The sequence below is a fragment of the Trachurus japonicus genome, chromosome 11 (genome assembly GCF_045865225.1).
Source record: "Trachurus japonicus isolate A0001 chromosome 11, Traja_1.0".
Lineage (NCBI taxonomy): Eukaryota > Metazoa > Chordata > Actinopteri > Carangiformes > Carangidae > Trachurus > Trachurus japonicus.
In genome coordinates this window covers 11,881,505-11,947,912 of record NC_140917.1, presented here as the reverse complement: position 1 = coordinate 11,947,912, position 66,408 = coordinate 11,881,505, and the positions used below count along the sequence as shown (strand labels likewise).

Below are 66,408 nucleotides of genomic sequence, written 5' to 3'. Positions count from 1 at the left end.
GAATTTTGGGTGAACTATCCCTTTAAGAAGGTCACTGTGTGGTTTTAATAATCTATAGGCCTACCATCGCTGAACTAAGACTGATGCCAGATTTCTTAACAATAGAATTTAATGCTTAAATGGTTTACAATTTCAGTGATTGATTAACTTTTAATTTCCACCAATATTTAAGAGTGAAGTTATTTAAACAAAATTTAATTAAATGAGTATTTACTTTACTTTGAAAATCTAATTTTTAACACCGGCAAGACGATATACGTATTGGGGAGATATTGTTATATGTTACTAAATATTTCCTCCCCTACAGAACCCACAAGGGTTAAACGAATGGGAGAGAAACTATATTGTTGCTCAGTGTGTGGAAAAACATTTTAGGAGGAGAAACCGTTGCACATTTGTAACAGTGACTGAAACACGCTGTATGAACTGTTTTTCACGGTGTGTGAACCTGAACAAGATGCACAAGACTTTGTGATGAAAGATTCACTTGGCTTTTATCACAAGTGTGTGTCGATAATGAGTCCTCACAACTGTGGAGACGACTGGAGGGCCAGAGCCAAGAAATTACATTTTTTAAAGTTCAACATTCACACAAAATTAGTTTTTAATGATTGAATGACGTTAAATATTCACATAAAAGCACCTGATTCATTTTGTCAGAACAGACACTCGCTGTGTGTTGATGATAGTATTACTCTTCATACCTTCTGTGTGTGTTTCCTGCTGTAATTAATGTGTCTTATCTCTCTGAGCTGGATGCTCTGAGCTAAATGCCACCCTGTCTCTGTGATAGTCGGCGATAATCTCTCCGTGTTTGATTTGACGCAGAAATGAAAGGTTCTGTGGATGAGGTGCAGCTTCTCTCTGACGATCGCGCTGAGCACAGAGAGAGAAGAGAGAGAGACAGAGAGAGCAGCAAATAAAATAGATCAAAATAGCTATTCAACACGTTTCAAAATACTGTAAAAACAAAACAACAATATCAAGACAGCTTCACACCAAAAACCGAACCATAGTAATACCAGGGTGCTGTCACCCATTAGCTCTCTTTGGGTTTCTGACATTCCCTCAAGGGCCTTTCAAGGGCCTTTCACACCGAACGCGGCAGGCGGCGGAAGGCGGCAGCAAACCCATTCACTGTGTACGTGCTACCGCGGCGCACCGGCGAACGGCTCTGCGCCGAGCTGAGCGGCACGCAAGGTGGGCGCATGCCGCGGCGGCGCGCTGCGCCCGAATTAAAAAATGTTTAATCCGGGCGCAGCGCGCTGTGACGACATCTCGGCGCGTCCAATAGGAGAGGATGTAGTGGAGTCTGAAAAAAAATCAGCCGCTTGCAGAGAGAAAACAAACGACCAGACGGGATGCATGAAGTGAGTTGTCATCCTCCTGAGGATCAGACCAACTCTCTCTAACAGGCTGTTAAACTGCTCCCTGCTCAGCCTGACGCTAAAGTTCACCTGGAGGTGGTCGTTTTGTAGCTCCTGGCGAACATATCTTTGCATATACCCCCCCCAAATCCTGTCTTGTTTGTTCGGTTGCTCAGCAACTCGCGCCATATGTGTACGCGCTGCCGCCCTGCTCTGCGCCTGTCTGCGCTGTACCTCGCGGTGGGCGCAGCGCATACCGCGTTCGGTGTGAAAGGCCCTTTACACTCTGCACAGGGCCGTTGCTAGGAATTCTGGGCCCCCTTAAAGAATACTAAAGTGGGCCCCTCCCCCGAACTTTTCCTTTTTTTTTTCTTAGAGTACGTGTGTATTAAGACACATCATATTAAAAGTAGCTTGTTTTTAGACACTTTTTACTTCTTTCAAGCATATTTTCACTTGGAATAAGTAGAAAAAATCTGAGAGTGGAGCAAGTTTTTCTTCCTTATTACAAGCACAAAAACTTTCACTGGCAGATTTTTCTATTTATTGTGAATTTAAGTGAAAAACAAGTAAATTTTTAGGTAATGAGTCTTATTTTAAGGCAAGGCAAGGCAAGGCAATTTTATTTGTATAGCCCGTTTTTACAAACAGTTTGTCTCAAAGGGCTTTACATGGCATCGTAGCAACATCCTCTGTCCTTAGACCCTCACATCGACTGAGGAAAAACTCCATGGAAAACCCTTTTAACAGGGAAAAATCGGAGAAACCTCAGGGTGAGCAACAGAGGAGGGATCCCTCACCCAGGACGGACAGACGTGCAATAGATGTTGTTACAGACAAGAAAACAAGTGGAAAGAGATTAGTTTTGACTAGAAATGAGACGTTTGGACAAGAAATAGGACAAATATTCTTGGAAAGATGTTGAGTTTTTACAGTGTACTATGAGTATTAGTCAGGGTCTTACGCAGAATAAATCAGTCATACAAAGATTAGACTATACTGGGGTTTTTTATGGGCCCCACCGGGCGCTGGGCCCCTAGAATTATCATCACCTTTCTCCCCTATACAACGGCCCTGACTCTGCATGATCTGTTTACTCTTTTTATATGTTCAAATAGAATAGATAAATAAATAAATCAAACAAACAAATCAAGCGAATAAATGAATAAATAAACAAAAAAACATTAAACCAATACTGAAGAGACAACAAAAACTCCAGCGGTGAGTCAACTCCCATAGACTTCCACGTTAAAAGAGGAACTATGCAAGTCCAGTCTCTTTTCCGCTGTTTCACTAACCCTCCTCTCGGCCACGTGCATTTGTTTTCAACAAAGCTGGCGAAATGAAAGAAATCAATCCATAAATTAATCATATACAATGTACAAGTGTATATTTGTGTAGTCTTCTCTATCATAAACAAGAGATACGGGTTACCGGGCGCATTTGTATGGCGGTGTCAAGCCAAGAGACGATAGGTGGAAGGCAAAGAGCCTCCATTCTCCCTGTAACAAGTTACAAGTCATTTATTTAACCATCACAATTACTCTGACGCTGTTTAAGGTAATTAAGGTAACAACCCTGCATAGTTCCTCTTTAAAATGTTGTAATTTACAGCAGAAATAAAGATCAACCTGGTACTAAAAAACGGTGGCAGGTGGATGAGCCTATACTTGCAAACCAGTCCACTGCACAAAGATGCAACCTCTTGTTGGTGGAGCAGCTCGCTCTGAGCTTCACTGACTGTAGAGGTCAATCTGTTCAGGTCAAGACTATTCATGCTAAGAAATAGGGCTGCAACTAACGATTATTTTCATTATCGATTAATCTTTCGATTATTTAAACGATTAATCGATTAGTTGTGTGGTCAATAAAATGTGGAAAAAAATGTTGAAAAATGTTTCCTAAACCACAAGACGACGTCTTCGAATGTCTTGTTTTGTCCACAAACCAAAGATTTACACTTTTAAGAAGCTGAAATCAGAGAATTTGGACTTTTTTTTCTTAAAAAACTACTCAAACCGATTATCCGATTATAAAAATAGCTGACGATTAATTTAATAATCGATTATTGTTCAATTGATCGATTAATTGTTGCAGCTCTACAAAGAAACATCAGACCCATTCGTTTTCAGAGTTCATCGCCACCACGCCACCCTGTCTCGAATCCTCTGTTGTCATGGTGATGGAGGTGAGCATAGCGATCAATCAATCAATCAATCAATCTACCGGTCGTGGTTAAGGTCTGTTCACACTGCAGCTGCTGTCGTCATCGTCACGGCTTAATAACGGCGAAGAGAAGCTGCTGCTGTTGTGTCTTTCTTTAGCCTGAGTTTGATTCGCCCGTCGAGCGCAGTGAGCGGCGCCTCGGGGCCGATCAGCCTGAGCGGGGGGTCTAATCGGGAGGACTGATCGATCGGGGGATGATTGATTGGGGAACTCTGGTGTTTGTGCGTGTTAACGTCTGTCTCCGCTCGGTGGAAAATGTATTTTTAACAGAGAGACAGTTACAGGAAACTCCTCCTCCTCCTCCTCCTCCTGAGAGACGGATGAGATGAGCTGTCGGAGTTGAGACGAGTTGAGTTTGCAGCAAATTTTAGAACGAAAAGTAAAATGTCGGTGACGTCATCTTCAGTGGGCGAAGTGTCATCAAACAGCGACCAGTCTGTTCGTATAATGTTCCTGTTTTTGGTCTTGCAGCAGTGGGAAGGTTTCTCCTCCAGTTTTTAAGCTGCAGTTGTTTCCAGATGTGCTGAACTCACTGAGTTTTCTTTCTTTCTTGTTCTTCTCTCCTGATTGCAGCCTGTTTGATTGACATGTAGCGGGTATACGGTCGGTCAACATGGTTCAGTCCAATCACTGCAAAACCTGGGGACTTCACATCTGAGTGCAATATTATTTCACCATCATCTTGTCGGAGCATTTACGCTCACTCAGTGTCCAGGCAACAATCATCAGTCAACACTTGAATGTCTGGTAAGTAACCCTTTAATTTACAGGCCGTTAATTACGTAATAATGTCAAAAAATAGCCTATGACGGTACATTTCATAGTAATGTCAGGTTTTTCATAAGGGCAAAAAATTACACATGCTTTAGTTTTCATGCTTTGAATTTTTTGGGAAAGGACAGAATTTTTCTCCACCAATGCAATTGACTGATATTTCTGGGCTACTTCTACGCAATTAATTGTTATTTCTTGGCTATATTTCTCGACATTACTGTTAAATTCACCGTTATTAAAGGGTTTCCACATGTCTTTCTGTTTCTCTTAAATATCTTTATTGAATGTAGCCTATATATTATATTCATATAAAACATCCCCATCCCCATAGGGATATAAATGGAAGATTATGCCATGGGTAACAAAGATAGAGGAGTACATCTCCTCTTCCTTCACATAAACATGCCATTAAACACAAACCAGCACAGACACACAGAAGCAAACAGACTGAGCGATCTTAGATAAAAACAACCATAACAACCATAACAACATAACAACGGGGGATGGGGCCGTAAAAGAATCATAGACAGATATATTATACATAGAAATAAGACGGAGCCCAGTTTTTCATTCTAACACAGCAACATCATTAAACTCAAGTGCATAATAACTCATGTAACCCCCCATGTGTTGATCCGTTATTGTTTTTAATTGCAGCTGATTTTTTTTTTTTTTCGTCAGGTCCAGAATGAGCAGCAGGAATCATCATATAAAGATATTGACTCAAGGACTTTTGGTACTTTAAATGATTCATGGTGTAAATACACTGAATTATTAGTTATGTTGGAACTTGGGTATTTAACCTTTGTCAGTGTGGTCGTACAGTGAATAACTCATTTCTCTTGTAGAACATAAACATGGAGGAGAAGAAGAGGAAGAAGAGGAAGAGGTTCAGCTGTGGGACAATAAAACAGTTTTCTGGCCATGAATTAAAAACAACCAGAGTTTTCCAGATGTTCCTCCAGCTGTTTCGAGACAAGCCTGTATAGGACCCCTGGAGGATCTGAGAACGAGCTCTGACTGTAACCGACACCTGATGTGTTTGGATTTGATTTGAACACAAATCTTTATTGATCATGTCACCAGCATTATTAACAGTGAAGAGCAAAGGATCAATAAGCAGCTATTGGGACGGTGAATGTGAAGAGCGCCCCCTGCTGGATCACAAGATGAACTACTTCAGACTCAGATTACAGAATCACTGGATATTTAAATGTGATGGAAACTCTCCTTTCTTGCAGGTTTTGGTTAAAGTTGGACGTCACCCACAGAAGTTAAAGCAGAAGTAAGCAGAATATTTGTGTTACAGTTTTTCTCCGTTGGTTTGGCTCATTTTTCGAAACACAAATTACATTCTCAAAACTCTAAGATCATTTGGTAAAACAGTTTTTACAGTTCAGCACAACACCATAGATCACTGGCAAAAGCTCATCTCTCTCTCAAAACAGTTCACTCATGCGTCAAAACTAAATTTCCTTTTCATAGAAATAGTCAGTTTCCCCAAAATGCATCGTCCCTTTGGCATCGTGTTTTTTTTTACAGTAACAGAAGCCTCCAAGGTTGGACATCACACGTTGCACTCATACTGTCAAGGATAGGTAGCCATTTTTATTCACACGTAAAGTAACTTCCATACATCAGAGTAAAAAGAAAATGTATACAGCATAATATACTGTAATATAAACACATAAACAAAACTATTGTGCATGTGATGAGTTATAGAATGAAATGAGGCTGACATGTTTTGGAGAGAACAACCATTAGACTGAGAATCAACAATCAGTTTAGATCAATAAGATTTATTCACCTGGACATTGTGCTACTGCAGCTATCTGTACTTAATCATTTACTAAGATGTACAAAGACTTTTGCAATGTGATGAAATGAATGAGAAATACAATTCTGTTGTGAACATTTGCCAAGTGGTTTGGAGGTTTGTCCATGTTGTTTTGCGAATGTAATTTCGGTTTCAAAAAATGAGCCAAACCAATTGGGAAAAACTGTAATATAAGTCTTAAATAGTTCTATCTTCCGACAGCAATCGCTTATATAGAGTGTTTGGTCTGAAACACGGGTCTGTCAGTCACTCTGCTCTGCTGTAAGCCGAGGAGAAAACTTTCCTTGTATCCTACAACCTTTATCCAATGAGGAGAGAGAACGGCATAAAGGGGCGGTCCTCTCTGTGTGTGCAGCCAAGGGATGTGCGTGAATGTGGTGACGTAGGGACGAGGGCGGGGACTGCTAACTCCATCGGCTGACAAGAAGTTAGCCAAAACGACCAGATCGCTTACTTCTGCTTTAACATCCTGGTGCGTCAGTGACACGCTCGGTCCTTTTCAGCAGGTCGCTGGCCCTGGATTCAGCCTGAGCAGAGAGAATCTCCTGCCAGACTGAACTCAGGGCGGTAAAAAGTGTAAATGATGAGGTCACTGGAGACGTGCAGCTTTATGAACAAACTTTATTTAAAAAAAATAAATGAATCTGAGGGACAGACACTGGAACTGTAAAACAAAGACGGAAACATGCAGCGAGACAGCCAGGTGAGACCGGTGTGTGTGTGTGTGTGTGTGTGTGTGTGTGTGTGTGTGTGTGTGTGTGTGTGTGTGTCTATCTTTGTGAGGACGAGCTCCATGGTGACGACATCTTCACCAGTCTGAGGGCTCAGGGTCGGGATCAGGTTTAGGTTCAGGGGTGAGGTCCTCACAAACACCGAGGTACAAATGTATATGTATGTGTGTGTGTGTGTGTGTGTGTGTGTGTGTGTGTGTGTGTGTGTGTGTGTGTGTTCAGTAGCAGCGAAGGAAGAAGGTGTTGCAGGCCGTTCCTCTCAGGCAGTCGCACAGTCGACCGATTCTGGGTCCATGTTTCATCGCACATCTCTCGCCAACATCACACTGAGAGAAAGAGAGAAAGATTTAATATTTAATATATAATATTATTGATCATCTATAAACAGCTTCAGCGGCGCCATGTTTCCGTTCATGCCAAAAAGGTTCAAGGGTCAAGGAGGCTTCGTTGTCATGGCCACAACATGTAAAAAAAAAACATGAGGGGAAATACAGTATATAAAACATATAACATTAAAAAAAACAGATAAATTCTTAAAGTGCATAAAAAGGACCTGAAACCACAGAGTGAACAGTAAAGCTTTTTGAATTTGAATTTTCCAAGGTTCCCTGAAGCTGCTCCGTCTCCGTGACGTAAACCAGTGGTTTCCAACCCTTTTTTTTGGCTCGTGACCCCATTTTGACATCACAAACTTTTGGTGAGCGCAAGACGCCAACGTCACATCACGACGCGCCAGCTCAGATATTTTTATATGCTGCATTTTATTCAAATTTGATTTATATTCGAGAAAGTGAAAGTAGCCTATAGAAGACAGTTATTTAAGATTGTGTGTGGTGTTTTTAATCATAATTTAAAAAAGAATAAGAAGAAGATTAGTTAAAAAAATATTTTTAGCAGTCAATTTTTTTTATCGATTACGATTATCGATTTTTTTTTATCGAGGTCAAAGGTGAACTGTCTGTGTGTTTGATTGTTTGATTGACAGCTGTCAGTCGTGTTCTCACCCGTGGGATGACGCTGGCTTTCTTCTCCACAGAGAGACCGACCCTGTTGTCGGCGTCATCCAGGAAACCCTGCAGAGCCTCCGCCTGCACGCACAGGGACAGACACACACAGGGACACACACACACAGGGACACACACGCACAGGGACAGACACACACACAGGGACAGACACACACAGGGACAGACACACACAGGGACAGACACACACAGGGACACACACACAGGGACAGACACACACAGGGACAGACACACAACGATACAACAGTAAACAGCAGAGTAAATGAGACGCTTTTATTGTGAAGGAATATTCAGCCCCGAGCTGCATGTGCAGGTTTTAACCGATAAATTAAACCTGATCAATAACTGAGTCACAGTGTCTGAGTGAAGATGTGATTTTCTGAGCATCAGTCCTAAACATTATTTATTACAACTTGTTCTATTTACTTTTTTCTTTTTCCCCAGATATTTAAACTTAAAGCTGAGAAATGAAAAATTGTTTGACCTTTGATCATTGATATAATATGACCGATAAATGATCAAATCATACTACCATATTAATCTTTATATGAGCTTTGTGTTTACACTGTCACTGAATCCCTGAAAATATTTTTTTATTGCACAACTGCAAAGTATTTTATTGCAGACTGCAGCTGTGAAAACTTTTGTCAGCGGGAGAATATTTTATTTTGAAAGGCTGTTCCTTTTTCTCATTTAATTAAATATCTTTGACATTTTTTTCCTGCTTCGACTTTACCTAGATAATCTTTTATTGACTTGAAATAGTGGTTTACCACATCTATTATTAGTATTTGTTATACATTTATCATTTTAATCTTTACTTACTCATAATGTCCACCTTAATTAGATCCGTTTGGAGATTGTTTATAAACGTTTTTATGATTTAAACCTTTCCCACTTGAGGCAATTGGTCATTTCCACCTTGTTTTAATGTTAATCTGATGATATTAAATCAACAATTTAACATTCACCACCTTAATTTGTTGGAATTAGTTTGTTTATATCTCATATTCACTAATTCACTTTATTAATTTACAATTATTTACAACTCAACTGTTTAAGTTCAACATTAGATACATGGAAAACATTGTTTGTTTCTGTCTTACCTCCATTTACCGGCTGTTTCAACATGACATTTACATTTACCACCTTAAAGCAACAGTAGTTTACCTGCACCTACAGTACAGTGTAATGTACAATTCAATACAACTTTATTTAAACCAGATCATGTGACTCACTCACCAGCTCTCTGGTCGTGAGTCCGAGCACCTGCTCATCCAGCGCCGACGGTGGCGCTTGGTTGTCGGCCGACCTCTGACCCTGACAGAGCGACGTCAGCACGGACAGACAGACAGACAGGTAGACGACGGCTCGCATGCTCTCCATCACCAAAACTAGCTTTAAATTACCTAAAAATAAAATAAAAAAAAGAATAAATAGAGAAACAGAGAAAAAAAACACATGAACGACAGAATAAAATGTAAAATTAGACTTAAAAAGATATAAAAAACAGTAAAAAAAAAAAGTGAATGAAGTTCTGTTGGACTCACGATTAAATGCAAAAGAGACGATTTAAGATCCTGCAGGAATAACGTTCAGCTTCTTCTCCTTTTCCTCCTTTTCTTTTTCTTCTACGTTGGCGTGTGATGTCAGCTCCACTTTCCTCGTCTTTAACTTTCCACTTTTTTCTTGTTCTACTTCTTCCTCTGTCTTGGTTTGACTTCAGGTGGTATCGTCTCAGTCGAGCTCCTCGTCTCTCCTCACTCCTCACGCCTCCTCCTGTATTTATAGCGCCTCCTCTTCCTCCTCCTCCTCCTCTTCCTCTTCCTCCTCCTCCTCCTCCTCCCGTGTGACACCCGCTTGCTCACATTGTTATTCATGTATTCATCACGTCAGATGAAACGGCGTGGACGTGTGGCGTGGCGTGCTGCTGATTGATGATGCGTCTGCCTTCGTGGTGAATATGGAACAGGTCGATGCTGCTGCTGCTGATGTGTTTACGTGCAAACACCCTGCAGACCTCGCTGTGTTGTCGTCGTTGTTGTTGTTGTTGTCCAGAGGTCAAAGGTCGTCAGACTGTGACTCACTGCCGAAGACCACGACGACGACGACCTCAGAGACTCGGCAGCTCGTCACCGTGGAGACGTTTTGTTTGTAAAGATCACGAGCAATTAGCTATTGATTGTTTGTGATTCATAAAACAAGACGATCAATGAAATCTACAGTGAAGGAGCAGAAACTCAGACTGTGGTCGTCTTTATTGTGGTTATTTTGTATCACTATGTGGCCACTTAAAGCAGAAGTAAGCGATATTTTTGTGTTAATATAAGTCTTAAATAGTTGTATCTTCCGACAGCAATCACTTACATAGAGTGTTTGGACCGAAACACGGGTCTGTCAGTCACTCTGCTCTGCTCTGAGCCGAGGAGAAAACTTTTATCGTATCCTCGTATTCAAGGTAACCCGTAACTCGTGTTTTTCCGACCTGTGAAGTCGTACCAGTTCGATCTGGTACGACTTCACGGGTCGGAAGTTACGAGTGGCCGTTATAGTGACTTTCACAGGTAAAACAGGTCGGAAAAACACGAGTGGGTTTGCCTGGAACGCTACGCAAGTCGTAAGTCGTGACTTGAAGCTGTAACTTACGGTTTCAAAAGCCTGCCTCGAACGCAGCATTAGCGAAAACGACCGGATCGCTTACTTCTGCTTTAAGGTATTTTGTGTGTTCTTGATGTGTCTTTACATGTGTTTTGTGACTCTGTGGGGGTTTTTTTGTGTCACATTATCGTTTTTTTTTGTGGATATTTTGTGTATTCTTGTGATTGTTTTGTGGTTTTTGTGATTTTATATCTTTTTATATCACATTATGGTTGTTTTATTTCACTTTGTGGTTATTTTGTTTGTGGTTATTTTGTGTGTTTTTGTGGTTGTTGTGTGCGTCTTTGTGGTTATTTTGTATCACGGTCACTTTAATGTGTGTCACATTTTGGTTGTTTTGTGGATATTTTGTGTATTCTTGTGATTGTTTTGTGTGTTTTTATCAAATTATCATTGTTTTATGTCACTTTGTGGTTATTTTGTGTGTTTTTGGGGTTATTTTGTGTCACTATGTGGTCACTTAAGGTATTTTGTGTGTTCTTGATGTGTCTTTACATGTGTTTTGTGACTCTATGGTTTTTTTGTGTCACATTATGGTTGTTTGTGGATATTTTGTGTATTCTTGGGGATTGTTTTGTGTGTTTTTATCACATTATAGTTGTTTTATGTTTTGTGTGTTTTTGTGGTTATTTTGTGTCACTATGTGGTAATTTTTTGAGATATTTTGTGTGTTCTTGTGATTATTTTGTGTGTCTTTCCAGTTGTTTTGTGACTGTGGGTTTTTTTTTCACGTCACATTGTGTTTTTTTGTGTGTCTTTGTGGTTGTTTTGTGTAGATGTGGTAATTTTCTGTCTCTTTCTTATTGTATGGTGACTCTCAGTGGTTTTATGTGTTTCATTGTGGCTGTTTTTGTGATTGCTTTGCATCATTTTATGGTTGCTTTGTGGATATTTTGTGTGTTCTTTTTGTTGTTTTGTGTGTCTTTTTTGTGTTTTTGTGATTTTTTGTGTCTCCTATGGTTGATTTCTATGATTTTGTAGCTTTTGTACATTGTTTTGTGGTTTTTGTGATAGTTTTATCGCATTATGGTTGTTTTATGTCACTTTGTGGTTGTTTTGTTTTACTTTTTGTGTGTTTTGTGGCTGTTGTGTGCATCTTTGTGGTTATTTTGTGTCACTATGTTTGTTATTTTTTAAAGATATTTTGCGTGTTCTTGTGATTATTTTGTGTGTCTTTTCATTTGTTTTGCGACTTTTTTGTACTTTTGTGATTGTTTTGTGTCATGTTGTGGTTGCTTTGTGGATACTGTGTGTGTTTCTGTTGTTTTGTGTGTCTTTTTTTTGTGTTTTTGTGATTTTTCTTTTCTCCTTATGCTTGTTTCCTGTGATTTTGCACATCTCCTTGTAGATTTTGTTAAATCTCTTTGTGGTTGTCTTGAGTTGTGTTACTTCACCAAAATTAAACTTGATGTGCCATGTTTATGTGATTTCACTGTAACAATTGAAATTGCTGATGTGAGTCTTTGTGTTTTATTTCTTTTGTTTTTTAAATCCCAAGCAGACCGAGTGGCTCTGTGTTGAATCAAGTGTGTTAAAGTCGACGCCTCCACACTGCACGCTGATGTTCAGTCTGATAAACTCGGTGTTGAATCCTCATGAGACCTGTTACCTGTGTTTTTGTAAACACACACACATCACTCCCCACCTGTTCATTAACAGCTTCGGTTTCTAGCTGCTCGTGGTCAGAGGTCAGAGGTCAGGAGCTCTGAGCAATCACTCCCTTTGTCTCATTTGATTGTTGTTTACCGGTGAATCTCCCATCGTGCCTAGAGGCGGCGGCGGGTCTGAGGCGGCTGACCTCGGGGTTCGTGTTTAATGATGACGCAGGAGGAAACTGTTTTGCCCTTTTCTCTGTCTGATTTGCATCGTGAGGCGACCTGCAGCTCCTCTCGCTCTCTGCTGTTTCATCTCGGCTCTCATTAACAGCTAAATGTCAAACCGCTGCAGCGAAGCCGCCGCGCTGACCAACCAAAACCTTGCATCTCCAAACACACAAACATCTACAGCAAACTCTCCGTCGGCAACGGACGTGTGTTTATAAAACACCCAGCAAATGAAGTTTTACTGAAAGGGATAGTTCACCCAAAATTCAAATTTCACTCATTATCTACTCACCCTCATGTCGACTAAGGGCTGGGAGAAGTTTCAGAGTCCTCCGTGCCTTCTCTAAGTTACAGGGGGTCTCGGCGCAGCAGTACAGTATTTGTCCATATAATGGTTGTGAATGATGCTCACTTTTCTTCGTCCAAAAAGACACACCAAAAAACATCCAAATACCTCCATACTGCTCGTCTGTAATGTCCCTCTTGTATTGAAGCCCCGACATGAGAAACTGTTACGAAAAAAATTAAATAAGTCTATATTTTAAACTTGTTTGTAGCGGAAGCTCCCAGTGTCTCAGTTCACTGCTCTTCCGGCGGAACAATTTCTCATGTCGGGGCTTCAATACAAGAGGGACATTACAGACGAGCAGCATGGAGGTATTTGGATGTTTTTCGGTGTGTCTTTTTGGATGAAGAAAAGTGAGCATCATTCACAACCATTATATGGACAAATACTGCTGTGTGGACCCCGCTGTAACTCAGAGAAGGCCCAAGGCCCCAAAATTTGAATTTTTCTTGTATTGAAGCCCCGACATGAGAAATTGTTCCGAAAAAATTAAATAAGTCTATATTTTAAGCTTGTTTGCAGTGGAAGCTCCCAGTGTCTCAGTTCACTGCTCTTCCTGTGTCCGGCGGAACAATTTCTCATGTCGGGGCTTCAATACAAGAGGGACATTACAGACGAGCAGTATGGAGGTATTTGGATGTTTTTTGGTGTGTCTTTTTGAACGAAGAAAAGTGAGCTCCATTCACAACCATTATATGGACAAATACTGCTGCGCGGAGCCCCCCCGTAACTCCGAGAAGGCACGGAGGACTCTGAAACTTCTCCTAGCACTTAGTCGACATGAGGGTGAGTAGATAATGAGTTAGAGAAATGAGAAAATGAGAAATGAGAAATGAGAAATTTTAATTTTGGGTGAACTATCCCTTGAAGTACTGCTCGCTCATCATCAACCACATAGTCAATAATAAAGCAGCTGTGACAGAAATGAACACACTGATAATTATGACACAGTAAAATAATGTGTATTGTTGTGAAATAGTACTTTTATGTATTTAATTTTTCTGCTTTTACACTGAACATCTGGATGATGTAAATGTGTTTCCAGCTGTTTGTCTTCCTGGTTTAGTTCCTGCAGATAAAAAAAAAAGTTTTTTAAATCTCTGACTCTTTATTCAGAGAGTAAACGTGCGGTCCACTTCTGTCTGAATAAACAGCAGCTGAAGATAAATCTGCAGTCGACAGTCGAGGCTGAAGCCGACGTCACACAGGACGCTGTTTATTCAGAAAAACCCAGAGAAGAAGAAGAAGAAGACAGCGGATGACCTCCTCCTCCTCCTCCTCCTCCTCCTCCTCCTCCTCCTCCGTCTGGAGACACCAGTGACCTTCAGGAGAAGAAAAATGAGGCTCCAGCTGAAAGTTAGAGATTAGAAAAGTTTAACATTAATGTGTCAGCGCTGGAAGATACAGTCACAGCCTGAAAACACCTGTGACATCACAGACTGGGGGCGTGGCCGCACCTGTCGTTATCGGTCAGTGGATCGGTAAAATAGTCGCGCATTGATTATTTGATCCAATTTGAATTACGAATAAATTATGCCGTATAAACACAGAGTAAAGATACAGATGTGTGTGTGTGTGTGTGTGTGTGTGTGTGTGTGTAAATATTCAACACTTTTCATCATTTATTTATTCATAATCATCATAAATGTGCTTTAGTTTCAGTTTCAGTTTAATTTATTTGTCAAGGGACAATGTACATTAATAAAACATTGTAAAAAAAAAAAAAGAGACATGTAAATGTAGCTAAAAAAGCTAGTTTTCATCGCCAGTCCCTCTGCCTGATGTTAAAGGGTAACCTTAAGAAAGAGCAACAATGAGGTAAAGTACCAAAGACACATTCGGTACACATTAAAAAATATACATTTGTAAAACAATAACATACATTTGGGATGGCACCAAAATACCAAGGACACATTCGGTACACAAAGTAAATTTAGTGTTTTTAGTTCTACAGCACCTGGTTCAGGTTAAGATAACACAGGTTTAAACTAGGATTAAATAAGATTTCCACCAACGTTAAATAAGGTTTTAAACTGGACTCAAACCAGGATTAAGTCAGGTTTAAATCAGGATTACACACTAGTTACACTACTAAGATTAAACTAGAAAATTTCCTCTCGGGAAATTTTGAATGGGCCACGGGAGCTACTGCGGGTTGTGCCATCTCTGTCAACATGGGAATCAAACCCACGATCTTAAGGTCAAGACAGAGCTGATCAGACAGACACATGATCATCTTTCTATAAGCACTGATATGGAGGAGCTGTAACCACATTAGGTTACCTGTGTGTGTGTGTGTGTGTGTGTGTGTGTGTGTGTGTGTGTGTGTGTGTGTGTGTGTGACTGTAATCACATGAAGCTGGCTCTAGAGTCTGTGTGTGTGTGTGTGTGTGTGACTGACTTGTCACATAGTTAGTTAGTAGCTGCATCCTGTGTCAGTCTGATTTAGCTGTGTCTGTGTTTATAAACATTTAAACGAGCGCCAGGTGGATTGTTTATGAAGTTAACGAGCCCTGGCCTGAGGATCAAAGAGGTTACCACGGCGATAGGGGCCCCCGCAGGCTGAGACAGACAGAAACGTGGAGAAAAACAGCCATTTTCTGCCTCTAAACCGGCCTCACAATTAGGCTTAGCATGACAAAACGGTAACTCCTATCAGAACAAAACACAGATCAACGTTGCTCTAAGGACTTAATGAAAATTTCGGTACGATTTGGTGTTTCTACAGTAAATATTTTGGCGACGCTGGCAGTTTTAAAACATCAGGCCGTTCTGCTCCTCTCAGAAAATATTTGTATTGGACTCAATGAGGAGCAGGGACAGACGTGGCCGCACTCAGAGGCTGATTCTGTAAGTTCTGTAAGTCTCTCTGATATTTTGAGCACATGACATGAGAGATAACAAGTTTGTCTTACAAATTCTGAAAAAATTATGTCTGTAGAGTGTAAATTGTGGCCGTGGTGGCAATTTATCCAGAAAAAATACAGAATGTTTCTTCACTCTCTCCCACTCTAACCGATGATGTCACGCACTCTGACACGAACATTCCATGCAATACACACCCATTATAAACTCATAATTTCTCCAAAAATGATCATGGTCATTGATCAGGGATTGATCAAAAACTATATGACCTATCAAAACGTGGAGTAATACGACAATACACAAGACTTGTGTCTACTGTTTAAAGTTTAAATGGAGTCTCTAGGTGAAAGTATGCCTGAGCAGTAGACGTCTGTTAAACTCCAATGATTGGTCTTTTTCGGTCTTTTTTTTTCGCCCGTCCCATTGACTTACATGCAAAATTTTTGCGCAGTTTTTCGCGACTACGTCGCGAAAAATTCGTACACTGTTGAGAAAAGTAATAGCACACCGATCCCGATCAAGACGCACGTTTTGATATATAATTTGGCCTGCAACTCTTCGAGTTGCAGGACTAGTAGCGAACCGAAAAAGCGTCCGGAAGATGAAGGAGAACTAGAAAAAGCATTTCCAAGAATGGAAATGGTGTGACTGCTGACAGCAACTGAACGCTGTTGCAGAATTAGCAAATAGTGCAAGCTGTGATCACCATACAAATGTTTGACCAAGGTCGGAATCGAACCCACATCCTCATGGTCATTAGACTTCCACTCTGCCTCTAGGCCACGGTGCACACACAGTTGCAGAGACTGTTGTCTGTTAATGATCTGCACACTGTCAACATCAAGAAAGCTTGAGAGTCAAGCTTGAATGACTTAGAATGAAAATGTCTGTGAATTTCAGGCTGAGCACTAACCATATGGCCACAGAGAACCTGAGTTACAATGAGCTTTATACTATGAGGAATCAAAGACTGTCCAATGACAGCTGAATAATTGGAATCAAAAGTCAAGCAATGAAGTGAAAAGACTGAGGCAGGAATCGAACCCGTGACCATATGATCACTAAACCTTTACTGTGCCACTCGGCTACAGAGAGCACACTGCTTTCAAACCTGTTGTCATTCATTGTAATGTGATGATGTGCTGCAAACTGGTACGAGTAATCAAGGAGATAACAAACACCTGTAACCAATTGAAGGCGGGGGAGGAGAGCAGAATTCAACATAACATAACAAGAGTTCTTCCCTTGGATTTGAACCAGTGACCTTAGGGTTGGCAGGCAGTTACCCTAACCCCTACACTACAGTGAAGTTGTGAAGAAGAGAGGTTGAGACTTTGATGAATGTGAGATTTTTTGTGAAAAAGTTAAAGGGATAGTTCACCCTAGAATGATATTTCGCTCATTATCTACTCACCCTCATGTTGACTAAGGGCTGGAAGAAGTTTCAGATTCCTCCGTGGCTTCTCTGAGTTACAGGGGGTCTCGGCATAGCAGTGCATGTCCATATAACGGTTGCAAAGGGACACCGGAGCTCTTCGTAAAAAAACACACACAAAAAAACATCCAAATACCTCCATGCTGCTCGTATGTAATGTCCGTCTTGTGCTGAAGCCCCAAATTGCGTAATTGTCCCGAAAAAAATTAAATAAGTCTATATTTTAAGCTTGTTTGTAGCGGAAGCTTCTCGAAGCTCCTCTTCCTGGTCCGTCCAAATCTCGCGTGATTTGCGCCGGCGTCAGTATGCGTCAGTGCGGTTACTGCGAATCACGCGAGATTTGGACGGACCAGGAAGAGGAGCTTCGAGAAGCTTCCGCTACAAACAAGCTTAAAATATAGACTTATTTAATTTTTTTCGGGACAATTACGCAATTTGGGGCTTCAGCACAAGACGGACATTACATACGAGCATCATGGAGGTATTTGGATGTTTTTTTGTGTGTGTTTTTTTACGAAGAGCTCCGGTGTCCCTTTGCAACCGTTATATGGACATGCACTGCTATGCCGAGACCCCCTGTAACTCAGAGAAGCCACGGAGGAATCTGAAACTTCTTCCAGCCCTTAGTCAACATGAGGGTGAGTAGATAATGAGCGAAATATCATTCTAGGGTGAACTATCCCTTTAAATATTTGAAAAAGTATAAATAGTTAAAAAGAGAAAAGTAATGCCGATAAAGTTCAAAAAAAGCTGCACGTTTTGATATATGAATTGTTGAAATAGCACAACACCTAACACACTAACCATATGGCCACAGAGAACCTGAGTTACAATGAGCTTTATACTATGAGGAATCAAAGACTGTCCAATGACAGCTGAATAATTGGAATCAAAAGTCAAGCAATGATGTGAAATGACTGAGGCAGGAATCGAACCCATGACCATATGATCACTAAACCTTTACTCTGCCACTCGGCTACAGAGAGCACACTGCTTACAAGACTGTTGTCATTCATTGTAATGTGATGATGTGCTGCAAACTGGTATGAGTAATCAAGGAGATAACAAACACCTGTAACCAATTGAAGGCGGGGGAGGAGAGCAGAATTCAACATAACATAACAAGAGTTCTTCCCTTGGATTCGAACCAGTGACCTTAGGGTTGGCAGGCAGTTACCCTACCCCCTACACTACAGTGGAGTTGTCAAGAAGAGAGGTTGAGACTTTGATGAATGTGAGATTTTTTGTGAAAAAGTTAAATATTTTAAAAAGTATAAATAGTTAAAAAGAGAAAAGTAATGCCGATAAAGTTCAAAAAAAGCTGCACGTTTTGATATATGAATTGTTGAAATAGCACAAAGTATGAAGGACTAGAAGAAGACCGTAAAAAGGCGGAAGAAAATGGCCAAACAGAAGAACAATAGTGTGACTGCTTCAGCAGTCACACTAACTAGAAAAAACATTTCCAAGAATGGAAATGGTGTGAATGCTTCCAGCAATGCTGAATGAGCTGAAGAAATTGTTGAAAGAAAGAAAGAAAGAAAGATTGAAACAAGAGAGAAAAACTAGATAAAGTATCATTTCCTGATGGAAATGCGTGTGACTGCTGAAAGCAGCTGAACGCTGTTGCAGAATTAGCAAATAGTGCAAGCAGTGATCACCATACAAATGTTTGACCAAGGTCGGAATCGAACCCACAACCTCATGGTCATTAGACTTCCACTCTGCCTCTAGGCCACAGTGCACACACAGTTGCAGAGACTGTTGTCTGTTAATGATCTGCACACTGTCTCACTCTGACATCAAGAAAGCTTGAGAGTCAAGCTTGAATGACTTAGAATGAAAATTTCTGTGAATTTCAGGCTGAGAGCAGCAGTTTCAACATGAAGCAAGTTATCAGAAGTCAACAAAGGACAACTGGGAAAATAATTCACTATAATTGTTGTTGAGGCAAGATTTGAACCAGCAACCTTCAGGTCTCCAGACCAGCAAGCTAACCACTAGGCTACAGACAGAGACAGTATGTGAGGGGTAAAGAAAACCTTTGATAAGAGGATCACTGGCTTCTGCTTAAAAAAAAAAGTAAGGAATCGAACCCATGACCTCATGATCAATAAACCTTTACTCTGCCACTTCGCCACAGAGAGCACAGACATAAGCATGTTTCAGACAGAGTTGTGGAGAATTCTCAGCATTGGGCTGAATGAGAGCAGAGAGCTCCCTGGCTGCATTTAAAAAATATTTAAAATTATTATCTAAGTCTCTTTGCATTTTTGACCAGAATTTTAGCCAGAAGACAAGTGTGGCTACAAAACTGGAGAAAATAATTTGTCTAGAGTTTAATTTGCAGAAAAAGTTAAATATTTGAAAAAGTATAAATAGTTAAAAAGAGAAAAGTAATGCCGATAAAGTTCAAAAAAAGCTGCACGTTTTGATATATGAATTGTTGAAATAGCACAACACCTAACACACTAACCATATGGCCACAGATAACCTGAGTTACAATGAGCTTTATACTATGAGGAATCAAAGACTGTCCAATGACAGCTGAATAATTGGAATCAAAAGTCAAGCAATGAAGTGAAAAGACTGAGGCAGGAATCGAACCCATGACCATATGATCACTAAACCTTTACTCTGCCACTCAGCTACAGAGAGCACACTGCTTTCAAAACTGTTGTCATTCATTGTAATGTGATGATGTGCTGCAAACTGGTATGAGTAATCAAGGAGATAACAAACACCTGTAACCAATTGAAGGCGGGGGAGGAGAGCAGAATTGAACATAACATAACAAGAGTTCTTCCGTTGGATTCGAACCAGTGACCTTAGGGTTGGCAGGCAGTTACCCTAACCCCTACACTACAGTGGAGTTGTGAAGAGGAGAGGTTGAGACTTTGATGAATGTGAGATTTTTTGTGAAAAAGTTAAATATTTGAAAAAGTATAAATAGTTAAAAAGAGAAAAGTAATGCCGATAAAGTTCAAAAAAAGCTGCACGTTTTGATATATGAATTGTTGAAATGGCACAAAGTATGAAGGACTAGAAGAAGACCGTAAAAAGGCGGAAGAAAATGGCCAAACAGAAGAACAATAGTGTGACTGCTTCAGCAGTCACACTAATGAAAAGGACAGAAAGAAAGAAAGAAAGAATCAAACAAACAAAGAAGTAAAAAGACAGAAATGGAGTGAAAGAAAGAAAGAAAGAAAGAAAAAAGAAAGAAAGAAAGAAATGGAGTAAAAACAAAGGAAGAGAAAAGGAGTAGAGAGAAAGAAAGAAACAATCAAACAAACAAAGAGGTAAAAAGACAGAAATGGAGTGAAAGAAAGAAAGAAAAAAGAAAGAAAGAAAGAAATGGAGTAAAAACAAAGGAAGAGAAAAGGAGTAGAAAGAAAGAAAGAAACAATCAAACAAACAAAGAGGTAAAAAGACAGAAATGGAGTGAAAGAAAGAAAGAAAGAAAGAAAGAAAGAAAGAAAGAAAGAAAGAAAGAAAGAAATGGAGTAAAAACAAAGGAAGAGAAAAGGAATAGAAAGAAAGAAAGAAACAATCAAACAAACAAAGAAGTAAAAAGACAGAAATGGAGTGAAAGAAAGAAAGAAAGAAGAAAAAGAGAGAGGGGGATGATAGATAGAAAGAGGTAGATGGATGGATGGATGGATGGATGGATGGATGGATGGATGGATAGAGAGGGAAGGATAGAAAAAGTTACGTAAAATACAAATGAAGGAGTAGAAGAAAGAAAGAAAGAAAGAAAGAAAGAAAGAAAGAAAGAAAGAAAGAAAGAAAGAAAGAAAGAAAGAAAGAAAGAAAGGAGACAGAGGGGTTAAAAAATAGGGAGGGGTATAGATAGATAGATAGATAGATAGATAGATAGATAGATAGATAGATAGATAGATAGATAGATAGATAGATAGATAGATAGATAGATAGATAGATAGATAGATAGATAGATAGATAGATAGGACACATGTTAAAAGCTGAATCCTATGTCCCAGGCTCCACCTGTAATTGTACTACTATTAATAGAGTTGGAAAGACTAAACGTCTGAACTTAAATTCATGAGAAAAATATAAATTGTTGGAGATGTTTACATCAAAAGTATAAAATAATTGAGAGCCTGATGAATTTGAGCTGAAAACCTGTGTGTGTGTGTGTGTGTGTGTGTGTGTCTGGGTGTGTGAGTCTGGCGGTCTCTCTCTCTGTGTACATGTGCAGAAAGTAAAACTGTTAAGCGCCACAGAACTCCTCTCTCCCTAATGATCTGATTGATTACACCTGTGTGGCAGCCTGCCCTCAGAAGTTACCATGGCGACTACCATGCTTACGTTTTACTGTGTGGAACAGTGTTGTGTTTGTGTGTTTGTCTGTTTGTGTATGTGTGCATGTGTGACTGTGTGTGAGCGTCTGTGTGTGTCTGTCTGTGTGAGTGTGATGCCTGTGTTTGTGCGTGGACATCCTCTGTCAGTCTGGTTTATCATGTGTGTGTGTGGGGCTGTGTTTAAAAACATCTTAACGAGCGGCCAGGCTGCAGCTGCACTGTTTATAGACTTTGATAACGAGATGGCCGCTACAGCTGGACCAACTGCACACAGAGCAGAGCAGAGCAGAGAGATTTGAGCTCTGTGCAGCTTCCCAAAACAGCCCAGTAAAAGAGAACCGTAACTCTTATCAGAATGTGGTCTGACTACTGGGGCAAGGAGACCTTCCTGAGCGAGCCAATGTGCATTAAATGTTTGTAGGGCAAAAACTTTTCTTGCCGTCGCAAGGTAGAAAAGGGGGGCATTTCTGTTTTTCTAAAAAAATCTGCTCCTACTTTTATATTGAAGTGGATGAGCCACTGGAGCGGGTCTAGCTGGACAATTAGGCTCACTGAGACAATTCTGTAAGTCTGTCTGCTGTTTTGAGCACATCAGATGAGACACGACAAGTGTGGCTACAAACCGGTGAGGAAATCATGTGTCTAGAGTTTAATTTGTGGCCGTGCTGGCAATTTATCCAGAAAAAATCCTGAATGTTTTTTCGATCCCTCTCACTCTAACGATGATGTCACTCACTCTAAGCCCTGCTCGTTAAGCGCAATACACAACCATTATAAAGCTGGATTTTGTCGAAAATGTTAATGATTTTAAAACAGCCAAATACCTAAAAACTGTTGAAGATATCAATAAGCTGAGTAATATGTGAATAGATTAAAAGTTTGTCTACAGTTTAAAAGTGAAATGGAGTCTGTGGGAGAAAGTATGCTGAAGTTTTAGAGGTTCAAAGTAGTAAGAAGATTTTAAAAGTTTGAAGATGTTTTCAATGCATTCCTATGGGAAAAAAATTGCAGAAAAAGTTCAATATTTTAAAAAGTATAAATAGTTAAAAAGAGAAAAGTAATGCCGATAAAGTTCAAAAAAAGCTGCACGTTTTGATATATGAATTGTTGAAATCGCACAAAGTATGAAGGACTAGTTTAAAACCGTAGAAAGGCGGAAAGTAGTAAGAATAAAAATAAAAGAGAATAAAGATTTGAATAACAATAGTGTGAATGCTTCCAGCATTCACACTAACTAGAAAAAGCATTTCCAAGAATGGAAATGGTGTGACTGCTGACAGCAACTGAACGCTGTTGCAGAATTAGCAAATAGTGCAAGCTGTGATCACCATACAAATGTTTGACCAAGGTCAGAATCGAACCCACATCCTCATGGTCATTAGACTTCCACTCTGCCTCTAGGCCACGGTGCACACACAGTTGCAGAGACTGTTGTCTGTTAATGATCTGCACACTGTCAACATCAAGAAAGCTTGAGAGTCAAGCTTGAATGACTTAGAATGAAAATGTCTGTGAATTTCAGGCTGAGCACTAACCATATGGCCACAGAGAACCTGAGTTACAATGAGCTTTATACTATGAGGAATCAAAAACTGTCCAATGACAGCTGAATAATTGGAATCAAAAGTCAAGCAATGAAGTGAAAAGACTGAGGCAGGAATCGAACCCATGACCATAAGATCACTAAACCTTTACTCTGCCACTCGGCTACAGAGAGCACACTGCTTTCAAACCTGTTGTCATTCATTGTAATGTGATGATGTGCTGCAAACTGGTACGAGTAATCAAGGAGATAACAAACACCTGTAACCAATTGAAGGCGGGGGAGGAGAGCAGAATTCAACATAACATAACAAGAGTTCTTCCCTTGGATTTGAACCAGTGACCTTAGGGTTGGCAAACATCCACCCTAACCCCTACACTACAGTGGAGTTGTGAAGAAGAGAGGTTGAGACTTTGATGAATGTGAGATTTTTTGTGAAAAAGTTAAATATTTTAAAAAGTATAAATAGTTAAAAAGAGAAAAGTAATGCCGATAAAGTTCAAAAAAAGCTGCACGTTTTGATATATGAATTGTTGAAATAGCACAAAGTATGAAGGACTAGAAGAAGACCGTAAAAAGGCGGAAGAAAATGGCCAAACAGAAGAACAATAGTGTGACTGCTTCAGCAGTCACACTAACTAGAAAAAACATTTCCAAGAATGGAAATGGTGTGAATGCTTCCAGCAATGCTGAATGAGCTGAAGAAATTGTTGAAAGAAAGAAAGAAAGAAAGAAAGGAAGGAAGAAAGAAAGAAAGAATCAAACAAACAAAGAAGTAAAAAGACAGAAATGGAGTGAAAGAAAGAAAGAAAGAAAGAAAGAAAGAAAGAAAGAAATGGAGTAAAAACAAAGGAAGAGAAAAGGAGTAGAAAGAAAGAAAGAAAGAATCAAACAAACAAAGAAGTAAACAAACAGAAATGGAGTGAAAGAAAGAAAGAAAGAAATGGAGTAAAAACAAAGGAAGAGAAAAGGAATAGAAAGAAAGAAAGAAACAATCAAACAAACAAAGAAGTAAAAAGACAGAAATGGAGTGAGTGAAAGAAAGAAGGAAAGAAAGAAAGAAAGAAAGAAAGAAAGAAAGAAAGAAAGAAAGAAAGAAAGAAAGAGGGGGATGATAGATAGAAAGAGGTAGATGGATGGATGGATGGATGGATGGATAGAGAGGGAAGGATAGAAAAAGTTACGTAAAATACAAATGAAGGAGTAGAAGAAAGAAAGAAAGAAAAAAAGGAGACAGAGGGGTTAAAAATAGGGAGGGGGATAGATAGATAGATAGATAGATAGATAGATAGATAGATAGATAGATAGATAGATAGATAGATAGATAGATAAATGCTGCGTCCTATATCCCAGGCTCCACCTGTAATTGTACTACTATTAATAGAGTTGGAAAGACTAAACGTCTGAACTTAAATTCATGAGAAAAAAATTAATTGTTGGAGATGTTTACATCAAAAGTATAAAATAATTGAGAGCCTGATGAATTTGAGCTGAAAACCTGTGTGTGTGTGTGTGTGTGTGTGAGTCTGGCGGTCTCTCTGTCTGTGTGTACATGTGCAGAAAGTAAAACTGTTAAGCGCCACAAAACTCCTCTCTCCCTAATGATCTGATTGATTGGCAGCCTGCCCTCAGAAGTTACCATGGCGACTACCATGCTTACATTTTACTGTGTGGAACAGTGTTGTGTTTGTGTGTTTGTCTGTTTGTGTATGTGTGTGTGTGTGACTGTGTGTGAGTGTCTGTGTGTGTCTGTCTGTGTGAGTGTGATGCCTGTGTTTGTGCGTGGACATCCTCTGTCAGTCTGGTTTATCATGTGTGTGTGTGGGGCTGTGTTTAAAAACATCTTAACGAGCAGCCAGGCTGCACCTGCACTATAGACTTTGATAACGAGCTGGCCCCAACAGCTGGACCAACTGCACACAGAGCAGAGCAGAGCAGAGAGATTTGAGCTCAGTGCAGCTTCCGAAAACAGCCCAGAAAAAGAGAACCGTAACTCTTATCAGAATATGGTCCTCCTGACCATCTGGGCAAGCAGACCTTCCTGAGCACATTGATGTGCATTAAATGTTTGTAGGGCAAAAACTTTTCTCAGGGTCGCAAGGTAGAAAAGGGGGGCATTTCTGCTTTTCTAAAAAAATCAGCTCCTACTTTTCTATTGAAGTGGATGAGCCACTGGAGCGGGTCTAGCTGCACAATTAGGCTCATTGAGACAATTCTGTAAGTCTGTCTGCTGTTTTGAACACATTAAATGAGACACAACAAGTGTGGCTACAAACCGGTGAGGAAATCATGTGTCTAGAGTTTAATTTGTGGCCGTGCTGGCAATTTATCCAGAAAAAATCCTGAATGTTTTTTCGATCCCTCTCACTCTAACGATGATGTCACTCACTCTGACCCAACCCCATACACACTCATTGAAAAGTGTGAAATTTGTCAGAAATCCTCATGTGCTTTTAAAGGATTTATCTCAAAAACGGTACAAGCTATGAAAAAGTTGTAAATACAGGATGAATACATTAGAAGTTTGTCTACAGCTCAGAATTTGAATGAAGTCTCTAGCTGAAAGTATGTGGACGCTTTAAAGGCTGAAAGAAGTAAGAAGATTTGAAGAGTTTCAAGACTGTTCCAATGCATTCTCTATGGGGAAAAAAAAATCAGAAATAGTTGAATATTGCAAAAAGTATGAATAGTTGAAAAGAGAAAAGACATAGCACACCTGTCCCGAAAAGGCTGAACATTTTGATATTTGAATTGTTGAAATAGCACAAAGTATGAAGGACTAGTTACATGACGAAGAAAGGCAGAAAATGGCCGAACCGAATAACAATAGTGTGAATGCTTCCAGCATTCACACTAACTAGAAAAAACATTTCCAAGAATGGAAATGGTGTGAATGCTGGAAGCAATGCTGAATGAGCTGAAGAAATTGTTGAAAGAAAGAAAGAAAGAAAGATTGAAACAAGAGAGAAAAAAGAAAAGGACAGAAAGAAAGAAAGAAAGAAAGAAAGAAAGAAAGAATCAAACAAACAAAGAAGTAAAAAGACAGAAATGGAGTGAAAGAAAGAAAGAAATGGAGTAAAAACAAAGGAAGAGAAAAGGAGAAGAAAGAAAGAAAGAATCAAACAAAGAAGTAAAAAGACAGAAATGGAGTGAAAGAAAGAAAGAAAGAAAGAAAGAAAGAAAGAAAGAAAGAAATGGAGTAAAAACAAAGGAAGAGAAAAGGAATAGAAAGAAAGAAACAATCAAACAAACAAAGAAGTAAAAAGACAGAAATGGAGTGAAAGAAAGAAAGAAAGAAAGAAAGAAATGGAGTAAAAACAAAGGAAGAGAAAAGGAGTAGAAAGAAAGAAAGAAAGAATCAAACAAACAAAGAAGTAAAAAGACAGAAATGGAGTGAAAGAAAGAAAGAAAGAAAGAAAGAAAGAAAGAAAGAAAGAAAGAAAGAAAGAAAGAAAGAAATGGAGTAAAAACAAAGGAAGAGAAAAGGAATAGAAAGAAAGAAAGAAACAATCAAACAAACAAGAAGTAAAAAGACAGAAATGGAGTGAGTGAAAGAAAGAAAGAAAGAAAGAAAGAAAGAAAGAAAGAAAGAAAGAAAGAAAGAAGAAAAAGAGAGAGGGGGATGATAGATAGAAAGAGGTAGATGGATGGATGGATGGATGGATGGATGGATGGATGGATGGATGGATAGAGAGGGAAGGATATAAAAAGTTACGTAAAATACAAATGAAGGAGTAGAAGAAAGAAAGAAAGAAAGAAAGAAAGAAAGAAAGAAAGAAAAAAAGGAGACAGAGGGGTTAAAAAATAGGGAGGGGTATAGATAGATAGATAGATAGATAGATAGATAGATAGATAGATAGATAGATAGATAGATAGATAGATAGATAGATAGATAGATAGATAGATAGATAGATAAATTCATGAGAAAAATATAAATTGTTGGAGATGTTTACATCAAAAGTATAAAATAATTGAGAGGCTGATGAATTTGAGCTGAAAACCTGTGTGTGTGTGTGTGTGTGTCTGGGTGTGTGAGTCTGGGTGTGTGAGTCTGACGGTCTCTCTGTCTGCGTGTACATGTGCAGAAAGTAAAACTTTTGATAAGCGCCACAAAACTCCTCTCTCCCTAATGATCTGATTGATTGGCAGCCTGCCCTCAGAAGTTACCATGGCGACTACCATGCTTACATTTTACTGTGTGGAACAGTGTTGTGTTTGTGTGTTTGTCTGTTTGTGTATGTGTGTGTGTGTGTGTGACTGTGTGTGAGTGTCTGTGTGTGTGTGTCTGTGTGAGTGTGATGCCTGTGTTTGTGCGTGGACATCCTCTGTCAGTCTGGTTTATCATGTGTGTGTGTGGGGCTGTGTTTAAAAACATCTTAACGAGCGGCCAGGCTGCACCTGCACTGTTCTATTAATAGACTTTGATAACGAGCTGGCCCCAACAGCTGGACCAACTGCACACAGAGCAGAGCAGAGCAGAGAGATTTGAGCTCTGTGCAGCTTCCCAAAACAGCCCAGTAAAAGAGAACCGTAACTCTTATTAGAATGTGGTCCTCCTGACCATCTGGGCAAGGAGACCTTCCTGAGCACACTGATGTGCATTAAATGTTTGTAGGGCAAAAACTTTTCTCAGGGTCGCAAGGTAGAAAAGGGGGGCATTTCTGCTTTTCTAAAAAAATCAGCTCCTACTTTTCTATTGAAGTGGATGAGCCACTGGAGCGGGTCTAGCTGCACAATTAGGCTCACTGAGACAATTCTGTAAGTCTGTCTGCTGTTTTGAGCACATTAAATGAGACACAACAAGTGTGGCTACAAACCGGTGAGGAAATCATGTGTCTAGAGTTTAATTTGTGGCCGTGCTGGCAATTTATCCAGAAAAAATCCTGAATGTTTTTTCGATCCCTCTCACTCTAACGATGATGTCACTCACTCTGACCCAACCCCATACACACTCATTGAAAAGTGTGAAATTTGTCAGAAATCCTCATGTGCTTTTAAAGGATTTATCTCAAAAACGGTGCAAGCTATGAAAAAGTTGTAAATACAGGATGAATACATTAGAAGTTTGTCTACAGCTCAGAATTTGAATGAAGTCTCTAGCTGAAAGTATGTGGACGCTTTAAAGGCTGCAAGAAGTAAGAAGATTTGAAGAGTTTCAAGACTGTTCCAATGCATTCTCTATGGGGAAAAAAAAATCAGAAATAGTTGAATATTGCAAAAAGTATGAATAGTTGAAAAGAGAAAAGACATAGCACACCTGTCCCGAAAAGGCTGAACATTTTGATATTTGAATTGTTGAAATAGCACAAAGTATGAAGGACTAGTTACATGACAAAGAAAGGCAGAAAATGGCCGAACCGAATAACAATAGTGTGAATGCTTCCAGCATTCACACTAATAATAAGAAAAAATCCACACAATAACAGTAGTGCCCGGGCTTTGCCCGGGCACTGGTCCCTGCAGCTATTTCATAGCTGTTGGGACCAGTGCCCGGGGCGATTGCCCGTGGCCCTAACTAGTGTTGAATCAAGTTTAAACTGCTTTCAAACTAGAAACTAAAATAGAAAAAACTGGTTTAAAGAGGGTTTAAAAAAGGATTAAACATCTGAGTGAATGACAGAGATTCAGCCCTGATCAGTTGTATTATCTAATTAACTTCATCTTCGTGCGTGTCAGTTTCGTGTGTGAGTAACTCAGCCGGAAAAAACCTGCTGCTGTTTGTCGTCAGAGGAGAGTCCGTCAGTGTAGAAAGTGCTGAAAACTCAGTGTGTGTGTGTGTGTGTGTGTGTTTTCATTAAGAGTGTGTAACACAGAGTTGCGTTGACGTGTTATCAGCTGACAGCAGAGTTTGTACTGAAGGTCACAGACGGAGACCAAACACAACACACAGTGCTATCATCAAAAACACCTTTCATCCTGCAGGTAGGTGTGTGTGTCTGTGTGTGTGTGTGTGTGTGTGTGTGTGTGTGTGTGTGTGATGCATATGTGTAGTAAATACTTCAGCCTGTGGGGGGCAACCAGAGAGACTTGACCACATATTCAACTGGTTTATTGATATGAAGCTAAATGAGAACCAGTTTTAACAATTAATAAGTGATCAATCAGATCAACACGTCTGACATATTTTATAATGGTTCAATTTTACACTGTAAAACATCCATATGATGTTTTTTTTTTAGGTATTATATTATATATTAGACATATCAAGGGTGAAATAATCAATCAACACCATTTCCACCTGAACCAACAACTATAGTGCCTAGAGAGAGAGAGTGGTGACAACGGAAGTTCAAAAAGCTGGCCGATCACATGGTCCATGTAGGCTCAGAAAGTTCCCGGAAGTGCTTGGCGGGCAATTGAAAACAATAGGAAAACCCCGATAATTGCTAAATAACGGTCAATAAATGCTTTGTTTTGCAGTATTTATATGCTTGTGTTAATTACTTTGAACTCTGCGAAGTTTACTAAACCCGTAGAGTCATCGACAGCAATAAAATCGTAGCATTTTCTCTGTTTTTTTTTCAAACTTTCAGACTTCAATGAGGCAAATTGACAGGTCACTCACAACATGTCTGGACTCACAACTGCATAATTCTATCACTATTTGTTAACTATTCTTCTTACTTATCAATGCTTTGAACTCTGTTAACTTTACTAAACCCGTACAGTTGTTGACAGTAATAACACCGTAATATTTCCTTTTTTTTACTTTCAGACTTGGTTGAGGCAGAGTAACAAGTGACTATGATTTGCCAATTGACTACACAACAGCATTATGATGACAACTCTAATAGAAAATCCATGGCAAATAAATTAAAGTTTTTATAGGCACTCTAGCAACAACAAAGGTTTATATGTCACAAAATCAAACAACCAATCCCGTCGCACCGTGGGGAACGAGGGGGCGGGGCTAAAAATAAACCTGAAACTTTGTCTGTGGAGAGAGAAAGAGTTTGGATTAACACAACTGTGACAACTACTGCCAGTCTAACAAGCAACACAACACAACATTTTCTTATGAATATGGTCTTATATCACTTTATATTTACCACCTGTGCTTTATCTTCCTTCTACTCGACGGACTCCTCGTCTGAGTCTCCAGACCAGTAAGAGTAGATGTGCGTACAAACTATGTTACACAAATTATTAATCACAGCAGAGGATTTTCCCAGAGTTTAAACAAGTCTGGATAAAACTTCAAGACATATTTTGTTGACTGTTGAGATGATGAATCGGTGATACGGAGGCTCTCTGCTGTCGTCATGTCGTGCAGATTCCTCCTGGACTGAAATAACTGTGCAGCCTCGGGCGTCCGTCACCTCCTCCTCCTCCGCGACTCTCGCTGTGAGTTTGTGACACTGACGGACTCATTTCTCGTTAACAAGACACCTCCGATCACGATCAAAAACCGCCGTCACACGCAGGCCACCAGAAATAAACCCACCACATGTGAAGCCTGCGGCCTCGCTGCAGACGGCTCGGAGTCTTTACTCCAACATCTGATTCGTTGATGTGGAAACATGAAGAGTTCAGGTCGGTTACAGCTGCAGCTAATGAAATATAGTTTAATTATCCAGCTTACATAGATCTTTATATTGGTTATATTATCAATAATATCAGGTTTCTGTTGATCAACTTATCATCAACAACCTGATTAAATGTTCAGTGCTGTAAACTCCTGCTTCTTAAAAGGATAGTTCAACATTTTGGCAAATTGGCCCGTTGCCATAATCCCTATAGTCATAGCAGTAGGTTTGTTACCTTTAATTGTCGGTGCAAGCTGTTTTTAGAACGGCGGAGCAGAGCCGTGAGCTGCTCAGAGCTACGCTACGGAGGCTCATGGGATTTCTTAGTTTCCCTCATCAAACTCATCAAATACACAATCCAACAACTCCAAAACGCTCTGGTGGACAAGTTGTGACCTGCACATTCACCACACTATGAGATAATAACAGAACGTTATGAGACAGAGTTGTTTTAGAGGTAAATTCATGCAAAATGTCTCTGCATTTCCCTCTAAAACAACTCTGTCTGGTAACGTTCTGTTATTATCTCATAGCGTGGTGAATGTGCAGGTCACAACTTGTCCACCAGAGCGTTTTGGAGTTGTTGGACTGTGTATTTAATGAGTGAAACCATGAAATCCCATGAGCCTCCGTAGCGTAGCTCTGAGCAGCTCGCGGCTCTGCTCCGCCGTTCTAAAAATAGCTTTCACCGACAATTAAACGTAACAGACCTACTGTTAAGACTATAGGGATTATGGCAATGGGCCAATTTTCCAAGATGTTGAACTATCCCTTTAAGCATGGGGGACCAGAAAAGACAAAACATACTGTATATGTTCATAAATGAATAAATGGAAAAGTATTTACTAGAAATATTGAAATAAAAATGATCATGTCCTTTCAAACTTAAACTCAATAAACTTCAGCCTGCTCCTTTTACCACAATTACAGACTCATAAGTTTGATTGAATAGAGTCTGGATGGAAGATTGATGATGATTGTTTGACTGTTTGTTTATTTTTACTATATTATGTGCATTGCGACCAAAAAAACAAAAACACTACTAAACTAATCAACATTTCTATGTTTATTGAAATATTTTCAAAGAATTTGTCATTTTATGTATTTTCAGCAACATGTTTTTGTTTCATTGTGTTCACTGTGTCCAAGGAGTGTGTGTGTGTGTGTGTGTGTGTGTGCAGCAGGACAACTACACTAAAATCATTGATTAGACACTGTTCAAAAGTTTTAATTCATTTTTATTGAAAAACACAAGCAGACAAATATTACACAGTAAAGCAAATATAAATCTGTTCTAGATTGTTCTGAAAGTCGTATCATGTGTTTGTTCGCTACTTGTTTGTGTTTTGATTAAAAAAAAGAAAATATATTTCCATTATTTACTGTAACATTATAAAACTTTTATTCTTATATTTTCTATTTCCTGAAAAAACAAAACAAAACACTAATAAACAACATTAATCTGGTCCCATAAAAAGCTTTTCAAGATAAAAGCAGGATGATTTCTCAGGACTTTTATTTTGACAGAAAAGCAGCAAAATACTTCAGAGGTTAAAATATGACATCAACTGGTTTGGTTTGGTTTGTTGTTGTTGTTAAATATTTGAACTTTGGTCTTGTTTTCTTTACTCAGAACAATTTATAACAAATAATAAAAACATGATAAAATAAACTGATAAGTGCTGCTCGTTTCCAAAGTGCCGCTTCTTTGATTCACAGTGAAACTGACGTGAAAATGTTTGTGGAGATAAAAAAAAAAAAAAGGAAAGTTTGAGTAAATGGGTCAGAGGAAGTGAAACCAGACACAACGGGAAATTTCTCTTTGTTTTTTTATCATTTAAAAAAATATATTTTCTTCCAAATCCTATAAAATCCTATAAAATATACGGTGAGTGAGAGGGTTTCACACTGTGAGTTGTCGGAAACATAAACACATGGAGGCTCATTAACGACACAACTGAACAACTGACTGAGCAGAAACCACAACAAAGACAAAAACGGTGGCAAAGTTGTATAACTTTTGTACAATGGTCCTGATTTCTGACAGAAAACAATAAAAAACACAACTTAATTCATTAAAAAAAGTCTAATTTCCAACTGTCAATTGGATGAACATTTAATTCATCTAGATGAAACTTCACAGTAAATTTTTTCTGGGATTAATGAGTTAATGAGCATCACTTGGACCAGGCCCAAAGTCTATACCCTAATCCTAATCAGGTTTACTGCTTTTACATTCTTTATCTTTTTTAATAAATCTTCTGTTAAATAACAATATGTCATTGCCAGAAACATAACTTGATATTAAAATGTTTTTACAACATGATTATTGTTGTTATATTGCAGCTGGTTCACTGATCGATCACCGTGCTGATGAAGGTGTTTTGTATCTTCAAATCAACAGTTTTGTCATTAATGGGCTTCCATACTCACACTCACACATGTGACCGTGTATTAAAAATGTTCATGTTTTGCATCTGTTCTGTTTCTCCAACGTTCAAAAAAAAAAGAAAAAGAAAAAAAAAGTGATAAGCTGTGAAAAACATCCCTTTGAAACGTGATAAAGTTTTTTTTTTTTATATATTCATAAGAACTGAGGTGCTGATAAAGGTTCGTGATTGGCCGAGCTCCACCTGGTCCCACGCCGAGGTGACGGACAGGAAGCTGCTATGTGAAGGAGGAGGAGGGGTCACTCACTATGTGCTGGGGTCAAAGGTCGCAGAGGGAGCAGCGACCCCCTCCCCACCTCAGACCAGGTGACCCTCGCTGGTTTCTAATGCACCCAACAACATCTGGATGGCAAGGAAGAGACAAATGTAAATAAAAGTAAATACACTGTAAACACACTTTAATTAAAACGAATCAATATTATTTTCACATTACGTTTTAATTTCTACTTCAATGTTCATGAATGAAGAATTGAATCTCAGTTTAGGACACAGATCATGACGCATTGTTCTCATATTACATAATTCTACTGAGGAGTAAAAACGTTTCATCCTCTCCGTCAGATATTATCGACGGTTTGTGTCGTAAATGTCAGAAGCTGCAGGTTTAATTCAGGACAATCGTCAAGTGAATCTGTGGCATCTCAACACTCGCAGTGTGTCGTTCTGTCTTTAGTGTCAAACTAAATAAATTTATATTCATCACAGTGAAAACATTTAGTCTGATCGATCGTGTCGGCCTCAGCTCCTGAAACTTACACATGATTTTATCTTTATTATGTTTGATATAATCTAATATAAATTATGATGATTGTACATATTATTGATTTTAGATATTATGTTTTTATTGATTTTTTCCTCAGGTGTTTAATGTTTTTTTCAGATGCAACGAGAAACAAAGACGACGACGACGTCTTAAACCCTGAGACTCGAGGTCACAGGTTGTGTTTGTGTGGCTGCACCATTACTGTGTGTGTGTGTGTGTGTGTGTGTGTGTGTGTGTGTGTGTGTGTGTGTGTGTGTGTGTGTGTGTGTGTGTGTGTGTGCGCTGATAACTCAAACACACACACATCAGCTTCAGATGAGAGAGGCTGCAGCGCCTCCTGTTGGACAAACTACAAACTACATCTACATAGCAATTCAACACAACTGTGAAGCTGGAAAGTAAATGTAATGTACTTTTACTCGAGCTGTAGAACAAGAAGTACTCGTACTTTACTTGGATACAATGGTGGAAGAAGTACTCTGATGTTATACTGAGGTAAAATTATGAATACTACAAGTCCTGTATTCAAGTATCAGCATCTAAATATACTTCAAATATCAAAAGCAAAATAACTCATTAGGCATTTATCAATTCATCAATTAAACATTACTGTTTATTTTCAAAATCAGGACTTGTCCATTGTGTGTGTGTGTGTGTGTGTGTGTGTGTGTGTGTCTCACCTGCTGAGTGTGTGTCTGGTCTCATAGTGTGTGTCGTCGTAGCTGTTGCAGGTTCAGACTGATCAGGATCACCAGAGTCCAGACGAGCGTCCTGATTCCCTGCAGACACAAAAAAACAACACACCGTCACACTCAGACCGATGCAGCTGCAGAACATCTGGACCAAACATTTTACACCTGCAGATTTATTATTACAGAACCATTTAATGTGTTAAAAATGATTTATACACAGACACAGGCACCGTCGATCTGTGTGTGAAACGTAAACTGGTTCAAATGTAGAGAACAACGCGTTCCTGTTGTGTCGACATTAATCTCTGCTCAGCGATGATTCAGTCTGAACTAGGGATGTCACGATTATAGATTTTCTTGGTATGATTATTGTCAGAGAAATAATCACGGTATTACGATTATTATGTATTAATTAATTTCACAACACTTATGTGTAAATGTGTAAAATCAAATATAGTCTAAATAATTACAATGCTAATTATTTACACAACATATTTGAAGTATCTATTAATAAAGGACCAATTATATTCCTCAGGGGAATTAATTGTCATCTTTACCAAATGTTTACGTTTATTTTAATCGTTTTTTTTTTGTTACAAATGACACGGAAACTTTTAAATTCCTACCGATTCATTTACATTAGGTAGATGGACCAGTGTCTGTGCATTTACCTTTACTTTGGCGCACATCTGTCAAGATGGTTCTGACATAATCTTTTTTGGAAAGTGACGGTATTTAGGGATCTTTGTGATAAATGAATTGTGCCGTTTAATACCAGGATTAATTGTGAAAGCGAGTAATCGTGACATCCCTAGTCTGAACTGAAACTCTGAGAAGAACTCAGGGTTTTACACTTCAAGGCGGTGTAGTGTATTATTTACCTGAACTTTTAGCTTTAACATCATGTATTATGTTCTTCTTTTTATGTGTGTCCTGTTGTTCACATTTTTCCCGTGACAGCCTTGCATAAGGTCGTAAACTCTATAGGTTGGATCCTGTCTCATGTCCATAAACGACAGACATGAACTGCGTATGTTAAACATTTATAGGACACGTAATGCCTGTCATGATAAGATATAGATAAGATATAAGATAAGATATAAGGTGGAGTTTTGGAGTTAGAAAGTATATAAGATCATGGTTTTGAGCCTTAGGGAAGAAGATCCCACTTTGGCACCAGGGATGCTTCAGGATTCGGCATTTTTGTACACTGTTCTTCTACTTGTTAATAAACTTCTTTTTTGAACACAAGTGAAGACGTGTCGGCGGTGATCCCTTCTTTTCATCAACACATCAATATACCACAATTTTGGCGTCACGAACTTGGGCGTGTTTGTGGCCTCTCAGCGTTGGCTGGCAGCTCCACTGGGCCGACTCCCGCAACAGCCGGCTTCTACTAAGGGTGAGTTTTTCACACAAGTGTGCGCTGGTTTGCTCGTGGGAGCTGCTGTCTGTTTGCTGTTGGGTCACACCGTTAAAGATCTTTGTGTGGGTGATTGTTGTTCTGATGATTAGAAGAAGGTTATCGTTCTAAATTTACCTAAATTTGGGGGTTTTTTGGTTTTTGTTTGCGTTACGGGCAACGCAAAAAGGGAAATAGGGATTTGGGGTAAAAGTAAAATAGGGAATTTGGGGTAAAAGTAAAATAGGACATTTGGGGTAAAATGGGTATGTGGGTAAAGAAAAGGGGTAAAAAGGGGATTAAGTAATGGGTAATAATATAAGTTAAGAATTGTTTTTAGTGGGTTTAAAGGAACTGGGGTTAAAGAGGGTTAACTAAAATAAAGGGATTAAAGAGGGTACATTTGAATAGAGGGTAAATTTGAATACTTGGTAACAGAGGGTGAATTTGGACATTTGGTTAAAGAGGGTTAATTAGGATATCTGGTAAAAGGGGGGTAAAATTTGAATAAAGGGATATTTTGGGGTAAAGAAGAAAGTTAAAGGGGGTATTTAAAGAGTAGAATAAAGTTAAAAGTGGGACAATTAAAGAGAGAGATAAAATATAGGGAAATTGAAATAGTTTTCTAGTTAAAAAGAAGTTAAAAAGTAGAAAGAAACTGCAGTTATTAAGCAAGAGAAATATGTGATCACTTACCGGTACATTTGAGTGTTTTGTGTTTGTTGTCTATTATGTTTTGTGTTTGTTGATTTTGTTGTATATGTGGCTAATGTGATAGACTCTATGTTGAATAAGGCATAAGAGGTAATATAACTTGAGAAACAGGAGATATAATAATAGTAATAGTAATAGTAGTAATAATGATAATATATACATTAATAGGAATTTATGAGATAAGATATTTTGTCTAAAATAAATGAACTTTTAAAGGACGTTTGATAGAATATATGAGCTCTCTATGGGGACTTTTTGGTAGAGATAAGCCTCTGTTTAGAGGACTTTGGAAAATAAATCTGTAAGAAACATATGAGCCCTGGAAGAAGGACTTTTTTATGTAGTGGAGAATTTTTTGATAAAGCCTGATTAACTTTTTTATCCAAAGGATACATCTTTCAAAAATAATGCATTCACAGAATGTCTAGGGGGGTGCAGAATAAAAGTATTAATTTTACTGAATTTTAAAAAATAGTATATAAATAATTGTTTAATAAGTTTTGGCGGGTCCGAAATATATTTACATCTGGTTATGTTGGCAACGTCGGCATGGAATGATCTCTGTGGCAACAGCATTAGAACGTTGATGTCATGTGTCGACTGCTGTAACTGGCGACCAGTACAATGGAAGGTTGGAGCGAGAGCTACTGGCCAGGAGGAATTAAACTTGTAGCTATCACCTTTAAAGTGAGAATGTTTTTATAAAATTATAACGTTCCAAAGTTATAATACAGAATTTTTGAAAGAAAGGAAAAGTTTGCAGTAGGAATGTGCATCTAGTGATTTTATAAAGCACTGAACTATTTGTCTGTCTTCCTTTCATGGAGCGAGAGTTCAAGGAGGAGACCAGAGCCTAAGAGGTGTGTCTAGAGGAGGACAGAGGACAGCTGGCTTGGATCACAAGGATTGAGGCTTGCGGACAACAGTGCATGCATCTGGATCCAGTGATCAAGGCCAGTGTGATTTTATCCACAAACTCTTTGTAATACTAGTTGCTTTTAAATGAAAGTGTGTACATTTGGTTGTACATTTAATTTTATTAGTAGTATGGATTAACAGAGTGCATTTATTTGCTCACATACATAAAACCCAAAAATTGTATGTTGTAGTTATTTAGAAGGAAGACTTGGCAACTGACTGATTAATCAAGGCTAACTGATGTTGAGCTTTTGTAATTTGATAGATCTGATAAGACTTTGAATTCCTTTGAAGTTATTTGTTTCATCTTTCTTTTGTTGACCTTGGCAATACAGAGGTTATAAATGAATTAATCAATAAAAATAAACTAAATAATATTTAATTAGTTAAGTTAAAGTTAAGCACAAGAATAAATGGGAGCCATGACATTGATAAAATAGATGTAAACAATCCAAAAGTAGTTACTGCTGTTGAACTAGTAGAGTAATTGATTATCCATGGTTAGTGGAAGAAACTCTCAATAGAGATATAATTTAAACAATAAAGTTGCTGGTGTCCATATATAAGGTGATCGGAAAAAATAAAATAATAAAAATAAATAAATAAAAAATCAATAAAAGATATTAAAATATATATATATATATAAAGAGAAGAGACAAATAGAGCTTGACATTCTCCAGTTGCTTGAAAAGGAGGGTCAAAGATGGATAATGAGAATCCTTCATTTTCAAGAAGGCATGCCAAGAAAAAACCTCTTTCTAGGGAAGAAGAAGAGAGACGACAAACTTTAAGTAGGATTGATAAAAGCATAGATCAATGCCTTAAATATTTGGACCAATACACCACACCAAAAGGCCGGAGATTGTTACAGGAACAATTACAGGACTTGCAAATGCAAAAGAAAAAGTTATTGAAAAAAGCCTCCCAAAAATCACCAAGGAAGGAAGATAAGTCTGATAAGATCTGTCCGGTGGTTATCAGAGGACAGAATCTGGTGTATAAATCTTGGGATGATACAGTTATGCAAGATTTGTTTGAGAAATTACCCATTCTTCAAGATGGAGCACATCCTTGGATTTTAAAGTTGGAAGAGATTATGTTGGGAACGAAGCCTACCATGGGAGACTTTAAGAGACTTCTGGTAAACATTATTGGGGTTCCAGCCATGGAAGAGATTTTACAGAAAGCTGGATATAATCGATATGTGGGATCTACTGTGAATGATTCAGAGCTGTTTGCAGCAAATAGAGGTCGATTGTATAGAGCGTTAAGAGATACTTTTCCAACAAATGTACACCCTGATAATATTCATGTTGAATCATTAGGACAAGAAGAAAATCCGAGATCCTATGTGTCGAGAGCCTATCAGGTATGGAGAAATGTTACAGGGAATGATCCAGAGGAGAGTCAGCTGGAACAATCAGTCTTGCGAGCTAAGATTCAGAAGGAGTTGCCTCCGTCAGTGAGGAGCAAGTTAGCAGAAGTGGTTGGCTTAGGGAGCATGACAAAGAGTGTTTATGCAGATCACATAGCATACCAGGTAGAGCTGTATAGAAAGAAAGAGCATGAACAGAAGGAGCAAGATCAGGAGATCCTCAGACAGCTCAATCAAATTCAATTGGTGGATAATAAGAAGGAGGAGAAGCAAGTAGTTATGCAGAACCAGCCTGAGACAAATCAGTCCATGCCACAGCAACAGCCACAGCCACCACCACAGCCAAATCAGTGTCAGTGTCAGGCATCACAGCCTTTATCAATGGTTCCTGTAGCTTATAATGCACAGCCAACCTTTGGTCTGCAGCAGCAGGCATGGAGAGGAAGAGGTCGAGGTAATTTAGGGAGAAGAAGAGGTCATTTCAATCCAAATTTTCAACAAGTCCCTGAAGTGTGTTATATCTGTGGACTGGTTGGTCATTTTGCTCGTGAGTGTAACAAACCAGGAGGAGGAAATTTCAGAGGGAATTTCAAAGGAATCCCAAGAGGCTTTAGAGCTCAGCCAATGACATTCCGAGGACTGTTGAACCCTCTCAGGGGTCCGCAGCTAGGATTCTAGGGCTGCCCAAAAAAATCCGAAAGGGAGGTGTCAGTTGGTACCTCTTACAAAATTAATTGAGCTCTGTTACAAAAAACAAAAAACTACAATACCTATACTGGTATCAGGAGCATACACCTATCTGTTCTTTTGGGAAGAGATGATTTGTGCTCTGTGATGACACTAGCGTTGAAACCAGTTAATTTGTTCTCCTTCTACGTCTCAACTGTCCACTGCATTGGCTGGCATATTATTAAAACATGATGTAAACATTTAGGAAGTGCAGGGTAAAATATCAACATCAGGATAAGGACATATTTTGACTTATACTTGTCTGAATGAGGTAAATGTTGCAGTGTTGAACAGCCACTTCTCAACACTCGTGTTATATTGTGTAGTAGCCGATTGTCAAACAAATAAAAGTATCAAATCAAACTAATCAAAGGACCACTGTTGCACCATAAGTTGTGTACGCGGATGGGAAAAACATAATGTCCAAACAAATGTCCAATTTCAACAAAAAGCGTGGTTTATTTAACCAAAAAGCGAGCAAACAAAGAACAAAGAAAATTCCGGTGCCTCTCCCGCTCCGGTAAAAAACCATTTGCCCACTCAGGTGCATGCTGGTCCCTTACCGATAGCTTACCTATATAACTTCAGGTGCCCTCCTACCGTGTCCAAATGAAACAAAACACATATAATAACCAAGAAACACCTAAAGTAAACAAATAATAAACTAGAATACTAATAGAAATTTAATCATAATGAAATCAAATAAATTGATTAAGAATAACCAAAACTAAATACTCACTAAACAAAATACTAAACTAAAGAGCACTAAATACTACAAATAAATAAATAGTTCCAACATATTGTTTTGATTTCTGTTGATAGTAATGAAACCTCATAGAATTCATAAGTTGTAGTTTAGCATTTATTGACCAAACTGACATGCATCAGATGCTAAAGTAAAGAAAGTAAAATTGCACTGCTTTGGCAGTAACATGTAGTATGAGCAGAAATTTGAAGTCTAAACGGTTGTTGTTTTCATTCTCCATCTTTTCCTTTATACAGTTAAAGAATTATTGTTATTGCCATAGTGTAATAAAATGAAGCGTAGGCCTGCATAACAAATCTTTCTAGTATGTTTAAACTCATTGTGTTGGTAAATGTTGATTAGTTGGTTTACTGTTGGGGAAAAAAAAAATCCTACAAGTCTCACTCAATTATCCACAAAACTGGCTTTCTCATACTAAAATGAAATAGGACAGAACATGACATGTTAAGAAAATTGTGTGTATCCAGCGTAAGTGTGGGATCCACTACTCACTCAGGTCAACGGCCCAATTTGAGCCAATGTGTGAGGCTGCTGCCTCTTAAAGGTGTACAGAAATGGCCGTTTGTCCTGTTTGTCGCGCCGAGTTGTCACGAGCTGCAACACGAGTTTACCCGAGTAAGGAAAACGAATTTGATTGGTCGTTATCGAGCGGGCGGGATATTCAAAGCTTTGGGCGAGCCCGAGCTCCGTGTGTGTGTGCGTGTCTCAGACGTTTGAATGACGGATTACGGATCCAATATCAGTGGCTGGTGAATCGTGTACAGGCTGACGTATAATCCGTGCGCCTGCATTATCCAATGCGAAAAAAAAACTACACTAAAATACACACTTTCATCCCGGATTTACTCAAAAATAGAATTTTGCACAAAGTTTGGCCTACATCGTCTGATAGATGAGTTATTACACTAATTTTATGACCCAGAGTGGGCTTAAATTCAATTTTCTTTTCTGTACACCTTTAAAGTTCCAGTATGAACAGTATAAAATGTATAATTAAATAATACAAGGAAAATTAGAAATTTAGCAAGCTTACTATACTTATTGCAGTAACATACAGTATATCAAAAGAGCTTAATTTACACAATATGAAGTTGTGTGGTTACCTTAGATAGTTGAGACAATTACAAACAGGAAGCTGTTCTTGAAATAAAGAAATAGTTATGGATAGACCGAGGTGACACTTAAGATTCTATTGGTCTTTGGTGAATCATGAAGGATTGCTAATAGTGCTCACTGACCTTTTAGGTCTGACGATTCAAGAAGCACATGGGTTGGCCCATGTTGCAAGGGGGGAGGTTATAGTATGGATTTTATTTGTTTAAATAGATTGATTGGGTTATAACCAGGTGGATGCTCAGTCACTTGTCAAGTTAACCAAGTTTTGTCAAAAAATTTACAAGGTTTTTGCCAAGTTTTTGTCTAGAAAAGTCATATACGAGGACTTCTAGATTGAACATTCTTAGATAATGGATGAGAGTCTGTGGATAAAATTAAAAGAAAAAAAAAAAGATTTTGTAACAATAGGGATTTAAGTGTGATGTGTTTATGCGTTTGATGTTTTAATTTGTATTTGTTGTTTGTTGCGGAAGATACTGCTGTGTGTTTTCTGTCCTCTTAGAATGATATTGGAAGAAGACAACCATAAGAGTGATTCTTCAGGGACCCTGAGTTCCTGAAAAGATGTATCTGATTGTGGACAATGAAGAATGGACTGAACATGAACTAATGAAGTCTACAATGGGAACCGGACGCTGCGAAGGAGCTGCAGTGTCTTGATAATGTGATTTTATGTTTTCATGTTTTCATGTATGTAAGTTTGCTATTGTCCATGATATGTTTTTGCTAGTATGTGGATATATTGAAACCTCAGATGTTTTCTTTTCTTTTTGACGTTTAGGAAGAGTAATGTTAGGCAGGGATAGTTCCAATGGAGGATCCGATGGGTTGACCAGCCTGAAATTGGATATTGCTTGATTTTATTTGTCTGAGGTCTTCATATGTATCTACTTGTGTTATGTCATATAAGCTTTAAGAATTCTTTATTTTTGATTGGTATGGAGTACTAAAAAGTGGTTGCCTAAGGCAGAGGGGCCGTGAGAGAATTTCCTGTCTTGATTGTTTGATGGAAATTTTAAGAAAGATTGGCTGCCTGGCAGGTTTTCGCTCTCACACTCCACGAATTGTTTTATTGCTAATTATTGTTTTGTTGTTAGCAATATATATATATTTAAGTATCTGTTAGTTTCATTATGATAATCATTAAAGTGTATGATATCTTTTTTGTGTCGAGACTCTACGAGCCTCGAAGGGGGGAATATGTAGTGTATTATTTACCTGAACTTTTAGCTTTAACATCATGTATTATGTTCTTCTTTTTATGTGTGTCCTGTTGTTCACATTTTTCCCGTGAGAGCCTTGCATAAGGTCGTAAACTCTATAGGTTGGATCCTGTCTCATGTCCATAAACGACAGACATGAACTGCGTATGTTAAACATTTATAGGACACGTAATGCCTGTCATGATAAGATATAGATAAGATATAAGATAAGATATAAGGTGGAGTTTTGGAGTTAGAAAGTATATAAGATCATGGTTTTGAGCCTTAGGGAAGAAGATCCCACTTTGGCACCAGGGATGCTTCAGGATTCGGCATTTTTGTACACTGTTCTTCTTCTTGTTAATAAACTTCTTTTTGAACACAAGTGAAGACGTGTCGGCGGTGATCCCTTCTTTTCATCAACACATCAATATACCACAGCGGCAAGAAGATGGATGGATTATTAACATCGGGTCTGTAAATCCTCCTAATCAGTTCGATCCAGATGTTCTGCAGCTGTTTGCCAGAAAATCTGTGGTTCAACTCGTTGGAAAAGAAGGAACATTGTTCTGATTGATGTCCTGCTGTCACTGACTTATAACACAAAGTGATTTATTAGATGTTAATAAAACTGATAATTAGCTGATAAATCTTTTATAAATGGAGCCGGATCTGTTACTTCAGTTTTATCTTCTCATTTGAAACATTTTCCACTCCTGAACAGCTGCACAGAGCGTCTGTAACCTGAGAGGGAAAAACCCAGAGCAGGAACGAGACTTTTTTACTCATTTTATAGAAGTCACTGCATGCATCAACCTTAAAGGGACAGTTCACCCAAAATTCAAATTTTGGGGCCTTGGGCCTTCTCTGAGTTACAGCGGGGTCCACACAGCAGTATTTGTCCATGATGGTTGTGAATGAATGGTGCTCACTTTTCTTCGTCCAAAAAGACACACCAAAAAACATCCAAATACCTCCATACTGCTCGTCTGTAATGTCCCTCTTGTATTGAAGCCCCGACATGAGAAATTGTTCCGCCGGAAGAGCAGTGAACTGAGACACTGGGAGCTTCCGCTACAAACAAGCTTAAAATATAGACTTATTAATTTTTTTTCGGAACAATTTCTCATGTCGGGGCTTCAATACAAGAGGGACATTACAGACGAGCAGTATGGAGGTATTTGGATGTTTTTTGGTGTGTCTTTTTGGACGAAGAAAAGTGAGCACCATTCACAACCATTATATAGACAAATACTGCTGCACGGAGCCCCGCTGTAACTCAGAGAAGGCATGGAGGACTCTGAAACTTCTCCCAGCTCTTATTAGTCGACATGAGGGTGAGTAGATAATGAGATAATGAAATTTGAATTTTGGGTGAACTATCCCTTTAAAACTGTAAAAGTGTCCGAGAACACAACGGAGAGCTGAGGGTGAAGAGGGCAGAGCGTCCTCGCGGGTCCTGAGGTTTAAACAAAGACGAGACTCTGATGTTTTTCCAGCTCTGGAAGAACAATGTGTGATTTTACTTTTCTTCTGCGAGGAGCCGAGCGCTGAGACTCATTTATCTGTGGTCCACATGTCTCGTCGTCCTCGGAAACATGACAGACCGTCCTCAGACGACTCAACCGCTGAAACCGCACGGCCTTTAAATGACAAACTGCTTCTCGCTGTCTCCGTTCTCCGGCCTTTCGGCGTATTTACAACATCTAGCAGGACAGAGTTACACAACATGCGCGACTAAGCCCTGTGCGTGAAACCTTGACTTGCTATTTGTTTTTCATGCAGAAATCTGATCATCTGATGTGTGCTGACGTGTGTGTGTGTGTGTGTGCAGCAGCTCTTGCTCGGTGAGAAATAAAAACACATGATGACATAAACGATAACACACGAGCGTTGTTTTCATTTTGTACTGTTGGTTTAACTTCTCTCACATTCTCTGTTACGACACGTTTCATTTCAAAGTGTTGGATTTAAAGATATTAAGAGAGTGGTTGTTGATGCTGGCAGAGATCGACTTCACATTTATAGGAAGCAGATGGACACACACACATACACACACATACACACAGTGTTAATAGAAACCAGATGCTCTCTCAGCTGTAACGCGTTGAATCAGCAGTTTTTAAAAATAATCGCCGTAGGAAAAATGAGCGAGAATCATCTTCCATCTTTAAGATCATCACATCGTCGGGTCCTTCAGGTCCTTCAGGTCCTTCAGATCTCCCACCGGCTCTGACTCAGGCTTCATGTGATTTATGCGAAAGCTGGAAAGCAAATCGTGTAGCTACTACCAGTCTGGAAGAGTTTGGCCTGGTGTGAAAAGACGTTTGGCTTTTGGATTAAATTTCAGAATTCACCTAAAATGCACTATGACCTTTACATGTGAACTCAATTGAATCTTCTCTCAACTTTTGAATGCACATGTCCAATTGTTCAATGTTTCAGTCCTTATTGAATAACATGTTCTGTTCTCTAACAAGATGATTAACCACAAAAATCACAAGCACCGTCTGATTTAGTGGTTCAGTTCAGTTGTCATTGAACCACTAAATGTTCTGGTTCAATGACAGTTTGTAGACAGTCCTCTTCTCTCTCCCTCTCCTTGATTTGTCATTGTGGCCATCAAGGCATTTATGGAGCAGCTACAGTGTTCAAGACAAGTTTCCCTGAACGGGACAATAAAGTTTATCGTATCGTATCCTCTCCACCATGTTCACATGTTGACATCATGAGACCAAGACAACACTTTGATCAAATTGATTGAGTTTTTTGTTGTGCTATAGCCACCACTTTTGTTAGCTTTTGTTTGAGATAAAGAAATGACCATTGCATCCTTCTACTTAAAAGGCTTTCATGATAGAAAACCACTGTAGCAGGAACTTTTTATAGGGATATTCTTGTCAAATATCCCTAACTTTTTGTGAGTAGTGTATATTAAAAAGCCTTCACCGCGTCCATCGCTAAGAGAGGAAAACTAGAGCGAGCTCAGGTTTCAGGAGTCGTATCTGATGGAGACGTGGATTTGTGAAAGTCTCCTTAGTGATGACCTCAGATTAAATGTTCGGGTCAAGATGTCACTGCACGACCTCTGGTTTATGACCTCGTTCATCCAACATTTAGCTCAGGATTGAGTTAAACCTGAGTTTAGTCCAATAGTAGTAGTTTATTCAAATTTGTGTACAAATTGTTACAGTCAGGCATCACAATCAATCAACCTTCAATAATGAATTCCTTAATTCAAACTTAATTCATAGTTGTTAAATAGATCGAAAAGGTGTGATTCATCTTCTCAATTAATTAATTCTTCATTTCAGTTAAACCTTTGGAGCTATTTATTGTTTCAATGTGACAGAAAGTAGCAGAAATCTTATAATCAACAGATGAAGCCAAATAATTAATCAGCATTAAAGTTGCAGTCAAATCTCAAATGTCCAGTCCTGTTTATAACTTTCTATCATTTGTGTTTTGATTTCTTTTCAAACTGTGGTTTGTCTGACTTTGAGTTTATTTGAGTCGATATAAAACGGGTCGAACTTAGGTTTAAGTGAAGTCCGGGCAAAGCCTGAGCTCAGGAAAGTTAATCTGGTTTAACTTAAACCTGATTTGACTTTTTTTTTTTTTATGTTATTCCTTAAAGTTTGAGTACAAACATTGATGATGTTGTGTAATTTGTTTGTATATTCAGACCAGGGATCTGCTGGGATACGCTCTTGTTTGACTTGGGTTTAATTAAGCCTGGTTTACCTCAGCTTTAAGTAGGATTCAGTGGATCAGATATCTACGTAACTCACCGGAGAAACAGGAAGCGATGCAGCGTTATAAACGTCGACCTTGGCCTCCTCTGTGGTTGCTCTGGTCCTTGTTGTGGGAGCGGCAGTTGGTCCCACGGCCTCGTCCTGCCGTCCTCCCGTGTCCACGCCCTCGTTCTCATCAACGTACTGCTCCTTGAATTTCTCCAGATCTTCATTGCTGGTGTTACCTGTGACACATCAACACCAACACCGGTAATTTAACGGTTACACCTGACACAGACAGACACAAATAATAGAGAAAATGTGCAGTAAAATCATATCCAATGTTCAAATCAACTAACAAAAAACTATTTCTCACTAATTATGTCATTAATTTATGTAAATCAATTAAATACTATATAATCTGTCTGATATGTGCAATGTGTAATGTCTAATGTGTAACTTACTAAAGAAACTGTAATCGAAGGTGGCGTTGTAGTCGTTATCGTAGTCTGGGGCCGGCGTGTAGTCGTCGTACTCCTGAGCCTGACACACTGAAAACACAACACACAGAGTTTAAACACAACAGAAAAGGAAATAACAATAAACAAAGACATGAAACACAAAAGATGATGGTCAACAAGCTTTTTTTTGTCACATTTATGGTGAATTATTGAGGAATTTAAGAGTTAGCTTCAAAACGTCAATACGCCGGCTATAATGCGCTCTTTTGTTGGCTGTTTTTGCTCAAAGTGACAAATTTCTTGCTGGTTTTCTCTCGTATTGAAGTGGGCAGTGAAGTCTTATGAAACCAATAATGTGATTTTTCCAAATGATGGATCGTTCTGTTGTCTCAAACCGATTCAGGTTTCAGTTTATTTTGGGTTTTTCCACCTCTGCACGACACAGACAGTCAACTTTCCACCATCTGCCTTCAATACAGTCAGCGAGGAGTGTATAAAGGAGTGTGCTGGTGGGTGTCTGGGAGTGTTTTGGCCTCAGAGCAAACTCTCTGCATGTTTCCCCTCATTGTTGTTGAGGTTGAATCCAGATTCTCCCATACAGTAACAGTACGCGGTGCAAACCCAGCCCAACTGCACACACACACAGGTACCGTCAACACGTGTTAATAATAATAAACAGCCAACATACACACCCTCGAATCCCCAGATGTCTTTGCAAAGTGGAAAACTAAAACTGGAGTATTTTATGATATTTCACTATAGAGCATTTTATTTCCTACTGCATTTGTCCCACAGCTTTTTTCATATTGTTATACAAAGCAAAATTGACTGAATGATAGATAAGTAAATGGTAATAATTCATTGTGTTTTCCCCCAAACTCTATAATAAAATCAACTTTTGGGCAAAGTGGGACATTCAAGTCACACTAGACATTTTTTGGGGTTTCTTGATGATTATAGGTCAAACAATCAAGCCGTTGTGAAAACAGCTAGATGATGCGCTCCGACACATAATCAGTTTTTCAGCTGATACACCGAATGTGTTATTATAAAACTCTGCATTACAGCTGGATTAAGTAAAGGGTCCGACCACATTTCCATTTCCTGGAACAAACAGGCACAGAGCCGCAGCGGTGGAAGAAGAATTCAGATCTTTGACTTCAATAAAAACAACGATGTTAGAAATTCTCTAGTATATACATAAAAAAACCATATAATCATTGCAGCATTTTACTTCTCTCACTTCACATCTGAACTGTAATTACAGTAAACCATCTGATGGCAATTTACTCTGTGGTGCTGCTGCTGCTGCTTGTGATGAGGGGTTCAAACTGGAAACTGCTTCAATTTAAATAATGTGCTGTATGTTATAAATTTATCAGGTTTATTTGTAAAATTTTAATATAAAATGATCTACATTACGTTGGGTAAAAGTCTTTGAAATGTTGAATTTTTAAGCAGCAGAAAATACAAACTCTGACGTGTGTTAATGTCGTTAGATACTCTCACTATTGCAGAACAGCGACATTATGATTCAACTTAACAAAAACTGATAATTAGGTGAAATCACCACATCACGTCTGTGGAGCTCACACGGCCGTCAGGCGACCGGACGACTCACAAGTGACAATCAGGTGATGTCAGTGTGAAAGGTTAAAGCATTGGACTGATTCACTCTTGTCACAGATTTTATAAACTGTAGGAATGCGATTCCACTTGTTGTAATTGCCATGATTTTATATTTATATGGATTTACTGACTAAAGGGCGCCCTCTTGGAGGTAGAAGTATATTCATATATGCTGTATTTGCCACTGGCAGCTTTGAGACATATAGTGCATCTGTATTTGAACATTGTGTGTCCAAGCCAAGGGGGGAGTTGTGAAGACCACTTCCGCATTCAAAAAGCTGCAGTTCCCGTCTGGCCTCTGAGGGCTGGGACCAGAAGGGAGCTACTCCAATTGAGCCCCATGTTAAAATAGCCGACTTTACAGCTTAAAAAAACATATTTACAGCCTGGTGCCTTTTATTTTTTTGTACCACAACCGTTTTAGTATTGTTTAGGCTTCAAATTTGTGCATAAATTACGTTGAGTGACAGGTTCACAGAGAGTTTACCAGCCGTTAATTGGTTGCTTCGAGTTCAGTGGGCGGGTTCTCAGCCGGCTAACCACCGCACCTCTCCAAATATGGCAAGTAGACTCCACCTAAAATCCAAGATGGCGCAGTTCAAACCTCCGTAGTAGCGGCACAAAACAGACTCCCCCAAACCAGTGGGTGACGTCACGGGTGCTACGTCCATTCTTTTTACAGCCTATGGTCCAAGCATATTTCCGTCAGTACAATAAATAATAATGTTGTGACAGTTTCTATAAATTAAATTCAACCTTTATTCCCACACTGTACAGCCGAACCATGACACGATGCATAGATTTAGTGATCAGGTCGTTCAGTGACACCAGTTTTCAATGAAATATTATATATTCTTGTAAGTTAAAGAGACCCAGAGGAGTTTGTTTTTGGTTCTAAAAGAGTCTCATATTAATGTGGATGAATCTACGTTACCCACTTGTTAATGGGTCCATTTTCGATAAATATATCGTTTTGTCTTTATTATTATTTTGATATCATTATTTAGTGGTCGGCTCGCCCAGCATTTCATACTTTCGGTTTCCCGGACGCTGCCCGACGGGTCATGGGAATAACGCAGCCGGATCGCCGTTTATAGTCGGAACTACGACGGTATCTGATCGTCTTCGAACCTCCGACTTTTGTTCTTGATTACTGAAAACTTTCTTGGCAAATGTTTTCACTTTTGTCCGTCTTGCGTCAGTCCAAAAAATTTCACTGTGCGCACGGAGGCTCATGGGAAAATCGCTTTCCAAAAGTCCTGGTAGTCCCTTTAAATATATCATTAAATTCTCAGCGAAAATTTGCTTGGACGCACTTTACATGTGTGACCTGTGTGAACATCTGTAGAAACGTTTAAAGTGTGTCGCTGAACTTTGTAAAAGCTAAAATGTTCATATAACGGCACTTTTAGCTACCAAGTTAGGCTTTAAAGCAGATAACAGCGGCACGGCCGTTTCGGCTAATGCTGTGTTCAAGGCAGGCTTTTGAAACCGTAAGTTACAGCTTCAAGTCACAACTACGACTTGGTAGCGTTCCAGGTAACCCGTAGCTCGTGTTTTTACCGTCCTGTTGTCTGTGAAAGTTCCCTATAACGGCCACTCGTAACTTCCGACCCGTGAACTCGTACCAGATCGAACTGGTATGACTTCACAGGAAGGAAAAACACAAAGTACGAGTTTCCTTGAACGCACCATGAGTTAGCAGCCCCCGCCCTTGTCAGGCATCAATTGGTCCTCGTGCTACGTCACCACATTCACGCGCATCCCTTGGCTGCACACACAGCCCTTCATGCCGTTCTCTCCCCTCATTGGATAACACTTGTATCCCACAAGGAAAATTTTCTCCTCGGGTTACAGCAGAGCAGAGTGACGGAGAGACTCGTGTTTAGGCTGAAATACTTCATGTAAGTGATTGCTGACGGAAAATAGGACTATTTAGGACTTATATTAACAAAAACATTCCACTGATATCTGCTTTAAGTGAAGGTAATTTGCTTTTCTTTTGTCGTGTGCTGTACAACCGACTGTACAACTGACTGCTACATACATACACTCTGTTCCTGTTTCCAGATAATAAATGCCGCCACCTAAAGATAAACAAAGCAGACTCGTGGTGCAGCGCTCTTATATCTGAGTGTCTGGTAAACCTCCACCGCGCTGCAGTTCACTGTGGTTCACTCCGCAGGCTGGCAGCCTTCTGCACCACAGGGGAACGCAAGAAAAGCAAATACTGCACATGTCACAACCTCACAGAAATGACACCACGCACCAGTCGAGGGACAGAGACGAGCCAGTGGTGGCAGAGACAGAGAGAGAGAGACCACAAAGACACACACACACACACACACACACACAAGGACACACGGAAAACCACTGAGACGCTTTAAACAAACTGAGTGTCCCTGAGCTGCAGAGCGACGTTATTAATACACACAAGGTCCAGTCTGACTGTCAGCGCACACACTGCACATAAATTAGATTACAGTATGTTAACAACGGGCACATCTGTCGTCTGTCGTCTTCTGAGACTGATAAGAAACACACACACACACACACACACACACACAGAAACACACACACACACACACAGAAACACACGCACACACAGTCTGATATGGGAAACTCTCTGATCCCATAGAATCTCCTCCCTCAGCATTCATCATCACTGTGTTTTTATGTCCGTTTTGTGCGTTTCGCTGTGTTTTTGTTGCATATTTTTTGCAATGTTTCCTTTTACTCTATTCTCGCGTTCATTCTTTAAATGTTTCAGTGTGTATTTCTGTGTGTTTTACAGTGCGTTTCTGTTAGAGTGTTTCAGGGCATATCTTAGTGTCTTTAACTGTACGATTCAGTGTTTTTTCCCATGTTCCCATGTTCTAGTGTGTTTCAGTGTGTGTGTATGTGTGTGTGTGTGTGTGTGTGTGTGCATGTGTGTGTGTGTGTTTCCCGCCCTCAGTCAGTTTCCACTCGATTGAAACCAAACGACTCAGAGCATCGTCCTCCCCGACTCCCTCCTGACAGTGTTTTACAATGATCGTCCTCCTCCCTTTTCAGCTGTGATAAATTTGACCGTATTATCAGACAGGGTACCGTACCCCCACCAACACACACACACACACACACACACATGTTACAGTGCCCCTTCGTACATTAATCACAGATGCTTTACATTTTTTAAATGATCTTCAAGTACCTCGTGGAGGATTTAATGAAAACGAGTCTCGGCCTCAAGGCCTCAGTCAACGTCTCTGTCTGCAGCAGCGCTTTTATTTTGAAAAACCTGTTCATTCCTTCACTTTGAGACCAGCAGTTAACCCTCCTGTTTGATCCAATCTGTTCCCTTCTTCCATCCTTCCTTCTTTCCTTCCTTCCTTTCTCCCTTCCTTCTTTCCACAATCCTTTCCCCCCTCCTTCCTTCCTTCCTTCCTTCCTTCCTTCCTTCCTTCCTTCCTTCCTTCCTTCCTTCCTTCCTTCCTTTCCTTCCTTTTTCCCTTCCTTCCTTTTTCCCTCCCTTCCTTCTTTCCACAATCCTTTTCCCCTCCCTTCATTCCTTCCTCCTTCCTTCTTCTTCCTTCCTTGAACGAATCTGTTCCCTCCCTCAATCTTTCTTTCCTTCCTTTTTCCCTTCCTTCCTTCTTTCCCTTCGTCCTTACTTCTTCCTTCCTTTTTGGCCCAATCTGTTCCCTCTCTCCTTCTCTTTCCTTCCCTTTTCCCTTTCTTCTTTCATCCCATCTTTCCCTTTCTTCTTTCATCCCATCTTTCCCTTTGTCCTTCCTTCCTTCCTTCCTTCCTTCCTTCCTTCCTTCCTTCCTTCCTTCCTTCCTTCCTTCCTTCCTTCCTTCCTTCCTTCCCTTCATCCTTACTTCTCCCTTCCTTTTTGACCCAATATGTTCCCTCTCTCCTTCTCTTTCCTTCCCTTTTCCCTTTCTTCTTTCCTCCCATCTTTCCCTTTGTCCTTCCTTCCTTCCTTCCTTCCCTTCATCCTTACTTCTTCCTTCCTTTTTGACCCAATCTGTTCCCTCTCTCCTTCTCTTTCCTTCCCTTTTCCCTTTCTTCTTTCCTCCCATCTTTCCCTTTGTCCTTCCTTCCTTCCTTCTTTCCCTTCGTCCTTCCTTCCTTGACCCAGGAGGCCAACAGCAGTTAAAACCATCTCACCACCACCTCCCTCCTCCTCCTCCCCCTCTCCTCCCCTCTCCTGGAGCTTTCCATCACATCACATGATCTTCATCGGCAGGTGCAGCTTCACATGTTGCAACTGTGCAAAAAGTTTTTACAAAATCCACAGAAAAAACATTGAGAAACTAAACCGTGACTAACGATTTAATTCTTTAATCACTTGCTTCGTTTTTTTTTTATTTTCACAGATGACAAAACAGGATTAAAGTAAATGATGAAGTGAGATCGCGTGACAGGGCGGGGAGTGGGATCGCTGACCGTCCCGACCGTTTTCAGCTGCTGGACTCAAATGGAGCTGAACAGGAAGTTGTTTTTCTAACGTCCTGATGTAAAAAAAAACGTGGAGTTCAGAGACGAACAAGCCGCCTCGTCATGTTTTTAATATGACAGAGAGTCTAAAGGAATGTAAACGCCGTTTTTTTCGTCGCAAAAAAAAAAAAAAAAAATGAAACGCTGCAGCCAGGAAGTAAATCACCCGACCTGCTGAACAGCGGAGGGTCAGAGACATAAATCCCACTGTCGTGTTGTGTGATGCACGAAGAGAAGAACAGAGGAACCGGCTCATGTTCGCTGGAGCTCCGACCTTTAAAGGGGACATATTATATATATTATATTCTGCTCATTTCTCCTTCTTGACATGGTACCTTGATTTCTAAAAGTAATGTTAGTAACATGCTTTGGTCAGAAAAACCAAAAGATTGAGCACAGCTGGTTCTCTACGCACCAGTTTCACAGCCCTCTGCTCTACACGGTCGGTTCAGGATCTTCGCTCTGGTAGCTGAGGTAACCATGGTAACCATCACCCGGCTTGTGATGTAATAAGTCGGGTGAAATTAAAACGGCTTGTTTAGAGACACATTTTCTGTTTACAAAATGTTGACGTAGTTGTCAAAACTGACGTTTAAGGGGTGAGGAGGCAAATACACAAACTAGAGCAATGAAAAAGTGAGTTTCACATAATATGTCCCCTTTAACACAGAGGAGTGGGTGAAATAATGAAGGCAGGAAGAAGAAGAAGAAAAGAAGGAGGAGGAAGAAGAAGAAGGTTCAAGGTTTCTTTATTAATACCAGCTTCCTTGAAGAAGAGAAGGAGGAGGAAGAAGGAGAAGAAGAGAAGGAGGAGGAAGAAGAAGAAGAGAAGGAGGAAGAAGGATAAGAAGAGGAGAAAGAAGAGGAAGAAGAGGGAGAAGATAAGGAGGAAGAAGAAGAGGAAGAGGAGGAGGAGGAGGAAGAAGAGGAGGAAGAGGAGGAGGAGGAGGAAAAAGAGGAAGAAGAAGGAGAAGAAGAGGAGAAAGAAGAGAAGGAGGAGGAAGAAGAGGAGGAAGAGGAGGAGGAGGAAGAAGAAGAAGAAGAGGAGGAAGAAGAAGAGGAAGAGGAGTAGGAGGAGGAAGAAGAGGAGGAAGAGGAGGAGGAGGAGGAAGAAGAGGAAGAAGAAGAAGAAGAAGAGGAGGAGGAAGGAGAAGAAGAGAAGAAAGAAGGAGAAGAAGAGGAGGAGGAGGAAGAAGAGGAGGAAGAAGAGGAAGAAGAAGAAGGAGAAGAAGGAGAAGAAGAGAAGAAAGAAGGAGAAGACGGAGAAGAAGAGGAGGAGGAGGAAGAAGAGGAAGAAGAAGAGGAGTAAGAAGAAGGAGAAGAAGAGGAGGAAGAAGAGGAAGAAGAAAAAGGAGAAGAAGAGGAGAAAGAAGAAGAGGAAGAAGAAGGAGGAAGAAGAAGAGGAGGAAGAAGAGGAAGAAGAAGGAGAAGAAGAGGAGGAAGAAGAGGAAGAAGAAAAAGGAGAAGAAGAGGAGAAAGAAGAAGAGGAAGAGGAGGAAGAAGAGGAGGAAGAAAAAGGAGAAGAAGAGGAGAAAGAAGAAGGAGGAAGAAGAGGAGGAGGAGGAAGAAGAAAAAGGAGAAGAAGAGGAGGAACAACAAATGAAAAAGAAGTTGATGTGCTGATCGTCTCAGGAGAAAAGCTTTGATGGAGCGACGTGCTGAGATGAGGTGTGGTAGCAGCAGGTACACAACACTACACAACAACACTACACAACAACACTACACAACACTACACACAGAGTCCTGGTGTGTGTGTGTGTGTGTGTGCGTGTGTGTGTGTGTGTGTGTGTGTGTGTGTGTGTGTGTGATTAAATGCAGCTCGGCTTCACGTCGACGTCCAGCAGAGAAACATCAGCAGCGATTGAACGTGAAGCTGCAGGACACAAACTGAGCTCAGAGGTCAGATGGTTGTGATTCTTTTTAAAGGAGAAACACGTCATTAAACAACACACACACACACACACACACACACACACACACACACAACACACACACACGCACACACACACACACACACACACACACACACACACACACACTTCCACAACATGATGCTACGTGACACCGTTTCACACACAAACACACACCTCATCTGGTTTTACATTCAACTCCCAGACAGACAGAGAGTAAAACCAGATGAGGATCTGCAGGTGATCCCTGAAACGACGTCCTGCTACTGCTGCTTCTCCTGGTTCCTGTTCCTCACACACACACACACACACACACACAAACATATAGACAACATATGCCGCATACACTTTATGTTGACATGAGTCACGAGTTGTTGTAAAACCTGTAACTGCACTGTGCAAAAACTCAAAATCTTACTCATGTCTTGTCAAAATGTCTCAATTTTAGTCAAAACGAATCTCTTTCCACTTAAAATGTGACTCATCACCTAAAAATTAACTTTCACTTCAGTTTTCACTTGTTTCCAACAAATTTTCAATTGAAATAAGTAGAAAAATCTGCCATTGAAAGCAAGTTTTTTTGTGCTTGTAATAAGAAAGAAAAACTTGCTCCATTGTCAGATTTTTCTACTTATTTCAAGTGGAAAATAGGCTTGAAAAAAGTAAAAAAGTGTCTTAAAACAAGCTTGATGAGTCTTATTTTAAGTATAATTAGATTTGTTTTGAGTTTTTGCAGTGTGGTCGTGTACATATTTAAATTTAAATCTCACTCTCTCTCACCCACTGGGTCGATGGGAACTGAGGGGGTGGGCTGCTAATTGTTACCAAACAGGAAGTGTGTCATCACTAACATTATGTCAATCACATCGGTGGAGGGAAATGAAAACCAGCTGACACACACGGACTCATACACACACACGGACTCATACACACACACACACACACACACACACACATCACCTGTCAATCAAAGTGTGTGGGCTGGACTGCGGTCATTTCTTCTCTGGAGGTAAAAGAAGCAAAAGAAAAATAAAGGGAGGTAGGGAGGGAAGGAAACAAAATGATGTGAAGGTTGGACAAAGGGGGAAAGGAAAGGAAAGGAAAGGAAAGGAAAGGAAAAGGTTATGAAGGGGAGAAGAGGAGGGAAGGAAGGAAGGAAGGAAGGAAGAGAAGAGGAGAGGAAAGGATACAAAAGAAGGAAAGGACAGGAGCAGAGGAGAGTAAGAGGAAGTTAAGAAAATAAAAGCGGCGGGGGGTCAGTGACAGAGTGGGGGCCGTTTGTTGGCAAAGTCACATGATCCAGACAAACTTTACAAAAACCAGCTGTTCAACACGCACAAACACCCATGTACACACACACACACACACACACACAGTGAAATTAAATATGAATTAAATCTAAAACAGTGTTGAGTTCAGGGACCGCAGGTTCCCTCAGTTCCTGTCAGTGCTGGTTTGGTTTCATCACTGACCTCGCTCTGAGCCCCGGCTGCATGAATGAATGAGTATTAACAGATGCCGTCTCATCTTTTATTGTCGTGTCAGAGCGTGTATTTATCTTTTTACACGTTAAAAGGAAAAGACTTTTTGTACGGAGCGTCGACAGAGCTGGGAACTTCCAACACAATAAAATAAAAGCTGAGGCAGCAGCGTTCACTGCCATGAAGAACAGATCAGAAACTGTATCGAACACAGGACACGACATCCTTAGTGAAGCTGCTGCTGCGTTTGGCCAATCACAGACCTGCACACACATGTTCCTCCTGATGGAAAACTTTTGTAATGTCTGCACAACTTTTCTGCCGTTGATAATGATTTAATTACCTTCTGACAAAATTCTTCTGTGAGTTTAAAAAGAAAGCGTCTAGTTCAAACGCGCGGCCGGTGGGAGCAAACCTGCCTGGCAGAGGGTCCGATCCGGCCCTCAGGATGAATTTGCCAAGTGTGAAAATTACATAGAAGACAGAAGAGGCATAATATTGTACATATTTTTATCAGGAAATTGCAGGTTGTTCGTCATATGTTTTGTAACCTTAGCTCATTAAAGGAAAATTCCAGTCATTTTCTAAGTAACGCTCTACAGCTCTAGGTCCCCGAGGGCGACCATTAGAAAAAATCAGAGAAAAATATGTGCAGCCCGGACCTAGCTCTCCTCCTGCTAGCTGCGCTACACTGCAGTTAAACAGTGAAGTAATGGGGGCAGTTCTTCTAACCACGACTTTGGCCTCGATATAATGCTCAAAATATCACTACACATGCTTTGCAACATCCACCAGTTCCTCACCACACAACACTGAGTGTGCGTAACTCTGTTAATGTGAGGGAGCAGTGTTAACGTGTGTTTTTATCACGTATCTCTGTTTACGCTAGCTTCCTGGGTAGACCTTACTAGTCGACTGTCGAGCTCAGGACTGTTTCCATATCAGCAAAGACAAAAGCGTGAGGAAAACATGGATTTAGGAGGAAAAAAATTATTTTGGATGGGAAAAAAAGCAGTTATATTCATATTGATTCTTTTTTCCCATCCAAAATCATCTTAATAATGCACAAAAAAAGGAAATAGTAGGTTGTCATGATACTATTTTACTGGTTCGGCTCAATTGAGATCAAACTGCGCTGTTTGTGGCCCCTGAACTAAAATGAGTTTGACACCGCTGGTCTAGTGTCACTGTTACGCTGACGACACCCAGATTTACCTCCGTGACTGACTGACTGAACTCAGGCTCTGTCTCCAGGACATGAAGTCCAGTCTGAGCCGTTTGGTCTCTTATGGACTTCCATGGACGAGTTCCTCAAACATGACCCTCACCAGAACCTGAAGGATTTATCATGTTTTGTTAAAACCATCGGTCCAAACTCGAGCTGATGAGGACGCTCATGAAACTGTTGATGCACAGGTAGAAAGAGAAAACTGATGGATGTGTAGTGAACAATATGACGTCTATTTTATTACAAAAAAAAATGGGTAACCCTTTAATTTACAGGCCATTAATGAAGTGATAATGTCAAGAAAAAGCCAAGAAATAACGATTGATTGCGTCATAATATCTAGAAATATATATATATATAAATAACGGTGGATTTCATAGTCAATTTAGTCAAGAAATAACAATTAATTTCATAGAAATAGCCCAGAAATAACGGTCAATTGCCAGGATTTGGTGGAGGAAAATTCCCCAAAAATTCAAAGCATGAAAAGCATGTGTAATCTTTTACCTTTATGAAAAACATGACATTACTATGAAATTGTTATTTCTAGGCTATTTCTTGACATTTCTTGGCTATTTGTAATTAACACATAATTAATTAATTGCAGCCTGTAAATGATCAACTATAACAATAATAAACTTTATTAATATAATTATTTCACAAAGAAAGTGACAAAGTGCTTCCAACAACAACACTAAGTTGCACAATAAAGACTAAGACGGAGGTTCAGTGACCCAGGTAGCAGGACTCCCTCGTAATCAGAGTTCCCCCCTGCACGCACACACACACACACACACACACACACACACACACACAGAAGGTAATGTGAAGTTTCTGGCTCATTAGTATCTGAAGCTCCGTACACGACCGTCATCATCATCCATCAAACGACCACAGACGAACACAGAACCACAACAAAGAGGCACGAAGTCGCCACAATGAGACACAGCACCGCCACAACGATCCAACACCACCACAAACATCTCGATGTGTGTGTCTGTGTGTGTGTGTGTGTGTGTGTGTGTGTGTGTGTGTGTGTCTGTGTGTGGCATTGCCTCACATCTGTCTACAGCTGCAAACAGCCGCTGGTTATGGATGAGAGAACATTAAATTTATATCACTGAATCTGTAAAGATGATGATGATGATGATGATGGTTTGTTTTCTACAAACCAACAACTACAACTACAGGACAGTTTTACTGCTGCTGCTCCATGTTCAACACCAACACAACACAGTTTACTACACAACAACTTTGTCTCTCTGTCACTTCTGTAAAAAAAAAAAGTGGTGCACGTACAAGAACTGCAGGGGATACACACACATACACACACACATACACACATACACAGTCACACTGGGAGAACAGGAAGTTAAACAGCTGCAACCCACTCACTGATCACATGAAGAAGATGTCAAACACACACACACACGCACACGCACACGCACACGCACACGCACACGCACACGCACACGCACACGCACGCGCACGCGCACGCGCACAAACACACACACACACACACACACACACACACACACACACACACACACACACACACACACACACAGTGCAGGACTCACCAGTCAGCAGCAGCAGGATCACTGAGGCTCCACTCAGATAAACAGAGAGAAAACTGAGAGTGGACATGATTCACATGCAGCAACTGAGAGAGAGGGAGAGGGAGAGAGTGATAGAGTGATAGAGTGATAGAGACAAAGACTGGGACAAAGAGAGAGAGAGAGAATGAGAATGAGAGAGAGAATGAGAGGACAGAGATGTGATGTCCTGACCGACTGAGCTCTGAATGAACAGAGAGAGAAAAGGGGGAGGAGAGAAGGAGAGAGGAGGAGGAGGAGGGAGGTGTGAGAGAGCGAGGAAGAGTAGTAGGAGGAGAAGGAGGAGGAGGAGAAGGAGGGGGGGGGGTGAGGGGGGCTATAAGGGGGGCAACGGGAGGAGGAGGAGGGGGTGGTGGTTCTGGTTCTCTGCCAAGGTTGTTCCAGTTTGCCAAACACGAGCTGAGACAAAGAGAGAGAGGGAGAGAGAGAGAGAGAGAGGGAGAGAGAGAGAGAGAGAGGGAGAGAGGGAGAGAGGGAGCTTCACTGTAGCACAGAGAATTACATCATGTCATGATCATTTTAAATGTTGTGACCCTCCTCATCATGTGACCAGGACCCTCGTCAGGAGGAGAAGCAAAGACCTGGTGCAGCAGGTCACGAGGCCAGAGTGACAATAGAGTCAATAGAGAGTCTGAGCAGGAGCAGGAAGAGAAATTCAAAAAAAATGTTCAGTCAAAATTTTATTTCGTTTCGTGATCCGATTGAATTGTGTCATGAGAAAAATATTATACGACCGTAACCTGTTTAAAACATCGCGTTTCGGTTTCATGACAAAAAAAATCAACAGTTTGTCGTAAAACGGCAATGGAAGTATTAATTTTGTGTGAAGAGCGCCTCTATGGACGACAGTCAGGCAGTGGAGCAGCTGAGTTTTGTTTTATAATAGTTTAACGACAAACTGCTGATTTATTTGCAGGAAACGTGATGTTTTAAAGGGACTACGAGGAGTTTTGGAAAGCGGAGTGCAGTTTTCACACTACATTTCCCATGAGCCTCCTCCTCCTCCGCGTGACGAAAGCGAAAACATTTGCTAAGAATGTTTTCATTCATCAAGAACGAAAGTCGGGGGTTCGAAGACGATCAGATACCATCGTAGTTCCGGCCATAAACGATGCCAACTAGCGATCCAGCAGCGTTATTCCCACGACCATGAAACCAGGAAATGCTGGGCGAGCCGACCACTAAATAATAATGTCAAAATAACTATAAAGACAAAATGACATATTTATTGAAAATGGACACATTAACAAGTGGGTAACGCAGATTCATCCACATTCATATGAGACTCTTTTATAACCAAACACAAACTCCTCGTTGTCTCTTTAAATAAGTTGAGGTCTTTTTCTTTCTCATGACACAATTCCGTCGGATCACGAAATAAGATTTTGAGTGAGATTTTTTTCCTAATTGAGGCCTCATGGCGAGCGTTACTTCCTGCTTCCACTTAGGCCGTCTATCTGTCACAGACAAGACAGGAAGTGACGCGATGTTTTATTTTGTGCATTGTTTGTTCTCTCTCTCTCTCTCCGTCCAGACTGGTAACAAACAACGCTGCAGCCGTGTGCGACCTTTGACCTCTCCGACTGTCTCTACCTTGACTGGTCCTGGTCTGAATCCTCTCAGGTGTTTTTCCTCAGACAGGTAACGTCCTGCCCCCCCCCCCCCAAACCCCCCAACTCACACTCACACACCTCTCCATCTGTTCACCCCCCCCCCTCCTCCTCCTCCTCTTCTCCTTTGTTTCCTGTATCACAGCTGGACCTGAAACAATAGTCTGGTTTCTATTTTCAGTCTCTGCTGCTCCACAATGGTGCGACATCATCAGTGATGTCAGCGACGACCAAACATGGGAAAACGTGAGCGACTGGTCGTGATGAGTCAGAGGTTAATGGGAGAACTGGGAACACACACACACACACACACACACACACACACACTGTCACATTTGAATGAAACTTTATTCCAGGACGAGTGCGTTAACAGGAGTCGTTCTCAGTTGTGAATGTTTCCCTCCTCCACCTCCAGCTGCAGCTGTGTCGTCACAGCTGGAGACCCCGTGTCCATAACAACCGCCATTAGCATCCCTCTGACTAGCATTAGCATAGCCGCTGACTTCCCAGCATGCCGTCTGTTGGAGTGAACAGAGACACTGGATGAAGGAAATCCACCGTCAGAGAGTTACAATGTGGATCAGTGAAGCGTCGACAGGCCGAAACTGAATGTTTCATGTGTCATTATCCTATAATCAAATCAATTAACCCAATACATAATGAAAACTGTCACTGGTAACACTTTATTTTAAGGGGTCCTTGTTCCTGTGTATCTACCTAATTAATTAGCCTACAGTGTAATTACCTATGTAACCGTATGTAATAACATGTACTTACATTGTAAATACATAGTGTATTTTGGTGTACTAACAGGTCCTTGTTACACTTGTAATAAGAAATGCTTGTGCAAAGAGAGAGGCCACTTTGGCATTTCTTATTACAAGTGTAACAAGGACCTGTAAGTACCCCAAAATACACTATGTATTTACAATGTAAGTACATGTTATTACATACGGTTACATAGGTAATTACACTGTAATTAATTAGGTAGATACACAGGAACAAGGACCCCTTAAAATAAAGTGTTACCCAGTCACTAGACCAGGGGTGTCACACTCATTTTAGTTTGGGGGCCACAAAATAATAGCATGATAACCTATAAATAAACTAACTAACTTTGAATTTTTTCCCTTTGTTTTAGTGCATTATGAAGATGTTAACAGTTAATGAAACTGTCCTTTTACAAAACATATTATGAACAACCTGACATTTCTTGATAAAAAATACATACAGTATACAATTCCAACAATATTATGCCTCTTCTGTTGTCTATGTCATTTTTACACTTTCACACTCATCCCAGGGGCCGGATTGGACCCTCTGCCGCACATTTTACACCCCTGAACTAGACAATTACAAATCAGATTACAGCTACATCACAGTCTGTTATAAACAAGTTACTGCTACATGCTGATCCCAAACACACACAGTCTTACAATTTCCTGCTGCTTAAACTTTTCGTGCAGAACATTTATCAGACAAACATAAAACATCTAATGCAGACAGACTGTGTGTGTGTGTGTGTGTGTGTGTGTGTGTGTGTGTGTGTGTGTGTGTGTGTGTGCGTGTGTGAGCCTGAGCTTGAGATCGCAGCGGCTCAGAGATGATCTGTGATTATTGTTAATACAACATGTTGGATCGCGCCAGTGAAATAAACGACATGCTCTAATTACAAACACTTTGTAGTTTTATTCCTTCGCTGAGTCTCTGAGACAAACTGAGTCTGCAGCTCCGTCAGATTCCTGTTTATTAACTAAATGAACAGTGACCGCGTGGAGACTCTCGTCTGCTCCGTACATCTCTAAATCGCTGCTGACTCACTGAGATAAAAGCCCCAAATCACCCGTAATCACAGTCCTGGTTCGAGCCCAAACACCCACATGTCTCCTCCAGACCTGATCCAGGATCAGGTTTAATCCGACTCTAATGAAACACTCGGCTGGCGTTTAATCCGAACAAACCTCTGACCTGGTTGGGAAAGTGGCTGCTGGTTTAATCTGATTTAATCCAGGTCCAACACCAGATTACAGCCTGAACCGATGCCCGCTTCATGTCTGTCCTCCTTTTTCTTCAATGAACTTTATTGACTCTTTACCTCATGCACAGAAAACTGAGACATGAAGCTCTTCAACGGCTTCAAGCTCCTTTAATGTGAAAAACAACAAGACATGTCTGGATCAGTGAACGACACAATCCGCCGTCAGACGAAGACAAAGAAGAGGAAGATGAAGAGAGGAGTGAGTCAAAAGCTCAGGATCTTTATCTCTGTGAACAAACTGATCATCACATTAATCATCAAACAACAAACGGTTAACTGCTTTCACCGGATAACGTTTTATTTTTCTTGAGCTAAAGATGTGCATGAGGACAAACTGAAATGATGAATGAACAAGGTTTCATGAAGATACGAGAAGTCGTAGAGCACCAGCAGAGATGCATCGTGGGAAACACATGTAGGAAAAACAGTCATTCATCAGATAAATCCTCTGATTAAGATCCTTCAGGTTCAGACACGAAGACACTGAAACAGAGGGTCCACACACACAGTTTTCACATAAAACACACACACCACAGGGATGCTTGTCTGTGTGTGTGTGTGTGTGTGTGTGTGTGTGTGTGTGTGTGTGTGTGTGTGAACATCCTGCCTGTAAAAACCACCAGAAGCCATCTGGAGACTACCGGAGCTTTTCCTCTCAGCACAATACAACAGACACAGAACCAGAGGAGAGCGAGGATGTGAGAAAGAAAATGTAAAAGAAAACATCAGGACGACGAGACAGATAAAACTCAGTTTAAAAATTTGAAAATAGGAAAAAAAACTAAAGAAAACAAATGTTGAACAACATCAAAGATGAGTATGAAAAAAAATACAAACATAGCTGACTCATTAAAATACTTCTGAAAACATCTATGAACTAACATTCTTTTTTAAGGCCATAATTAGACAGATAGACAGATAGACTTTGTCATTGCGCAAGCACAACGAAATTGGTCGCAACCCCAGGTGCAAAAGTATAAATACAGCAGCAATAGACAATAAATTAAAAACAATCATTTAAAAACTCTAAAGAAAAATGTATCCTACACACAGACACACACCATACATATTGCACATTTTACTTAGGCATTTAGGGCAGCAACGGCTCTTGGGTATTTAAACTAAGTGCAATTGAGAGAAATTGACCTGAAACCACGCTTAATGTACAATCCATTAAACACAGAAATAAATGATAACTTAATATATCATTTATTCACGTGTAAAGCTACATTCACTTCATGTTCAGAAGAAGAAAAGCTACTATGGATTAGCTACACGCTAAGACCCAGTTTGCTTTTGGTTATAAATGAGTCTCATATTAATGTGGATGAATCTAAGTTACCAACACTTAGATAAATATATCGTTTTGTCTTTATAGTTATTTTGACATCGACTCGCCCAGCATTTCCTAGTTTCCATTTACTGGACACTGCCCGGTGGGTAATGGGAATAACGCTGCCGGATCACCGTTTATGGTTGGAACTACGATGGTATCTGATTGTCTTCGAACCTCCGACTTTCAATCTTGATTAATGAAAACATTAATCTTGCGCCAGTCAGAGAATTTCGCCGTGCGTGCAGAGGCCCATGTAGTGGGGCAGATAACTGCAAAATTACAAAAGAATTGTTCACTTCTGGAAACAAGCACCAAAATTGGCACACATACTCCTTAGGGATTGCTCTTTTGATAAAACCCGTTAGCCACCTAAAAATTAAAGATGGCGGCCATTTTTCAAGATGGCCGCCATTGAATATACAGTAAAATTGCGTTTCGGAATACAATCGCAAAGACTTGTCCTATTTTAATGATCTTGGTATCAAATAATACATTTTTCACTATGCAGAATCCAAATTTGGACCCATGGACTTACTCACTGGCTTCCTTGTACCATATATCAGTCCTGGAATCCTAATATTATGCTAAATTAGAGGTTAATTATGTCTGACTCGGCTAAAATGCACGGTAGTGTATATCGTAGTAGTGTTAGAGGTTTAGTATGTGTAGCATATTCCTGTACTAGGCTTCCAAGCTGGATATGACACAATTAGGTGTGTATATGTGTGTAGGCCCCCACATACTAGACTCCGCGGACTCAATGCAGACCCAAAGCGGATACAGTAATATTGCATTTCGGAATACAATTGCAAAGACTTGTCCTATTTGAATGATCTTGGTGTCAAATAATATATTTTTCACTATGTAGAATCTGAATTTGGACCCATGGACTTACTCACTGGCTTCCTTATACCATTTATCAATGCTGTCTAATAAGCTTAGCATCTAGTGTAGATTACATGTAGTCATCACCAGCTCCATGTCAAATCATAGTGTCCCTGGTAGATCTCCACAAAATCACAACAACCTGATCAGCATTAGGCCTTCAGCTGCTTATCCTGGCCCATCTGTGTTAAACCCTTGTACATTTCTCCATACTTCTACAAGTGCTGTGACTCAAATGTCACTCATTAATGTCAGATCACTCTCAATCAAAAGTCTCATTCTAAATTACTTTATTTCTAGTCACAACCTGGACTCCTTATGTCTTACTGAAACATGGCAAAGACCTGGTGATATCAGCTCCTTTTCTGCATTGTGTCCTCCAAATTTTACATTTCTTAACTCACCACACACCCCTGGCCAGGGAGGAGGACTTGCTATGGTTTTTAAGTAAAATTTTAACTGTAAACTTTTCTCAACTAATGATTACACAAGCTTTGAATATGGTGTGTAAGATTGAAAGATCAATTTCAGTACTCTGTGTACTCATATATAGCCCCCCTAAATTTAACAAATCATTCATTGAAGAATTTTCCCACTTTGTATCATCAGTGCTCATTAATTCTGACAATGTAATAATTCTAGGTGACTTCAACATCCATGTCTGCTGTCCTTCTAATGCACTTACCTGTGATTTTCTGCATGTAATTGAGTCTTTCAATCTTACCCAGTCTGTCACAGAACCTACTCATGTGCATGGTCATAGTCTTGACTTGATTTTAACATCTGGTCTCCCTGACCTGATTGTTCAAGTCAATAGTTATGTTCTGTCTGATCATTGGCCAATAATGTTCTCCACCTCATTTCTATGTGAGGCTCCAAAACCTAGTCAACCATGTTGCTACTCCAGGTCTATTACTCTCACTGCCAGCCAGGTGAGGGTTAGTAATGATTAACATCTCTAGACTCTGGTGATCATTGCATCTTGATTCTATTAAATCTTTCAGCAGCTTTCAATACTGTAGACCACCCCATCCTCTAAGACCACCTAGAACATCTTGTTGGTATCCAGGGAATGGCCCTTCAGTGGTTTTCCTCATATCTCCAAGGTCGATCAGCCTCTGTCCAAATGCACAATATGTACTCTTCCTCTGCATCCATCCCTTGGGGGGTTCCACAAGGCTCCATCTTAGGACCTATTTTATTCTTTTTATACATGCTTCCTCTGGGCTCTATAAGAAAATACAATATCTCTTACCACTGTTATGCCAATGATTCATAGTTACATCTCCCGTTGAAAATATCTGACTTGGGTAGTATCAGTGCACTACTAGTATGCATAAAGGACATCAAATCTTGGATAGCTCAAAGTTTCCTTCAGCTCAATCAAAATAAA

General features: G+C 39.9%; 3 protein-coding genes across 3 annotated transcripts; 1 reads left to right on the top strand and 2 right to left on the bottom strand.

The window, feature by feature from the left end:
* Nucleotides 1-6,808: 6,808 nt before the first annotated feature.
* On the bottom strand, nucleotides 6,809-9,716 carry cart4 (cocaine- and amphetamine-regulated transcript 4). Its single transcript, XM_085790352.1, has 4 exons — nucleotides 9,508-9,716; nucleotides 9,200-9,366; nucleotides 7,940-8,023; nucleotides 6,809-7,261 (listed from the first exon to the last, which is right to left on the bottom strand). Exons 2-4 carry the CDS (start codon nucleotides 9,341-9,343, stop codon nucleotides 7,154-7,156), a joined length of 336 nt encoding a protein of 111 aa, XP_085646478.1. The 5' UTR covers nucleotides 9,344-9,366; nucleotides 9,508-9,716; the 3' UTR covers nucleotides 6,809-7,153.
* Nucleotides 9,717-31,700: 21,984 nt separating this feature from the next.
* On the bottom strand, nucleotides 31,701-59,430 carry LOC146978297 (uncharacterized). Its single transcript, XM_085790980.1, has 5 exons — nucleotides 59,111-59,430; nucleotides 46,801-46,887; nucleotides 46,394-46,581; nucleotides 34,369-34,467; nucleotides 31,701-33,267 (listed from the first exon to the last, which is right to left on the bottom strand). The coding sequence occupies exons 1-4, from the start codon at nucleotides 59,175-59,177 to the stop codon at nucleotides 34,390-34,392; spliced, it is 420 nt and encodes a 139-aa protein (XP_085647106.1). The 5' UTR covers nucleotides 59,178-59,430; the 3' UTR covers nucleotides 31,701-33,267; nucleotides 34,369-34,389.
* LOC146978298 (uncharacterized) lies at nucleotides 38,307-39,459 on the top strand. The gene is made up of 2 exons (XM_085790493.1): nucleotides 38,307-39,243; nucleotides 39,446-39,459. Exons 1-2 carry the CDS (start codon nucleotides 38,307-38,309, stop codon nucleotides 39,457-39,459), a joined length of 951 nt encoding a protein of 316 aa, XP_085646619.1.
* Nucleotides 59,431-66,408: the final 6,978 nt, after the last annotated feature.

Excerpts from the sequence above, each read along its gene's own strand:
- cart4 (XM_085790352.1), bottom strand. The coding sequence starts at position 9,343 with ATGGAGAGCATGCGAGCCGTCGTCTACCTGTCTGTCTGTCTGTCCGTG. Across the intron at positions 8,024-9,199 it reads GACTCACGACCAGAGAGCTG|GCGGAGGCTCTGCAGGGTTT; the intron begins GTGAGTGAGTCA and ends CTGTGCGTGCAG. Across the intron at positions 7,262-7,939 it reads AAGCCAGCGTCATCCCACGG|TGTGATGTTGGCGAGAGATG; the intron begins GTGAGAACACGA and ends TCTTTCTCTCAG.
- LOC146978297 (XM_085790980.1), bottom strand. The coding sequence starts at position 59,177 with ATGTCCACTCTCAGTTTTCTCTCTGTTTATCTGAGTGGAGCCTCAGTG. Across the intron at positions 46,888-59,110 it reads GATCCTGCTGCTGCTGACTG|TGTGTCAGGCTCAGGAGTAC; the intron begins GTGAGTCCTGCA and ends TTGTGTTTTCAG. Across the intron at positions 46,582-46,800 it reads CTTCGATTACAGTTTCTTTA|GTAACACCAGCAATGAAGAT; the intron begins GTAAGTTACACA and ends GATGTGTCACAG.
- LOC146978298 (XM_085790493.1), top strand. The coding sequence starts at position 38,307 with ATGCAAAAGAAAAAGTTATTGAAAAAAGCCTCCCAAAAATCACCAAGG.